The sequence below is a fragment of the Sander lucioperca genome, chromosome 1 (assembly GCF_008315115.2).
Source record: "Sander lucioperca isolate FBNREF2018 chromosome 1, SLUC_FBN_1.2, whole genome shotgun sequence".
Lineage (NCBI taxonomy): Eukaryota > Metazoa > Chordata > Actinopteri > Perciformes > Percidae > Sander > Sander lucioperca.
The window spans coordinates 46,229,257-46,301,345 of NC_050173.1; the positions used below are offsets into that span (position 1 = coordinate 46,229,257).

Here is a 72,089-nt window from a genome sequence, read left to right on the forward strand (position 1 = left end):
CATCTCACAGCTGCTTCTGGATGACAGAAAACACAGGAAATTGCAGCAGTGGAAGAAGTACTCAGCCCTTTTCAAAGTTAAAGCAGTAATACCACAAGTATTCACTCATTCATAAACTATATTAAGTAAATGTACAGAAGTAGTAGCATCACAGTATACTTAAAGTACCAAACGTAAAAGTACTCATTATGCAGAATTGCCCATTTTAGAATAATATCTATATATTATATTATTATATTAGAGTTATTTTTGCATTAATACAAGGGTTGGCAATTAATTTTCCCAAAAAAGAAAACAAACAAGGACTGTTATGGAGGGCTGGATCAATAGGCTGAACTCAACTCTGCTAAATATCAATAGTATCTTTTTATAAAAAGCAAAACATGAACAAACATGAACATTGTTTATAAAATGTGCATTAGACACCTAACGGTTAATTCATGATTATTAATGCATTAAAGTGACCATATTATGCTCATTTTCAGGTTCATAATTGTAATTTGAGATTGTATCAGAATAGGTTTACATGGTTTAATTTTCAAAAAACACCATATTTTTGTTGTTCTGCACATTGCTGCAGCTCCTCTTTTTACCCTGTGTTCAGGTCTCTGTTTTAGCTACAGAGTGAGACCTCTCACTGCTGTAAGATCTTTGTTGTCAGTTGCACATGCTCAGTAGCTAGGTAAGATCACATGCTCAGTAGCTAGGTAAGATCACATGCTCTGTAGCTAGGTAAGGATTACATGAGCTAGCTAGCTGTTTCTGCAACTTTGGCCTGTACAAGGCAGGATTAGCCGGGAGACTTTGTGTGGAATACCTGCAGAACAGGGACATGGAAGTAGTTCTATACAATTTATTTAGTAGATTAGGGTGAATTTGTGTGTGTTTTAGCAGTGTTTTGCCATTCAGGTTAGCCCCCTAGGCCCCTCGTCTCGGTTACTGACGTAGAAAGCCGTGCAGATTTTGACCAGCTCACCTGGAGACTGAAGGCAGGACACATTCAAAAACCGTATCTCACTCGAAACAGCATGGATGGTTTTTTTCCAAGTTTGTATGCGTGTGGAAGCACCAGAGACACAAAATAACACCCCAAATCCCAGAAAAAGTGATTTTTTCACAATATGGGCACTTTAACCCTTGTGTTGTCTTCGGGTCAAATTTGACCCGGTGGTGCAATGGGGCACTTTTGCACTCAACAGCAGATGAACACACACACACACGTACATGAATGCACATGCGGAGACACACAAACATGCACATGTACACGTGTGTGCGCACACATGCATTCACACACACACACACACACACACACACACAAACACAACATACTGAAATTGGGCAATGGATCATTATGATTTCCAGGAGATGAACATACACACATGCGCGCACATGCGCGCACATGCTCGCGTGCACACACACACACACACACACGTTGCATAGTGGATCACACTACTGTTCTTTTCAGCAGATGAACACGCACACACATGGACACACATGTACATGCAGACGTGCACATGCACGCACGCACATGCGTGCCCACACACACACACACACACACACACACACAAATACAAACATACAGACACAACTTCAAACTACAGCTTTGTAAACTTGGTGTTATAACACCTTTGATGTGTCTTTTCCTAAATGGAGACAAGACCATTTTCCATAAATTAGTTTTTTCTGTTTTGGTAGCTCTCCTTTGTTTGTGAATACAATTGCATCAGTTCATTTTAACATGGGAATATAATAATTGTCACATACCAGCCATTAATCCAAATACAACTAATGATCTCAACTCATTTTACTCAGAAGGTAGGTATAATTTCATGTAAATGAGGTCTGTTGACCATAAATAGAAAAGAATAAGTGTAAAACTAGTTGAGATGAATTGGAATGAAGTTGGATAAAAGTGGTAACACAGAATTGAGTGATGAAGTATAATTGTCTATGCTTTATAAACACGCAAAGCAGACCAGGTCACTTTTTAACTGGGAAGACACCAGATGGGATTATTGGCTGGCATTAAAAATAATAAAATGGTTTCAAAAATATATCCTGACAAATCACTAACATATACCAGTCAGTGGTGATCCACAAACATATGTTCATCTGATCTCAACTATAATGAAAATAATTCATAATTTATGCTTATTTTACCCCAAAAATTAGGTATTGTTTCATGTAAATGAAGTTTATTCACCATAAATTCCAAAAATAAGTGTAAAACTAGTGGTAATGAGGTGGAATTAAGTTGTTGAGAAGGTGTAAAATAGAATTGGGTGATAATTTATACTTTATGCTTTATTAATAGCCAAAACAGACCGGGTCAATTTTGACCCGGGAGGACAACAAGTGTGATTATTGGCTGCCATTAAAAAAATTGAAATGGTTTCAAAACAGTATCCTGACTAAACTTTGACTTATACCAGTCTGTGATAACCCATCAGCATTATGTTCCTCTGATCTCAACTGTTAGTCAAAATAATTCATAATTTCAGCTTTTTTTAACTCAGAAATTAGGTATAATTTTATATAAATGCGTTTTTTTGACCATATATTAAAAAAATAAGTGTAAAACTAGTGGTAATAGGTTGGAAAGAAATTGGCTAAGAAGATGTAACACAGAATTGGGTGATCATTTATACTTCGTGCTTTATAAACTGGCAAAACAGACAACTAGCATGGTCGACGGGAGGAAAACACAAGGGTTAAGTAATGCTAATTAATGTCCCCTTATTGTAAAGTGTTACCCATGTTGCCAACATTATATCATGATTTAATCAGCATTCACAAAAGCAATTGTGAACAAAATGTGCATGTTCTTTGCCATTTTTCAAAGGCCAGCATTAAATCGTCTAATGCGGCTGTTACCGTTTTGTTTTTTAAATCTAATTTGCGTTTGTTGCATTTGTGCACTAAAGTCAGGTTGAATGTCTGAGGTAGATATGCGAAGGACAGGTGATCGTCAGTGAGGATATGTATCTGGATTTGTTAAACTTCATCACTGAGAATGTTTGTTCACATATGTAGATCCAAAATAGAAATCCAGCATTGAAATTGACTTTAAGGGTTCTGTATCCGACTGTAAGTCAATGAGTTTGAGCTAAACATAGGTGCATTATCCACACAGCAAGTTAAGGGAGAAGAAAATATGTGCATTTCACCCTCGATTGTTTTGAAGTCTTGAAATCACTTGCAGCTGGTAAAGGTGGAGCTCATTTTAATGACTTTATATACTGCTGGGTAGCTTGTAAAGTTCCCCTGTGTATTAGTACTATTTTAATCTTAACCGATAATAATGCAACATAATTTATTATTTATTTATCAATGATGATTTTTTTTTCTCAAGGTGACTCTAGAGAAAAGCTAATGCAGTGTGAAAATGAAATGGGTTCATCCTCTGGGGAATTAATTAGTCTGTCTGTACAGATTTCTGTGTATACGTGAACATTTTGTCCTGATGGACTCCTGAAAATACACATTACATTTGTAGAGTAATAATAATAATAGTAATAATAAACTTTATTTCTACAGTACTTTTCTTAACAAGGGTTACAAAATGCTTTCCACAAAAACATCAGGTGAAAACCAAGAACAACACAACCAACAACAATGAACAACCCAGTCTCACGGCAGTTCGTGAAATGGTGATGTTATTTTGATCTATTGATTCGTGTACAGGGAAACGATTTTCTACTTTATTTCGTGCTGGTCACCACGAAATTTACTATTTCACGAACTGCCCCTGGCTGCAGCCCAGTGTCATGGCTCTGGGGGAGATGGTGACAACACGATCCGCGGTCTCTGGGGGGACACAACAACGGGGAAATTAAACACTGCAAGCCGGCGACAACTGCCATGACACGGGGCTGCTCTGGGGGATGAAACAATAGGAACGCCACACGTGGTAGACGTGACAACAACGGCCGCCGGGAAACGATCCGGGGTCTCTGGGGGACGCAACAACGGGGAAATTAAACGCCACACGCCAGCGAAAAGAACGCTGACAACAACGCAGACAACAACGGGACGCGCTACAACAACGGGACGGTTGTGGTTAGGAAAAGAAAGACGGGGAAAGGTTGTGGTTAGGAGAAGAAGAACGCGGAAAGGAACTACCACACGCGGGACGCGAAGTCCTGTGATTTTTGACCCCTCCACCACCCCAACCTACCTCCTTACGCGGATATTCGGCTTTTCAATACTACTCGCTACCATAATCGTGCTGTTATCACGTAATATGCTTTCCATTTAAATACATTAGTTTAAAATTCGTGCTCACCAAAACAGAAAAACGTGTCCCTGTACACGAATCAATAGATTAAATAACGTCACCATTTCACAAACTGCCATGAGACTGGGCTGCAATGAAGTAAAATACAAAAAACAGAGGTATCATAAAACAGAATCAGTCAAAGACAAGAGTGAGTTGAACTTTTAAGGATGTTAATATTCATGTGATTAGTTTATTCTCAGGACAGTTTGACAAAAAGCTTTTTAATATAGAAAAGTAACGCACACCGAGGGCTGGCCCAAGGTGCCGATCACTGGAAGTAGACTTGAAAGTAAGAAAAAAAGTGTTGCACACTGGCTCCAAATGCATATTTTTTTGTGATCATTCTTTATTAATATCTACATAAATTATATAACACATCGATGGCCCACTAATAAAGTATGTTCACATGTACATGCAAGCAAATGTAATTTCAGGTTTTTTCAACCTAGACCCTATTTCCCCATGCATTTGTGTCTAATAGACTGAGTATTGAGTGATATCGCAATGACGGGTCGGCGTGAACTGAACTGCAATGTAACGTAAATTGAGTATCCTCAATTTTTGTCCACTAAAAGATTATTTTTTTTTTTTTTATTAAAAGTGTGACAACATTATCGATCTCCTGAGGTGACTTTTTGTCCGAAGACAGTGGTTGGGAAAAAGGCATTCAGGATGTCTGTTGTTTCGGAGAATGGCTGCAGAAATGATAGGCTCCTGTTATCTAAAAGATTGTCAGTGCTGTTATGGCTTAATATTTAAAATGATTTCAACAATGTGGATGAGGTCATTATAGTTCGATGACCACCTGTAAAGTTCTTTAAAAAAAAGTCACACTTGAGAATAAATATTGTCTTTTTCAGACTATGCAGACCTGAACCATATTTGCAGTTGGAGCAGCATTTACAGACTTCCTCCTCCTGACGGGGTCAGAGAGGTTTAGCGTTACCTTTGGCCTCCTGACTGAGACCGAGGCTGAGCTTCTCCTCCAGCCTGTCGCTGATCTCATCCCATAATGCTTCATTACCGGAGCGTCCACTCTGACCCCGGCAGCCATTTAGCAGGCAGGCAGAACGAGGCCAGAAAGGTCCAGAAAACACACACATGACGCACCGACACAAACGCAGCCTGTCTGAGACAATAGGCCGACATTTCAGTGAGGACGCTCCATCAGACGGAGTGAGCGGCGTTTCGTCTCCGTCAGCTCGGGGTCACTTTGTGTTTACATCAGCGGCTCCGTGTCGATTCAGCGAACAGCAGGAGATGAGTCTGTGTTTCTGCACCGACTCACAGCTGCTCTGATATGATATAATGTTGGCAAGATAGAATGCTATTGTTAGCAGATATCTGGATCGTATCAGATAAACAGCAGATGGTTTTTATCACTTAACTACTTGTTATACAACACTGAGGAAGATGATATTTGACCAGTACACTGCTGAAGTTCTTTGCGCTTTACAATTTTTATGTTTTATGTCTACCCTATTACATTTATTTGACATAAATACTAGTTACTTTGTGGATACAGATTCCAGATACTTACATAAACCATACAGTATGTCATCAAACATTATGATAAATGGGTGCAGTACGCGATGCTGCGCAAAGATTGTTAATATTTGAACTACAATATCCAAATTGAATATGCTGTTGACATGACCCGTATCACAATTGGAATATTGTCATGTTCGGAATAATGGTGGAATATTAGTGTGCATGTAAACATACTCACTGTAAACATACTTTCTCAGTATGTTGTAGTAAATGTCCTGCATTCAAAATGTTGCCAGTTAAAAAAATATCAAGATGGTGATGAGTCTGCTTACAGACAGGAGGTGGAACAGCTGGTCCAATGGTGCATTCAGAACCACCTGGAGTTAAATCCCAAGAAGACTATGGAGATGACAGTGGACTTTAGGAGTCCCCCCACTCTCCCCCTCACCACACAGTGGCTACTGTGGATTCCTTTAGGTTCCTGGGTTCAACCAGGACCTACAATGGACCTACAATGGACCTAAAATGGTCTCCCCATATTGACTATCTAGAAAAAGGCCCAGTAGAGGTTATTCTTCCTGCGATAGCTAAGGAAGTTTAATCTGCCTAACGGTAGGTTTCCACACAGCGAAACACAGCGAAACACGCAAGACCGCAACACGCAAGACCGCAACAGAACACTGGCTGCTAGGCAGCTAGCAGAGAGGGTTGAAGCTATGTAGCCTAGCTGCCTTGCTATGCTTACAATGAAATCCAATGTCCGAACATGCTAGCGATTGGCCTGTCGGCTAGCTGAAAAGTTTGAGTGTTTAAACTAACACCTACAGTGGTCTATTTAGTGGTGTATGTGCCCTAAGTTTGTGTGTCATATAAATCACAATTCGTGTTGATACAAGTACCAATGTTTGTGTAGAAACATTTTAATCACATACAAATTTTCATGATACAGGTCTGATAACCTCCGCCATCTTGGTCAGACTTTTTTTGTAACTCCCGCCTCCAAACACAAACACGCAGACCTGATTGGTTCTCGAGTGGTCGTCATTTGAATAAAGTTAAACTTACGTCAACTTTGTTTCGCTTGCGTCGGCGATTCACTCTCATCTCGCCCAATCGGGGCGAATTTCACATCCATTCAACCTCAATGACAGCGAAGCGAATTTTCGCTGTGTGGAAACCTACCGTAAGGAGCTGCTGACCACTTTCTTCTCAGCCATCATTCAGTCTGTCATCTGCACCTCCATCACTGTCTGGTTTGGGTCAGCCACCAAACGAGACAGGGCCAGACTGCAACGGACAATTAGGGCTGCAGAGAGGATCATTGGAGCTGACCTTCCCTCCATCCAGGACCTGTACCGGTCCAGGGTCAGGAAAAGGGCAGCAAAAATCTCTGCAGACCCCTCACATCCTGGTCACAAACTGTTCAAACTCCTTCCCTCTGGTAGGGGATACAGGGCACTGCTCGCCAAAACCAGCCGACACAAAGACAGCTTCTTTCCCCAAGCAGTCACTCTGTTGAACGCTCAGAAATTGCCCCCTCCCCTTAGGTGTAATTTACAGGGGGGTATAGGGGGTTACAACCCCCTCTAATAACCAAAACTGGCCAGTGCAAACCCCCCCCAAATATCTAATAATAATTTCCTTCTGAACATAAAAGACATTTACATAAATTGATGCAGAAAAGCCACAAATTGTTGCAGAAAAATGTACCAGAATGAGGAAAATAAAGTGTTTGATATGCTCAAAATTTCAATTTTGCTCAAAAGTGGAGACCTCAACCCCCCCACCCAATGTTGAACCCAAAGTTACACCCTTGCTATAAATTAAAGTACAAGTAACTTCAAATTCTAGTTCTAAGAAGTACAGTTGTTATAAGTAATCTTAAAACTTCTGTAAAAATAAAATAAGTTACTTTTCACCGCTGATACTTTCACTTGAAGTTTGAAAGTAAATCTTTTATGTTATTTATAAAATCATTTTACACTGTTGAAATGTTCCTTTTGTAAATAGTAGTTTTAGATGAGGTCGCTGCAGTCAGTGAAGCTGCAGCTGTGAAGCACCGCAGTTCATCTCCTCCAGAGGCCTGTACTACGAAGCGAGATTTGGCGTTAACGAGCTAACTTCAGGCTCAACCCAGGGTTTTCTGTACTACGAAGGTGGATCACTTGTGTTCGGGTTCAATCGCCGTGGTAACTTATGCTGAACGCCTAACCTGGTCGGGAGAAGGTTATGTTGGAGATCAGAGATCAACCGGTGTAAAAGCACCGCCCACTGACCAATCAATACTCGACTGATAACGGCGTCACCGTTCTTAGAAGATCAGCTGGAGCTCGGTGGAGAGAGAGAGAGAGGTGAGCTCATAAAAGTTAAAACATTTAGAGACCGACAACCCCGTTAACATTCCCTGATGGGTATATTCATGAAAGATATAGATTTGAAGCAGAGGGATTTACGTATAGGCTATTTGTTGCCTTCTTTAGCTGTGTGTTGCCAATGCGCACATCGGTTTAAATTATGTTTTTATGTTGTTTTTTTTTAATTTTCTCTCACGATCGCGTACCACTGCTGGGGTTGCAACTGAAATAAAAGCCTAAAGCAACGACAGTTTATGGAAAGCAAAAGTGTAATTATATATGGTCAGATCTTGTGCCTGACTGATGGGGAAGTGACCAGTTTAGTCTAATGTATTGTAGTGGGTGTACTGTACTGTATATTGGCCAGAATCTGCCTTTGGGGGAGGAGGGGGGCATATCATAGTGGGGGGTCTGGGTGCCCTCCCCCAGGGAAGTTTTAAGCATCAACGACTTCATTTCCTGCATTCCGATACACTTTTATGCACCAATTTATGGTGAAATACCTCCATTGAGCCTATGTGAAGAAAAAAGCACAGATGACAATTCAAAATATATCAAACATATAATGGAAAGTATGTTGTTACGTGTCATTGGGCATTTTTAAGTGAGTATATGGAAATCTGGAGCTTACTATCACGTAGACTACACCACTGGATATTGATAAGCTAAACGTTGTGATTTACGCAGAACAGCGTCGGCTTTTTTGCCAGCTTTCCTTCCTGCGTTTTGCCTGTAAAACCATGTCTGTGTTCTTCATATTTATGTAGAATTATAGTTTGCTCTTCTTATGTAAAATATGCAGCTCTGGTAGATGTTTGCGATTGGTCGTGGTGCGCAAACACCGCCTCTTTTATGTGAACGCGCACGCCGCTGGATTGGGAAACCCTGGGTTGACTGAACTAGTTGATAACCAGCATCGTGATACAGGTTATGCGGGACCACGGTTGTTAGGTTAGGTGAAGCCGGATAACTGAAAGAAATCCAGGACATGTTGATCTTGATTCGTAGTACAGGCCTCAGGTCTCTACTTCTTAGTTTCATCCTAAATGTGTTAGGTTAGTGGGGGGGGGGTGGGGGAGGCAAGTCCAGGTTTCCAGGGTGGAGATCAGGTCAGGTGTGGATGTGGTCTTAAACAGAGGCAAAGGTTTGTCAGGAGCGAGACTAGCTGTGGCAGTATTGTCTGACGCAGAGTGGAGGAATGACTGGGTACATGAAGCAGAAGTTGATTGTGGTAGATGCGAGGCAGCTGGGACCCTGACTCTCACACACCAGACTCCACTGCTGCAATTAGGACAGGCACAGGGAGGGAGAGAGGAGAGAACAGAGGAGCTACCTAGGGGCAGCAGGCCTAACAAAATGTGGGTGAGAAGACATCGTCCATCTGTTTAGTATTGTTTTGTCCTTCTTTTTTCTCCCCTGTTTGATGTATCAATCTGTACTGTGTTCAGGGTTCAAAATTAGCACCAATTATGAGCCAAATGCTGGTAAAATATCCAATTGGCAAGCAGATTTGTTCATTAACCAGCCAAAAAAAAAAAAACAATAGTAATCTGTTAAGTGTCTGTTTAAATTTGAACATTCACTAGCCATTTGGCTGGTGGACGAAAAAGTTAACTTTGAACCCTGACTGTGTTATGAGAGAGAGAGAGAGAGAGAGAGAGAGAGAGAGAGAGAGAGAGAGAGAGAGAGAGAGAGAGAGAGAGCGAGAGAGAGAGATATTATATTATATAATTATATAAAAATAATAATTATATAATTCAAGGTCCCAGTAGCTTACATACATCACACACAACATACACATACATCATAAACAGGATGATAAATAACAAATCCACATGAATAATATGGACAATAAAAGAAAAGATACTAAATAAAAAGTAAGGTGCTCTATGAGAGTGTGTGTCATGGTGGTAGTGCAAGACACTAATATAAAAACTATAGCAGAGCAATGATAAAGTTTAAAAAAAATACAGCATTAAATATGGGCATTATAAGGGAATAAAGTAGACACATAGGATAGACACAAATCAACAGTCAATATTAGAGGTTTGAAGTAAGAGGGTTACATCCATTGTTCAAGTTCAAATTATATATTCTGTAAAACAAATTCATATAAGAAATTCATATTTAACAGTTGGTTTCAAGCCAGCGTTTCGGGCCTTTAACACAGAAAAATAGATGTACATTTTGTCTTGTTATATATGTGGCCTGCTTTGGCCCTCATCTTAAGTCCACTTTCTGTGGCTACGATCCAAAATGAAAATGAGCATTCATTTCGTCCCTTGATATTCAACTGCAGGCTGTCCAAGCAGCAACAAGCACACACCGTCAGACCTCCGGCCTTTTCTCTCTCTCTGACAGCTGACACTGTTAGCCCTCAGTTTGTTGCTCACTCGCTCTCATTAAAGCTTTAATGCTTCTGTGAGTTTGTTGCCGTTGACCGTGCATAGCCGCGAGTGGCTAATGTCTCCCGTCATTTAAAAAAATTAATAAAAAAACAGCTGCCATCTTAACTTCTCTTCCTCCCGCCTCATGCTAACCATCGGTGAACCTGAGCGGCAGGTGGAGACGAACAGGAGGAGTGTAATTCATTAGCTGCAGCCGCTGCACTGCCTTCAGCCTATAATTAGCCAAAGCATCACTGACTCAAAGTTTACAAGCTGCACTCAACAGCATAAATATTCATATGCGTCTCGGAGAAATCAATAGGGCAGAACAAAAGTTTATGATATTAAAGTATTACAATATTAATGTGTGGGTGAGAACACTTTAGACAAACTAAACGCTCCTCCTCCCTCCTCTCCACTGCCATTATGCATGCTGGGAGATCACATTTCATGACCTTTGCCACGCAATGGGAACTTGTCTTTGCTTTGGGGAACAGATAAGCCTGGATGATCCGTAACAATAAATAAATCTGTGAACAGGCTGGAGAGCCCGAAAGCTCCCTCCCTTCCTCTCTAATCTTTGCAATTTGCCATGGCTGATAAAATTTTAATGAGGAATAAGCATAATGGGAGCCTCAGAGAGATTATAGTGAACTGAGAGTGAGACGTGTCGGACCGGTGAAGATGGAGGAACCAGAATCAGACTGCGGATCAAAGATGCTCTGCGGTGCCCCCCCTCGAGAGGATGCAGGATACACCCGACACAGGCTGAGAGGGGTTTTATTTTTATTCATACCAGACACAAAATAAGCCCCACTTTTCTTCAGAGGTGTCCCAAGTCAAAGATTTACGTGGATTATTGAAAATGATGAAAATACATTTTCCATCTTTGGCCTTAAGTGTCATACTATTTAGCACGTTGTTATTCAAAATTATTCTTTGAATTCTTTGAAATTAGTCTTCATTTATTCAGTTTTCTGTCCCATGTGCCCTGTTTACACCTGGTTTTTAAAATGCGTTTTCAGTGCGTCTCCAGCTGACCACTTGTGTTCACATTCCGCGACCGCCTACGTCACTTCTGCTAAAAGGTCAAAGGGCCGCACGCACAGTTATTACACCCACACTCTCGCCTGTCATGTTAGCGGTTGTGATGGCACAGCTGGAGAAATCACTGTTAATTAAATATGTAAATTAAATGAATTAAAATCTCAGCCACACACTTGGGGTTAGTTTTTTATTGCTGCGTGATGGACTGCATTTATTTAGCACTTTTATTTAAAGTGCTTCACACTCACACGCCGATGGCAGCAGGCTGCCATGCAAGGTGCTGGTCAACTATCGGGAGCACGGGATCAAAAGCGTTCAAAGGTTGCCACAATGTAACATTTCTGGTCTCTGAGAGCGAGCTGTACCCAGCAGGCCGTTTGGCGACGTACACCTTGGTGCTCTTTCAATACAGTACAGTGACACGGTCCACTTGGTTAGTTAGGACAGAAGACAAACACCTTCTCTCATTTAAGGTGGTTTATTAAAGCTGGAATAATAATAGAGACTTGTATACAAGGATCTTTCCGGTTTGAGAATCCACAGTCAGCGGATCTGCTGTTTCTCTGTCTCTTCTCGCCCCAAAAAGAGTACAGCTCAAAAGTCACAGCTCAATATATGAAAATGTGCAGGCTATTGTGATTGGTTAATACTAAGGCGGGAGGCAGCCGTGGTTTAGACCTTCCTGGTTGGTGCACAGGCTGGTCCCAGCCTCTAGGCACTCGATCCATCCAATGGTAGAGGATGACACCCTGAGAAAAGATTTCCCGCTCTCCCTTCCCCCCCGGGTATTGTTCACTCGTTTACAAGGTTGGTGTCAGGTTACTTTAGGAGGAATTCAAACTATTTCAAACTAGTCTAACTGCCTCCACACCCTTATACAGTATATCAGTACTTTGTGTGTGTGTGTGTGTGTGTGTGTGTGTGTGTGTGTGTATCACTATGTGCTCTGTGTTATTTTGCCAGGAACAGCCATTCTTTTAAGATGACTGTTCTCTACAGTACTTGTAAATATTCCTAACAACACATTGAATACATAACGCACAACTAATAAATATGCCCCGTCGATTTTAAGAGTTTGCACTCGACACTACACTTCCTTGGGTCATTCATTGCTGGATCTGTCCTTTGCACTCCGAGATAAGGCAGAAAAGCTGCCTGAACACGTTTAACCACCACCCTGGAGATGACAACCCTACCTCACTTTCCAGCATCATACACCGCAACATCACCCATGACAACCTCAACAGTGAAATAACAGAAACAGGCGTGACTCCTGTGACGCTCGTTTACACGGAGCCCGCTCGTGTCAACACACGCCGGGGTCGGTGTGTTCAGATAAAAGCTTTGATTGATTGGCTTTGGCTAACGTCGCGTGAGACAGAAAACACTCGCCATCTCTCAGCAACAATTACCCGTCCCTTCACGCCAGCTGTCAGCGCGCTAATTCATCTGTCATCATCCCACTTCTCCCAGTAGAATCAGGCTGACAGCAAGCCCAGTATCAGTCACACAGCATTACACTCCTGTTGGCTTTCATTAACTCCACTTTGTCTTTCACCATGAAGGATGCTGGATTCTATTTTATCCTTAAAAACTAATGTTTCTGCTTGAGCTATGCTTGTCATTCACACTGGGGACTCAACACGGGGCGGTGTAAAAGGAAATCAGATAACTTTAACCAATTCAAACCTGTTGGATCAACCAGTGGCTCCATCACCTAAACTCCATCAAGCTGACAAACAGTTAGGGTTAGGGATATGCCAAAGTATTATTCTCTACACTCTCATCCAGTAAACACAGAGGAACATGTTTGGAGTCACGTTTGTAGTGTACCTGATGAATGTAAGTTTAATATTCAATCTAATTTTATCTCTATTTAAGTCTTCCCTAGTGTGAATCAACGGGATAAAGCCTGACATCAGGCGCCAGGCTTTGTCTCTCTCTCCTTCAGGTCTCTGTGTGTTGCCATTCTCAAAATCCCTTTGCTACAACATCGAACTTTGAGTTGGCATAGTTCCACGCTGAAAATGGAAAGTTGTGAGGAAGATTTGGATTATGCAAAAAGGCAGGCCTGCTTGGTTCTTTCAGGGAATGATTGTTAAAGGTGCTCTAAGCGATGTTGGGTGATGTCACTTCTTGTTGACATTCAAAGTATTGTCAAACAAAATGGAGGCTAGCTCGCCCCTCCCTTCTCCTCATCCCGTTCCCTCCCCCTCCCTTCCGCACACTAACCCCCCAACCCCCACCCCCAAATCCTTCTTGTCGGTTATTGGCTGGAACACTGTTTGTTATGTTTGGTGGTGCAGGTTGGCGCAGTTTGTTTTTGTTGCAGTTTGTAGAGCCTGGGCTGTCTACAGAGACAGCGTTTTTTTACAGTGTGTTCAGGGGACAGGCAGCTAGCAGATAGTGAGGAGAGGTTTGCTGTATGTGACAAAAAATGTTGTAGCCTAAAAGACGCATGACATCGCTTAGCACCTTTAAAATAGTAATATTTATACGGTATTTACGTCTAACTGGGACGTTTTGGGACCGATTGGCGGGCATTGCTGTGGAAAAAATACACACAAAAACTCAAATACAAATATAATATATTGTGTAAGTTGTTTAGAGCAGCTTTAAATTCTGGTGAGCATCCCAAAGTTTCCAAAGACAACAAATATGTCAGACTAAATTTTTGGGGAAATGACACGTACAATATGTACATCTGGTGGAATAGTGCAGCCATTAAAACTAGTCCTCTAGTCTTTTTTTTTTAAGCATTTAGTGATGAAAGGTTTTATTAAAGGTCATCCAAGTCTTCCTTTTTGGTGAAGTGTTTCTATTATTTGGTCCACCCCCTAGATTTTCATGGAGTCTCTTGGGGGAATGTTTCCAGAGTGGATGATGGGAGTTTCTGACAGCTCGTCTACCCCCCTCCTGCATGACTTAGCATGGCCTAGCGGAGCGTTACGACACTCGATTCCCTCTGTGGCAGCTGAAGAGCAGGAGGGTGAGGGTGAGGTGGTCTCTGGGGGGGCAGAGGTCATCTCCAGGGGCCGAAGACTTCTCTTCATCCTCATACTCTTTCTTAAACTGCTTCTCTTCACTGGTCAGTTGACAAAATCTGGTGAGGTTTTTAGGGCTGCATAACACCAATCGGGGCTTTAAATTAACTTTTTTTAACACCAGCCAACACGGCTAGTAGACTGTTAAAGTTACCAGTCAATCAGATTTTCCACTAGCCAAATTTAGTTTATCCTACTAACTTTACTTTAATTTCAGCTCCTCTGGTTTGTTTTGCGCCGTTCTGTTCATCTTCTCCATTTCAGCGTAGCTTGTAATCGATTCCACGCACGCTAGGCATGTAGCCAACGGTTGTACGACACGTCACGACATAAGTGTTCATGGGAAATGTAGTCTAGTAGCTCAGTACTACAAGCAGTGTTGTGTGTAAAGCTTACGTTTCCAAGCCAAACACTAAAACGACCAATTATTTTGGCGGAAAACAGACCAACATTTCTGCAATCTGCCGTTTTAAACTGTTCTGCGCTTCAGTCATCATCGGACAAATTGGCTAGTAACCTACACGTTACCCCCCAAAGTTACCAAATTACCAAATTTGTACCTGCATTTGGCAGGTTGGTGGGTGTCAGTTTAAAGCCCTGACGCCAATGATTGGATATTAAAGAGATTCTCACAGAACGTCTGCTGTAAAATGTACAATATATCACCTTTATTTATTTATTTATTCAGGGAGGGTCAGTTAAGAGCAAGCTCTCATTTCCAATTACGCCCTGATTACATGCCTTACAAAATTACAACACATACGTATGAAACCACCGAACATGGCAATTAATATACACTATACAGTTGCAACACACAGTACACACATCAAACAGTTACAGGATGTTAAACTCTATATGCACATGTACATTCAGTATACATGGCTTCATAAAGAAGACATTTAAAGTGATTAAATGGAATTAGGCTGTTCTGCAGGCTATTCCATTTATATGGGGCATAATATTCAAATGCAGTTTTGCTTAATTCTGTCCTAACAAATGGAATATTAAGGACCAAGGAGTCACTAGTGCGAGCCATAGTGATACGATTAAAAATTCAGCAAGCTTGTTAAATATACAGGCAATTTGTTAAGCAAGGCTTTGTAGATACATAGAATGCAGTGTTAGAGCCAAGGAAGTCCAGCCCACATTTTGATAAAGGAGACAGTGGTGGGTACTGAATCTATCACCAGATTTAAATCTTAGATCAAATGCATCAAGTGGCTTCAATGTAGAGGAAGCTGCATGCATATAAATGACATCACCCTGGTCCAAAACTGATAAAAACATAGCTTGAAGTGTTTATATATATATATATCCTTTATTTATTCAGGGAGGGTCAGTTGAGGGCAAGCTCACATTTCCAATTACGCCCTGATTACGTGCCATACAAAATTACAACACATACGAAACCATCGAACATGGCAATTAATATACACTATACAGTTGCAATACACAGTACATACATCACACAACACAGTAACACAGTTACAGGATGTTAAACTCTATATGCTCTATATGTACATTCAGTATACATGGCTTCATAAAGAAGACATTTAAAGTGATTAAATGGAATTAGGCTGTTCAATTACAGTAGAAACTGCAGGCTATTCCATTTATATGGGGCATAATATTCAAATGCAGTTTTGCCTAATTCTGTCCTAACAAATGGAATATTTAGGACCAAGGAGTCACTAGTGCGAGAGCCATAGTGATACGATTAAAAATGCAGCAAGCTTGTTAAATATACAGGCAATTTGTTAAGCAAGGCTTTGTAGATACATAGAATGCAGTGTTAGAGCCAAGGAAGTCCAGCCAACATTTTGATAAAGGAGACAAATACTAAATCCATCACCAGATATAAAAAGCAAGAAGCAACCCTCAAATATCAAATATTTTAAATAATGTACCAGGTTAATGTTTACATTAAGAATTGACCCCAAAAAAAGTTAGTTTAAAGTACTTTTCCACGATAAAAAGGCATTTATTAAAAGATAGATTTTGGGGTTTAATTGATCGATAACAGATCACTCAAACAAAGATCGATTTTAATTGGAGAATTGATTATTTTAACCCAACCCTGCTGTTTTTTCTGGTACTTTCAGTTCAGGGATGACCGCATACCTTTGGCTACACACATTGGCTTGTAGTAAGAGTAAGTTAACTCCCATGTTTAATGGAGTTTTAGATGCAGACTTGATGTTGGAGGCGTCTATTGTCCTTCTCCCCCCCTCAATGTTAATGAAACGTTTATCTAGTTCTGGTTTCTAAGCCAGAAAATCTGTCGGTGTCGTCGGCTTGAATGAGTCTGGGCCTTCTTTTGGTCGTGCTGCAGGTTTTCCAGCAGCGTCTGGACTCCCCTGGCGGATCATCGTCCCTGATCTAATAACTCGACAGCTCACAGCAGAGGTTAAAAGCAGAGCGCTGGTGGCTGATAAAAAGACTTTTCACTGAGAGACAAAGAGCCGCTCTGCAGCAGGTGAACTGGTGCTTAGATTAAAGTTGGATGGAGGCTCAAGTGTTTCTGATTCAACCTGCCGCACTGAATTACTTCCCCCACATACACTGCAGAACAAGTTTTTTTTTTATTTTCCTCAGGCCACCATCTTGTTTCTGCAACCAATCAGGTGACTCCTTTGTGAAGTCTGGCATAAAAGCAATAAGTTCCTCTAATAAATAAATATCAAATATCTAGCTAAATGAAAAAAAGAATCCTCCATTGTGCACACCAGCAGTGGGTTTTCTATATTTGGGAGAATTTCATTTGTGTCTTTTGTTTTTCAAAAGAATACATTAGCATGGAAAATAAAATTCTGAAATCAGTTTTGGCAAATCATCATAGGTTCGGTGGAAGAGATACCAAATTGAAGTTAATGGGAGGCTGTAAACAAACAAAACAAAAACCCCTGAAAACAACACGATTAAAATGCCAGATATACTGTAAAACATGTCATTGGGAGTACATAGACGGATGTATTTACACTACAGTCGGTTGATTTAGCACATTGTAAACTTAGCTAGCTAGCTCTAGTGTTAGCTGGTAACTTAAGGTAAAGTTTGCAGATTTTCTGTACTGCCGTACATGCAGATAAATGGCGCCAGTACCTGGAGGTCCGCATTTACCTGCCAGTAAATCTCCGCCAAATGAGTGACGTCAGCCAGTTGAAAACCTGCAAGTTTCCCTCTTTAGCGTTTAGCTTAGCAAAGCATCATTTAAACAATAAACAACACTGGCTTGGTCGTGTCATCCTCCACAGCTCCACCCTCTCGTCCAAAAAAGCTTTACGTCCGGTTTCAAAAGACCAAAATCAAGACAACCAAAATTGCCAAAACTCAAGGCTTCAAAACAGCAGTCCAGAAAGTCTTTTGGTGACAAATCAAGTTTTAAGTTGTGGGTGTCCACACATGATTTTAAGCTAATGGAGAGGTGGAAGAAGTAGTAAAAAGAGGAAAAACAGTGTACAACGGGTTGAAATGCTGCTTCCTATTAGTGCAATAGGGGCGCTACTTCACGTTGTGTTTTCAGCTAGATTTTATCTTCTTTCAGAGCTTCAACACTCATGTCGAGAAAAATTCTGCAAAAGTGAAATTATCTCCCTGTCTGACAATTATCTTCTTCTGAGAACTTGTCTCGGCCGGTGACTATTTTAAAAATCTTCACTCTAAACGCCGAGATAATAACTGTGCTAATCAGGAGCTCAGTGTGAAGAAAGGTGTCACACAAAAGAGCAACTTTGATATCGCTTTAAAACGCCGTGAATCCGTGTGGAAGTTAGTGATGGCCGATCGAACGCGGCACTAAATTCCATCCAGCAGATAATGACAGTAGTGCTCAGGAGGAAATTAAATGTCAAGCTACTGCCTTAGATTTCTGCTAAATGGAGCGCTAATTACAGACAAAAGCTGGAAATTCCAGGCCCTGTCTCTGTCTGTCACTTTCTCCTCTCAGTTTGACCCGTGAAGATAAAAGAAGACATTTAGAGAGACCCCTCGCCTCCTCCTCCCTGCAGATCTGTCTCACAGTCTGTATAGAGTTTAGGAATTAAGGACAGACGTGTCACTGTGACGCCATCAAGGCTGAAATCGGACGATTTACACCTGCAACGACTCAACAAAGCTCTGAAAATAGTTTCTGGGAGAGCAAGTGAATAAATAATCCACCGTGTGTCTGTGACTCATCGCCAACAAAACCCAACTTCACACCAAAAAAAAACCTATTAAGTATTTGTGTAGCAGCTTTCCATGTCCTCATATAGCATCGTCCAAAGTTAATGTGTGCGAGTTAAGTATTTACAAAAAGCAACAGGTGAGCAGGTTATTGTTAATTTCATCATCATTGTCATTGTTAATGTTAATGGATAAAGGAATTGTTTCATCCAATTTTATTTCAGGTCTACTTTCAATTCAAATGTATATTTATTGGAACTGTCTTCACAAGTCCTCCAAACCAATAAGACGATATAGGACGTTTATTCCTAATTCCCTTTAATACGACCCACAGGAGCGTTTCGTAAATTAGCGCCCCTTAGCGGTGACTGGAAATACGACCCTTATATCTAACTGTTAGGGTTTAGGGAAATGGCGGACCCAGAAATGCAGAGACAGCAGGGCAGTGGTGAGCTTGAGGATTTAATAAAAATAAAAGCGATACAACCAAAGGAGTCCTGAAGACAGCAGGCAAAAATAGTTCCAAAATGTAGGAGTGTAGGAAGCTAAAAGACCGCTCGATGGTGTTTTTTGCCTCCAACGGCGCCTTCCAGGCAGCTAACCCTAACCTTAACCCTAAACATAACCATTGCCGCGCTGCCTGGGAGGAGAAGTTGGGGGCAAAAAACACCAAAGACCCCAAAAGACCAGGAATCACAAAAACTGGAACACCGAGACAAAGGGGGTAGACTCCACACACCCAAAACAATACAATGAACTGATAACAGACAAAGAAAGCACAGAGATTAAATACACAAGGTAATGAGGGTGAAACAAGGGACAGGTGACACAAGGGCTTAGGAAGCGATATTTTTTTTCCCAACCATGGCCACGCCAAAACCTGCCCTTCAATAGCTACTATTGGCCAGTCGTCCATGCTTATGCAAGGCAACGTAACCTGATTTGTACAGGTCCTATCCCCTGACCAATCGGCTATCCTAACCTTAACCACTCGAGGTGAAATGCCTAACCCCAACCAATCAGGCTGCTTCGTAGGGCGGGTCTTGGCATGGGATTCGTAATTTTGCGCTCAGGAACAGATGAAACACATCAGGGCGGGACAATCACAGAGGCTGGAAACACAAGGCAGGAAGTAAAACAAGACATGACATGGGAGAAACAGAAGCCGTTTCTCAATGTCAAGGATCCTTCCTTGGTAGGACTAGTCCTTCCAAGGAAGGATCCTTCAGAGGCTAGGCCAGGCTCCTCCTTAGCATTCGGAGAACATGTACAATGGAACAGGCTAGCAAGTGCACGTCATTGCGTGCTTGCGTCATTGAAAATGTTTCCCTGCCTTCAGTTCACACTAATTATTCAGTCAGAAATAGACACTGAAAAACAGTTTATATTATATACACACCCAAAAACGTAATGACACAGACAAACCAGTTAATTTAATGCATTTATTTTCAGAATGCCAATCTCTAATAGGCTATAGCAAATAATCTATTCAACGTCTCTCTTTGGCCAGTCTCCCTGCTTGTTTTTTGCTTTCCCATCATCAGTGACCGCCTTCGTTTGTCCCTGTTAAAAGACAGCAAACACAAGAAAAAGACGTTTACCGTTATGAATGTTATAACGTAACGTTATATGCAACGTTATACTTTTTACATGGGAAACTACTGATTTAACGTTGCTAGTGAAGTTAACAAGGTACAGCGTTACCTCTCATCCTGCAGTTACAACTGATAAACACACACATTTCTAAATCTCTGCTAGCGTTACCCATATAGCGTAACAACATATAAAAGAGATTAAAATGCCACCGGATTTTAAACTTTAAAAACACAAATGGCACAAAAAGACAGCAACCTAGCTCGCTAACAGCCTAGCATGTTAAATGATAGGTTCGGTTAGCTAACGTTAACTCGGGGTGTATCTACCTAATTACTATAGCAGTTAGTACCAGCATTAAAGCGTTAAGCTTTACATTGATGTAACATATTAACGGTGATAACACATGTACGACAAACACTAAAGATACTTACAGTTAAATGATTATTTCGTCGTCAGCGATGCCGCTCCAACTCCCGCTTAGGTCCGCCATTTAATTTTTTTTAACGAGCCAGCAAAGCCGCGCGCATAGGATTGTGGGTAATATGGAAGCGCGAAGGATACACATATGCATCCTTTGCTGTCTATGGGAAAATCTCCGAACGAAGGACTCAGTCCTTGGTGGAATTCGGAGGATCCTCGACATTGGAACAATCCTTCGACGGACGTTGATGACGTAGCATCCTCGAAATTCTGGCTTCGAAGGATCCTTCCTTGACATTGAGAAACACCTAGAGACTACAAAATAAAACAGGAAACAGAAACATACACAACCATGACACTAACACGTCGTTAATGTTGTGAAACAGTCACAGTTTGGTTAGGTTTACTACTACTACATAGTTATGTTTAGGTACCAAACTAGCAACTTTTGCTGTGTTATCTATTTGAAGCAGTTCATTAACAGTGAAACGAAATACAGACAAACAAAGTACAGGTCCTTTTAAATTAGCTCACTCAATCGTACAAGTGTTGGACTTTATTTAGGCCTACATGTTACTACCCAGGCTGTTCTCACTAACCATTCATACATATAGCTATAAAAAGTAATGCACTGTAATTCGTATGTGTTCCACGTATTTATTACTGTCAGCACCACATTGACTGCTGCTGTATAAGAGCGTGAAGATCTGTGTAGGGAGGTGGTCGGGGGGGATGTTTGGGCCCTAAAACACAGGGCTTCCTTGCGAGGGAGCTGAGTTCATGTCCCGGAAGAAGTTAAGGAGAAAACACAAGACTTTCACCCAGGAAACGAGTGTTCATGTCCCAGGAGTACTACTTAAGGGGGGCCGGTGTTTTAACCTAAACCACAATCTTTTTAATCTTATACCCCATTTACACGAAGGGAAGACGCAGGTATTTTCCTGCGGTTTGGCCTCTCATTTACACGAAAACCCCATTTTTATCACAGAAAACGATTATTTCTAAAAACTCCGGCCAAAGTGGAGATCTTGGAAAACTGCGTTTGCATGTTTGCATGTAAACTGAGACAAACGGAGGTTTAGGCCATTGACATATATGGTTTAGGCAGCCGAGAGAGAGAAAGAGGAAGTGATTCGTTGCTGTTGTTGCTATTTTCGGGATTCTGATTGGCTAACATGGGCTTGAGCTTCTCGTTACACTGCCACCTACAGGTTTGGCGTGCTATTGACGGCATATATACACGGGTACATGTAAACAAACACTTTGACTTAACATTAACTGCAACAGTTGCTAAAAGGGCCGTCACCTCACGATGATTAACATTTAACTGTCATGTGACCGGTTGTCACTTGACCGGCTATGAAAAGGTTGTGCATAAGTTTTTTTTTGTACGATATCATCAGCTGTGCAGCGACTACAATTATTTCAAAATGTGACTGCACGCTAGCTTGACAAGCCAGACCCACATCCAGATGTTGGGTCTAGGAACTCACCATTGGCAGGGCTCAATCCGAGGGGAGGGATAAATGGTTGTCTTTCAAATTCCCTTTGCACGCAATAGGATAGCTCTCCAACCAACCAGAGCAACGCTAGTTGATAGATTAAACTTTAAACTCCGAACACATCTTCCTTTTTTAAGAATGACTTCAGTGCCGTTCTTTGTTCTTTTCTCAAAGAAAAGCTGAACTCCAAGTCTTCCAGAGTCGCGGCCAAAGCCGATTCGAAAGACCGCTGTTCTCCAGCAGCAGCAGCCATCTTCTTTGTTTTCAAGTAGCAGGGAATTCACGCGGAACCGTCGCAACTGTGCCGTCAATATGTTAAGCCCGCCCAGAGTTTGGTTTTTCCAACTCGCAAGCCAACGGAGAGTTGCTAGACTGACCCTGGCTGCCGCTAGGGTCGTCTAGATTTCTAGGCTAGCTGCACGCATTCTGACTGGAACAAAGAAGTTTGAACACATTACACCTGTCCTTAGACTTTACACTGTGTAGAATATCAGCAGTTAAAGTAAAATTTGTGCACGTTGCAAAAGAAGCTGTGTGCAGTCATTGAGGAAGTGGTTCAAGGAAATGTCACTGACGCATAGAAGGTTAAACTTAAGCCGTTAACTATAGTTTAAGCCTTTTATGGCATAAGAATGCATTGTGTACTAGACAGATAAGCAGAAGAACAGGAAAGGTAGTTAAATTTACAGAACAGACGAGGAAGTTGCACCACAAGGTCCCTACCTTGTGTGTGTGTGCGTGTGTGCGTGTGTGCGTGTGTGTGTGTGTGTGTGTGTGTGTGTTTTTGAAGATAACAGTTTCTATCTAGAAACTAGGAGATACTCCCCTGTGAGGAGAGACTAAATACACAGGGAAAACGCAGATCAGCGTTCATTTCAGACGAGATCTTGGTAGACCAGCTCTGATTTAATGTACAGTATGTTGCCAGGGAAACTTATATGCTGTTCGTGAACCCACAATTGTTGTGTCTTATGCTGGACACAGTAAACTTTGCTTAACTGAACTCTTCGTCTCAGATTGATCCTTGTGTTCTGGTAAACTTAAGAAGGTGCGGGAATTAATAAATTGGAGTCCGATTTGACAGGCCTTAGGGCCTTATTTTAGACATAATTCCATCGACAACTGGCTCCCAGTCAAGGCTAGAATTGATTTTAGGATTCTGCTCCTAGTATATAAAGCTCTCAATGGCCTTGCACCTCAGTATATTAGAGACATGCTCGTTAGATATTAACCAGCAAGAACCCTCAGATCCACAGCCAGCGGTCTCTTAACCATCCCTCACTGTAACTCGAGAGCAGGCGAAGCTGCTTTCTGTGTCTATGCCCCAATGATAAGGAACTGAGAGAGGCTTCCACACTGAACACTTTTTAAAAAAGGCTGAAAACCATGGTTTTTACAAAAGTCTATGAATAACTGAGTTTGACGCTGTTCAATGTTAATCTTTAGTGTGTGTGCATGTGTGCATGCGTGTTCTATACGTGAATGTACGTATGAATATACGTGATATGTTTTGTATGTATTTTACTGTTTAATTGAACAAAGTTTTATTTTGTTGCTTTTGTACGAAGCGCATTGTGTTACATTAACTTGTATGAAATGTGCTATAGAAATAAAGTTTGATGATTGATTGATTGATCATATGAACTGTTCATGAGAATGTTGAATTGCCAGTGATTGTGGCTATGAAGCAATCTTGCTGCTCTTTTGTTAACACTTCCTGTAGTTTTTCTCAAGTCGGACGAATCGTAGCTGTAAGCTGAAGTTCCTTCAGTCTTCAACTACGTAGAAGGATAACGTGAACAGTTTTTCACACTCCGCTGCTCGTAATTACTGAACAAACCTGACTTGAACCTGACATTAGCTCGCCAACCAACAAGTGCTCACTTTGTCGCCATAATGCTTCCATCACCACATATTTCAGGAAGATGGATTTGTCATAAAAGATTTTTTTCCACCCTCAGTTTTCATTAAACAGGTCACAGGGAGTGTAGGCATCCAGGAACAGTCAGGAGCACCTCTGTAATTGACAATAAAAACAAGTTGTGAAAGGAGATGTGGAGACGGCAGTCAGTGCTAATATCTCACATCTTTAAAAGTTGAGGCTGCTTGAGTTTTTAATGTACTGTAGAGAGCAGCGGCTGCTGTAATAAAATGTAATGAAGCTCTGTAATCAAAGGCAATTCCACAAACACACAGAGAGAAATAGAGCTGCAGAAAATACAGCTAATAACACTGTAAGTAAAACAAAGACACACAGTCTAGTAGTGGTAGTACAGTGCTGGCAGTAGTACAGAATGAGAAGAAGGAGTAGTAGTTACAGTAGCTGTAGTAGTAACCACATTACATTGAGTCTAATTAGTTCAGAGATGGACGATCCACTTTCTCCCGCTGTACAAAAGTGTAGCTGCTGTCTTGTAATTTAGGAGTCAGAGTCTGTGCAGTGGTGAATGGGCATTGGAGCCGCGATATCAGTGTCCCGCCCATACATCCGTCCGACCAATCAGGAGTCAATCCCAGCTGATGTTTCACCCCGTTTTTATAGCATCAGTCTGTTTTCCATCGTCTGTTTCCCATGCCAAAAAAACACCCCTTTGAATTAAGTTGAGATCAGGAGATTCTCCGCAGGCTGTTCTCATGAACCATTCGTACATAGCTACGAAAAGTAAAGCACTGTAATTTTGTAATGTATTCCACATATTTTTGCAGTGTGCTGTGCATAATAATGGTCCCCAGAGAATGAAACCTTATGATTTTGTTGACGTCTGACTGTTCCTCTAACATCCGTAGGCCAAACTTTTAACGAGACATTTTTAAATCTCAATCTGCCTTGACCAGTTTGAGAGAGAGAGAGAGAGAGAGAGAGAGAGAGAGAGAGAGAGAGAGAGAGAGAGAGAGAGAGAGAGAGAGATGCAGATATACAGAAAGATAAATATTACTCCAACACATTTTGTGTCTGCCATGAACACTGCAGCCTGTAGGGGGCGCTACTGATGCATCACGACTCTGCAGGGACACAAAGTAGTTTCAGTTTACTTTTGATCATTAGATCAACACATTTGGATTATATCATCATGAAAAATCTGTGACATCTTAACCAGTTCAACTGTGTGTGTGTGTGTGTGTGTGTGTGTGTGTGTGTGTGTGTGCGCACACGATGATGATAAGACGTTCAGAGTTACAGAGGAAGAGTGAGCATCATCATCATCACAGAGCTGCTCTTTGATGTTAATGTCATGTTCACTGGCTGCAGCGACCTGGCAGCTCCACACACACACACACACACACACACACACACACACACACACACACACACACACACACACACACACACACACACTCTGCGCTATACTTGTGAGCACCTCCACTGATATAATGCGCTCCCTATCCTCTAACCTTAGACACCATCACTTTTTAAACATGATCTTACTTTCCACTCTTACTAGTGTCCGCACATTATTACGAAACATGTCCTTCAATATGTCCTCACTCTTTCAGGTCGAAACATTGGTCCCTCACAAAGATAAAGGTACAAGAGAGAGCACACACACACACACACACACACACACACACACACACACACACACACACAGCTGTCAGATCAGTTCACTGAGAGGAAATCCTCCTGGGAAAGTTGGTGTGCCAACTGTCTCTCTCATGCACACACAGGATATGAATAAATGAATACACACACATCCCTGAACGCACACTTCTGTCTCTCTTTATCATCATTTGACTTTTAAGCTTTATTGGCCCAACGTTCTTATAAAAGAAACTGGCATTAAAAGCATACATACATGCAAATTACATACATGAAAATAAGATTATACAAATAAACACATTTAAAGTGATAATGCACTACCGGGCTGTTCAATTAAAAATTCATTTGGGCCAGATTTTAAAACCATGAAATGTAGATTGGCCAGACTTTTGGCAGCCCATTTAAAATGTGTGTGTGTGTGTGTGTGTGTGTGTGTGTGTGTGAGAATGAGAGAAAGAGAGAAAGAGAGAGAGAGAAAACAAGCAAAAGACTATCATGATGCTTTTGATTTGATCTTCATTATTTGCTCAGAATCAGACTCTTCTTTGATTTTTGATTTTCATTACAGACTGTCATTGTTTGCTTTCATCTTTTGTAATCCATTGTCATTTTGTTACGGACTTCTCTTGTCAAAATTTGTTACATTAATACAAATTTGGAAACTAATTTTTATTCTTATGCCCCTGATTAGAAATAGGCTACATAAACTCGAGCACTGACTCAGACTCGTTTGGTAACTCGAATACGACGCTGCGAAGGGGGTTCAGAGTTATTGGTTTTCATGTTGTTGAGATGAACTGCGTCTTTTTTTCTTCGCTAAAAGAGATACTGCGTGGGAGAGACAAGAGGCTGCTGAAACAATTGTTCAGTTGTTGGAGAGATCTGTGCGTCTCGCTGCTTTAAACCGGAGGAGGACAGACAGTTTGACAGCCTCTTGTGATGATGATACAGCATGTGTCAGTCTGTCAATCCACAAGTAAAGACACAAAGAAGGAAAAAAAATGGGGCATTTTGAATGCGTTAAATTGATATTTGTTGTTACTAGTATCTTCTTACATCATTATTTCAATATAATATATATACTTTTTCTCTGGTGTGTCACGTTCAACGTCATAAATGCAACGGAAAACTGTTAGTAAACAGTAGAAAGCAGCATGGAAGCCAGTTAAAAAGTAGCAGAAGTTACCCACAGAGTAACATGAAACAAAATTAATAATTTGGAAAGATAAGGAAAAGAAAATGTATGGATGTAAAATATGTTCAGTTCATGGAAAAAGGGGTTCTATACATAGCTAGAACTGAAATATATGTATTGAATACCAGAACCCCAATAAAAAGAAATTAAAAAGGGCGCCTGGGTAGCTCATCTGGCTCATATGAGAACACGCCCATATAAAGAGGCTTAGTCCTCGCCGCAGCGGCCGCGGGTTAAACTCCGACTTGCGGCCCTTTGCTGCATCTCTCTCTCCCCTTTCATGTCTAAGCTGTCCTGTCAGAAATTAAGGCCTAAAATGCCCCCCAAAAAAGTTTAGGAAAAGAGGAATATCAAAAGTAGGGAAAAAGAAATGGAAAAGATGACATAAAACGAAATATTTGGAGAGATACTGAAAAGAAAATGTATGGATGTATAGAAAGATTTAGAGAAGAAAAGACAGAGATAAGTGAAAAAAGTTAGGATGCAAAAGGAAAGGAAGGAGCTGATGGAAAAAATGTGGCCTAAATGTCTTTTCTTTTAATCGTTTTCAAAATCCAACCTTTACAAACCTGTAGATTATGTAATGAGAACATACATCTACAGGTTTGTAGAGTACAGATTTATATTCACACGTTGAAGTGTGTGTGTGATGTTTTATGGTGAAATAAACTGGATGTATGAAGAGTTTAATCTTTCATTCTGTGTTTATGATGCGTTTTGCGTGCTTTATGTCTTTCTGTCACTTCCTTGTTGCTGCTTCGGTTTCGGTGCTGTGGATGAATTTCCCTGCAGGCTCAAATAAAACCGGCTCTGCCGTTATCTAATCTGCTGCAGAATGAAGTGAGAGCTGATGGATTCATGATAAAAAACACATTGGGATCAGACCACCGGTCACATCGGTGGCCCCAGACGTGTCGTTGGAAGTCTGAATCCCTCTCAGTGGGAGGGATTGTTGGGAGGATTAAGATGCAGCCTCTGGGGTTGAACAACATCTTCCTGCTGCAGTCTTAAGTGCTCTGAGACGGCGCGCTGGTCATAAATTAGTGTCATTTTCACCCAGTGTTCACCAACTTTCTGCATTAATGTCTACGAGGAGCAACGCATCACATTAGAGGGCCCTCGTGGTTGCCGCTCCCCGTCAGCCTCTTTCAGCTTCTGCCAAGATATCCGACAAATTAAATCCAGATTTGTTATTACCGCACCGGTGCCTCGGGGTCCGACACGGGGAAGGGTTCGCCGCGCTAATCTGAAGAAACCGCTGCATCGTTCTTCTGTTAATGCAATTACGACGGGTGTGATAAGAGGCTGGGTCAGAGGAGTGCTCCTATCACTGCCATCCCCGGGAAAAACTTAATGCAAAACATGCAATCTTCGTTTCTAATGACAGGCCAGTGTTAGTGTAGCGTGACAGTAAAACAACATGCGTTAAGAAGAGACTCTGGGTCCTGCAGGAGCGGGATTAAATGCACCCCGGGCGGTAATCAATCTGCATTGTTTATAGCCGCTGTCTGCCTGATGAGGAGCCCCGCTGCACTCCCGCCAAGATTAGATGCAGTTTGGTGGGCATAAAGAATCAGTCAGGGGAAGCCCCCGTCCAGCGGCCGGCCAGCTGGCTGCAGCAGCAATATATCAGAGCCGACAGCTACATGGGCTAATGTTACATTGAGAGGCAGAGGGAGGGGTGAGGGCGGGCGGGTGGAAATATTTGTAAAGGGGGTGTAGTTGGTTCTGAAGATTACAGTCCGCTCCCGGCTGTAATTCTTTAAATGATGCAAATGTTCAACAGGCTGAAGGAGCAACTCGGTTACTTCGGCTCCGTGTTTGCTCTCATTTATTCACACAGCAGAGAGGAACGGTGGCTCAGCGGTTAGCACCAGAGCCATGCCGTTACCGCCCCGGACAGTTCAGGGGGAAGGCCTGTTTCCTCAGATAGAGCTCCCTCAGGGTAGCCTGGCTCCGCCCTTCTACGTACTTCCGCTCAATTTTCATTTTCCTTCAGTACGTCGTCTGGAGTTTGCGGTATATTCGCGGGTTTTCTCTTCTATCTTTACCGGTCCAATCAGCGAACAGAGGGAGTGGCTGAGAACTATGACGTTGAGGTCGTGTGCTAGCTTGAGTTGTAGTTCCGTAATGGCCGCGGAGAAAGATGCGAGCGAAGCTATTCGGTCCGTTGTGGCAACGCTGCTGAATATCCAGAAGTTAAAGCCCGAGCAAGAACAATCTTTGCTGAGTTTTGTTGGTGGCCATGATGTTGTGGCCCTCCTCCCCACGGGGTTCGGGAAAAGTTTGATTTTCCAGCTCGCTCCGTTAGTGGTGAAAGAGTTGCTAAGGCGAACGCCGACGTCATGACCAAACGTTAGCGATTGGTTACAGCAGATCCAGAGTGGCTCTGGGCAGATCCAATAGTTTTAAACTTCAACAGAGTACCCACCTTCAAGGAAGTTAACACTTGTCAGTGGAGAGTGGCCAGACTCTCTGGACTAATGAAATGTACCAGAGTCTGGTAAGACCAGGCTAGTGTGCCAGAGTCTGGTAGGACCAGGCTAATGTACCAGAGTCTGGTAGAACCAGGCTAATGGACCAGAGTCTGGTAGGACCAGGCTAATGTACCAGAGTCTGGTAGGACCAGGCTAATGGACCAGAGTCTGGTAGGACCAGGCTAATGTACCAGAGTCTGGTAGGACCAGGCTAATGGACCAGAGTCTGGTAGGACCAGGCTAATGGACCAGAGTCTGGTAGGACCTGGCTAATGTACCAGAGTCTGGTAGAACCAGGCTAATGGACCAGAGTCTGGTAGGACCTGGCTAATGTACCAGAGTCTGGTAGGACCTGGCTACCTTCAGGGTGGCTTTGGAGGAAAAGTCAGTTAAGATATCCTACGAAACTAGGAGGCCGCCAGCTGGTCATGTGAAGGCGGCTACAGTGGCTACAGACCTCGGTCACAGCTCGGTTGTATCAGCGGCAGTTAGTAGATTTGTTTAGCCGCTTCAGAGCGCTGAGACGCCGGCTACGGTGCTCCGCATGGTGCTCCGTCAGGTCAGTGGTAGTTGGTGGTTCAGTTAACCAGAGAATAGGTGACTTTGAGCCGAATACAGAGCACCGCGAGCTGCCGGTCGTTTCAGCAGACAATACGGTTACGTTTAAGCCACAAAAAGTGAGCATATGTGGCAGCTAAAGTTAAGTTTAGGCTCCAAATGTTAGTTAAAACTAGTTAAGTTTAGGAAAAAAAGATTGTGGTTTGGATTCAAACACTCCCAAGGAACACGTATTTCGTGGGCGAAAGTCTTTTGTTTTCCCCGGGAAGCGAACTCCGCTCCCTGGCTTTAAAGGACTGTGTTTTTATGACCCACCCATCCAACCCGACCGCCTCTCCATACAGTCCACAGCGATCTTATACAGCAGCAGTCAATGTGGTGCATACTGCAACAACAACAAAAAACGTGGAATGCATCAGAATTACAGTGCTTAACTTATCGTAGCTATATGAATGTATGCTTCATGAGAACAGCCTGATTAAGCACAGAGTTGGTGGTTCCATCCCCACCTCATCCTGGGCAGGACACCCAAACGACAGCTCCGCCCGGGTTGGAGAGGAAAGTATGCAACTCTGCTGTTTATTTATCATTTGAAGATCTTGTAAGATGCAGGGAAAGAGGGAGAAAGGGGACAGAAGAAGGTAGGGAGAGGAGGAGGTAGGGAAGTCAAGACGGATATAAGGGAAGGAAGGAGGAGGCAGGAAAGGCATGTCGGAAAATGAAAGCTAAGGGAGGAAAGAAGGATTAAGGGAGGAAGAGGCAGGTAAAACAGAAGGAAATAAGTAAGAAAGGAGGTAATAGGAAAGAGACTGGTGGTAAAGGAAAGAAAATGAAAAAGGAAAGGAGGTGAGGTGGTGGAAAAGGAAAGGAAGACGTAGAGCAGAACAGGTGCAGGTACAGAGGATAGGAAAGGATAATGTATAGGCTAAATAAAAAAAGGGTATGAAGAAAGGAAAATAGGTGAAATGAAAACAGCATGCAGAGAACAAAATGAGTATGTAGAATAGTAAAGGAGGAGAAGAGGAGTCTGTAGGAAATAAGCAGGTGGACATTTGATTAACCCTTCGGGTTCCGGTGGCCAAGGGTTAATTCTTATTTTGTCACATACAGGTTACATAACGAATACATGACTATGAACTGTGAGCTCTCGAAATAATAGTGAAGTTACTAGGTGACCTGATTGCTCTGTGTCATTTCAACGCACAATATCACACTCTTTTATCTCAAGGCATAACGAGATGTTCAATTAAATGATTGTATTCAGAAAGCAAAATAGTTTGAAAAATACTAAAAGTAAAACACTAACTTTTTGAGGAGTGTATTTTTGTCTCATTCCCTCCTTTTTTTAAGTCAATATCAGAGAGGACAAAATAACTTCAGAAGTTTTTGTGTTCAAAACTTCAAGATTGTTGGATTGGAGGTGTCTGAGCGGAGATTGGTATTGATGGAAACCATCACAACAACAACCTGGAGAGAGACGAGAGGGAAGGAAATATGAGCGGCAGCTTTTTAAAATCTACTTCCTCCTCGTTCCTGCGGTGTGACGGAGAGCCTAAGGCGACAGAAGAGGAGATGGATTGCACACTCGGCTCCGATTGGACCAGTGGTTGAAAAACACAACCAACGCTGTGTCAATTGGCTGTCGACTTTTTAAGTGGGGGTGTAATTGATGAGGCGGCGGCAGTGGTGGGGGGTGATGATGGAGACAAACAGACTAGTCTCGCTTTGCCAGACCTTCCTCCACAGAGCTGCGGAGGAGGGTCTGGCTAGTCCACACAGCATTCCTGGATGGGAGAAAAACCTGCTCTGGTTTACTGGCATTTCTTTAAACCAATTACAATCGTCTTGGGCGGTGCTAAGACACAGACGGAGCCACGGTGCCTCTGCTAAATAGTCTCGGGAAGGAACTTGTTTTGGTGGAACGTGTACGTTTAAAAGTTGTTTTAGTCGTGCAACAGAAAACTCAGATTGGACAGATAGTCTAGCTAGCTGTCTGGATTTACCCTGCAGAGATCTGAGGAGCAGTTAACCATAGTCCTCATAAACACAAAGAAAGAGGAAGGTGACATCGTGCCTAAATGAGGGACATCCGACGGAATTTCCTGGAAATATAACGTCGTCGATAAAGACTAGTTGCTCTTATACTTCCTCACCTTACTTCCTGCGGCCACTAGAGGGCGCTGGCACTATACAACTAAAAATGAGACATAATTGTTGCTGGAACAAATTAATTATGTGGGCGCAATATACTGTATAGAGCCTTCAATCATGACAAATAAAGCAGCTTGTTGACTATAAAGCTCTGTTTATATTGCACCATACTGTATATTAAACTATTCATATGTATTGTGTTCTGTACTTTCAGCAGATAATATCTTTACTGTGTGGTGTATGTCACGATTGAAGACTGGAGAGGAGGCTTTTAAAGTGCACAATTTATGTCTTTATTAACAAAACGACACCAAAACATACTCATACCAAAAAAAATAAAATATATTAAACTGAGGTACAATGACAGCAAACAAACCAGCCAGCAACCTCACAGCAAGCTGCCAAGTCTCTTCTTTCTTCTCCTGAAGCCCTTTCACCTCAGCCGCCCCTAATTGGACCCTACCACCTGCACAGGTGATTATAGGGTGAGCTATCCTGAGTAAGCAACATTAACACTTAGTTTCTCAAAACATCATTACAATTAGATAGATCAGTTACTGCCGACATTACTATTTATACATATATGTGCACCCACAACAATAGGCACCCCAAATATTATAAAAATGTCATTTACTGCAGAACTATCGTACCAATTGTTCTACACCTTAGCATTGCCCAGCCCCTCCCTACAGAAAGGACCTAATGAGGTAAACCTGCCTCCGCTCTCCCTGATTAAGCTGGTCAGCAGCTGATCTACTATCTACTATCTATTTTTCTTTCATTCTCATTTGTTTTGTTAAAGGCACTAATCGGCAATTTATGAAAGTTTGATTTGAACTAATTGGCAATTTGGAACAGAAATGAAATTAGTTTAATCAAATTATTTTTATAATCACGTACAAATCACCGTGAGGCATACAAACCAAACTTTATGGAGAAAATGTATTACATATTCTGTGAATATTATGTTTTATATTATAAGGCTGGACCTGTAGGTCAGAGAGCTCACTTGCCTGGATGAGGTGAGGTAGGAAGAGGAAGGAAAGGAAAGGAAGAAAGGGGTAGGAAAGAAAAAAGGTGGGGAAGGATGTAGGAGGTAGGGAATAAAATGGAGAGGAAGAAAAAGACAGGAAAAAAGAAAATGAGATAGGAAAGGAACAAGAAATCAGTGTAACTCACTTTTCTACAAAAACCTTTTCTAATAAAAAGTGGAAAGGATCACGAGATAGGAAAGAAAGAGGTGGGATAGGAAACAAAGAGAAGAGTAGGGAAGGAAAGAAAGATGTAGCGGAAAGGAAAGGAGGAGGTTGGCAAGTAGAAAAAGAGTGGAGAGAAAGATTTTTGTCTGCTATTTCAGCACTGAATTCACTTGTAAGACTTTTTTTATGCGAGAAATAAACTGTGCAGAGTCAGAATATGGGCAGTTTTAATTTGATTCCCAAATGAGTTGATCCAAAGCGAATTAAGCCTATCAGAACAGAAACGACAGAAACTACGCACTGTAGCTTTAACCAACTAAAACGTATTGAAGACAAATGCAAACATAACAACATGGCATCATGACTTTGCGTAAACATACACGCCACTTTCCTAAAGCCAAGTGGCGTGTTATCTGTACGCATTTTGAGCTATCCACGTGTATGTCTACGCTGTATACAGTGTGTTCTCGCGAGAACGTGGCGTGCTATCATGAGAACAACGTCACATTGCGGTGACCAACGTCACATGCTTAGGAAAACAATAAACGGTTGGGTTTAGGAAAAGAACATTGGGGGAAGGCTTAAAAAAATAAAAATAAAACGGTTACACAGGACGCAGGACGTGATCCCGGCCCTCCTGGGTGAAAGTCCTGTGTTTTATCCATCCGCAGACTTCCGTCCTTTCATACTACTCGCTACGGCGATAATTCACACGTAATGTATGTCAATGTAGGTCAATGAAGGCCAAACGGCACTGATAAACACGCTAAAAAGCGATTATGTGTCTTGATAACATGCCAAAATGGCATACGGATTGGCATGTCATACATACGCCACTTCATGAGATCAGTCTGAACATAAGGACAATGGGGTGTGGAAGTCAAGATCAGTGGTGTATGAGGGTGTATGAACGCAACGACCAATGTGAGGTCCATGGTGTGAATGTTAAAGCTATAGTGCGTAGTTTGTGTCTCCCCCATGAGGAATTCTAAGTAATGACAACAACACGGTCGGTGCGTCCACATTAGGGATGTCCAGATCCGATCACGTGATCGGAAATCGGGCCCGATCACGTGGTTTCAGACTCGATCGGAATCGGACGTTACCTCCCGATCAGGACTCGGATATATATGTATATATATTCTCATTAACTTATCTATAGTTATGCGGTGGCACAGAGTTAGACCCTTTTGACTCCACACAGAAACAGCAACACGTGCGGCATGACATCACTTTGTTGCAGAGACGCTATTGGTTAAATGCCGGCAAAGTAGAACACGGAAGCAGCTTGAAGCGGAAAGCGCGAGTATGTCTGCGGTCTGGAGGTATTATAAAGTTGATGACAACAACATTGCCATAGCAAACTGTGAGATATGTAACAGAAGTACTCTGTTTGTTAACAGAGTTGTTGAATGTTAAAATAAGGTGAATTAAATAAAAAATAAGGAACATCCTGGATCTGTTTTTTCACTCTTCTTTATTCTTTTTTTATATATTAAAGAAGTATTGGATCGGGACTCTGTATCGGTAGATACTCAAAATCAAATGACTCAGACTCGAGGGCAAAAAAACCTGATCGGGACATCCCTAGTCCACATGATACAATTCTTCCGTGATCGTGCACCCCCCTCCTCCAAGCAGTTGCTAGTAGCCAAGGAGGACACGGAGGATTAAAAAAACATGATGGACTCTTCAGAAGAGGTCATTATCTTCACTCGAATTTCTGAGCACGAAAGTCACCGGACGCCACAATCTTCTGAACACAGCCATACTGACAAATCCAGAGAGAGTTGTGTGGAGCTGATAGTCTTAATTAGCTTTGTAGCAACTAATTTGGCAATGGCTTGAATGTAACGGACGTTCATTAATATCAAAAAGTTACGCACTAAAGCTTTAGCAAAAGCAATCTCAGGTAGGTGAAAGGGTGAAGGGAGCGACACATGGCAGGCTTAAGTAGCAAGGGAACACTGGCCAGGTGTTCCCAGTTACCCCGTTAAGATTCAAGATAAAAAGATAAAAAAAACACATAAAAAGGTATTGTGGGGCGACCTCTAGCTCACCCAGTAAGAGCGTGCGCATCGTGTAGGCTGAGGCCTTTGCAGCGGCCCGGCTTCGAATCCAACCTGCGGCCCTTTGCTGCATGTCATCCCCCATCTCTCTATCCACTGTCACTCTGAAATAAAGGGGAAAAAGCCCCCAAAAAAAAATCTAAAAAAAAGGCATTGCACATAGTACTCATATGAGCATTTGCAGAGTTTATTTTTAGTTTTAATTAAAAAAAATGTAAATGTTGATAGTGCTTTCATGACTTGGTTGTATATGTGTGTTTATGCATAGAGAGTGGGGGGTGATGGTGGCTACATCTGTTTCATAAATCTGTTTCTCAGTCAGTCACCCACCCACACACACACACACACACACACACACACACACACATGAAAAAACAGTGAGTATATGTGTATAGAGTATGGAGAACCAAGGCAAAATGCTCTAGAGCCGTCCCACTCTTGTGTTGTTTTATGATAACCTGTTATGTAAGATGTTCAAGTTATTGGAAATTTCTGAATATACCTGGAATTAATTCAATAAATAAGAAGAATAAGAAGAAAATACCGTCTTTCCTACATACACTTTGTAGTTTGAGGTTTGTTTGCTGAAAAGTAAAGTTTTAGTCTCCTTATAAAGCTGACGCCTAATGAGGGAAACTATGAAGAAAACAGCTCTTTACGCCCACACAGTCGACAATAAATATGTTATTCTATAAGAGTGCGCAGCTAAAACACTTGGGCACGGCATACATTTTGCCTCTGTTGAAGTGTTTCTACTATGTTTTTGCATCCTGACAGCAGAACAGCACAGAGGTCAATAATGACACATTTCCTCATCTGGATGTCCACCTACGAATACAAACTAATGCAGCATTTTGGATTTAATATTGTGACTCAACCAGCTCTCATTTACTAATTGGTAATAATGTGCTGACCCTGCTGACCCAGCAGCAACATCTGACAAACACAATCATTCAAACTGTTCATATGCAACTATAATATGTGCAAAACACAAGGTTTGAGGAGAGAAAATGCTACATGGGTTGCTTTTTCGTTTATGTTGAAATTCCTGCAGATTAAAAGGTAAAAAAATAAGTCTGTAGAAGAAACTTTGGCCATTTGTTGAGCTTTACATTCAGAAGTATTTGTGGATTCTGTCGGGGGATGGTGGAACATATCTTTTACCTATGCAGGAATAAAAGATGAAGCATGGGAACTTGTCCTTCCAGTCTCCATGAGCTGTTGTACTGTTCACCAGGGTACAGTGTGTTGTTGAGGACTATTCTGTATTCTTGGCAGGAAGTTAAACGTGTACTTGGTGGGGTTCTGGACTCCAGCAGCGGTGTACCTGCCTCCTCACAACATCTGTTGTTGACTGCCATAGACAAAGTCTCAAAGTACTGCTGAGGCGTGGAGAGTGTGTGGTCTGGCCATGGACGCAAGGGCGCAACTTTGGGTTCAACACTGGGGGGGGGGTTGAATTGATTGAACGTCAATCACTTCTTTTCTGCAACAATTTGTGCCTTTTCTGAATCAATTTATGGTGCACATGTCTTTATTTATGTAAAGGAAATTATAATAGGTTTTTGGGGGGTGTTGCACAGTCCAATTTTGATTATTGGGGGGTTGTACTTAAATTATGCCTATGCAAGGACGTATTATATTAACTGGATCCCGGATGCCAAAGTGGCGCCTATTTAGTTCAATGGAGTTGCTTGCCTGGCGCATACACCAAAAAGTTTCTAGGCACGTTTTCACACCTATACAGTTGTTTGTTTGCTCTGGTCTGAATCAGTTGATGAGTTTGTAAACTTGGAGCGCTTTCCCCTTCGGTTTGGTTTGGTTTCACATGGAGAAAAACGCAGCAAACCAAAATGTATCCCTATTAGCGCTTAAGGACAGGAAGAAGGTCCTGTGTTTTGAACATCTCCATGGTCAAACCAGCCCATTTCATTTAAAGTGCTCATATTATGCTCATTTTCAGGTTCATGATTGTATTTAGAGTTTATATCAGAATAGGTTTACATGGTTTAATTTTAAAGAAACATATTTTTGTTGTACTGCACATTGCTGCAGCTCCTCTTTTCACCCTGTGTGTTGAGCTCTCTGTTTTAGCTACAGAGTGAGACCTCTCACTTCTGTAACATCTTTGTTGGGAGTCGCACATGCTCAGTAGCTAGGTAAGGACTACTAGCCAGTCAGAAGCAGAGTATGAGGGCGTGCCCTGACAGTACCTAGGTAAGGACTACTAGCCAGTCAGAAGCAGAGTATGAGGGCGTGCCCTGACAGTAGCTAGGTAAGGACTACTAGCCAGTCAGAAGCAGAGTATGAGGGCGTGCCCTGAAAGTAGCTAGGTAAGGACTACTAGCCAGTCAGAAGCAGAGTATGAGGGCGTGCCATGCTAGCAGCTAGGCGAGCATTATAACGTGTGTTCCAAAGTGACCACGTTTGTCTCTGAAGTAAAGGCTGGACTACAATAGAGCTGTTTGGAGCAGTTTGTGAACAGTGTTTTCTGTTGGAGATGGTAAGTCCCTTTGGGGTGGACTTTGGGCTTTTTCACAAAAAAATATATATAACACAATAAAGGAAAGGGAAAAAGCATAATATGAGCACTTTAAATAATCAGACATTGTTTTGTGAGCAACGTTACTGCAGTTCGTCTGCTCTGCTCATCCAGACTTCGCTCTGCTCTGCCGGCGTCCGTCTCCAACTATAGCAGCGGCTGGTTTGACCACGGAAATGCGAGTGACCACAGTCTATTTCTGTCAGAGAAACATTGCGAGCTGCTACAGTTTGCTGCTCAACGCATGGCAGATTGCAAAGCACACCTGGCTACAGGAGCCATTTAGCTCAGACATGCGGAGTATATATAGTCGGTGCGGTTTGAGGTCAGATCACATTCTCGCCACAAACGAACCGCTCCAGAGTTCGTTTGAACGCTTGTTCAGTGCGCTTTTGGTGCACAGAATGTGCGATTCAGCAGAACTAAAGTTGAACCTAAGCCTCCGGGTTTACTTCCGTGATATGCGGCCATCTGAATATGTGCAGTAGTGTTTCTCCCGCTGGCCCCAACTAATACTTAATTTTGCTTCTGATTACAGAGACAGCTCTATGTTCCCACAGCCCTATGTTCCCACATTTCTAAGAATTTTTTTTTCCACTGAAAATTAGGCCCTATTTTCCAAAACAGCCCTATGTTCCCACATTTCTAAGATTTTTCTTAAAATTAGGCCCTATGTTAGGGTTAGGGTTACATTCCATCTGTAGTCCATTGCTACTGGATAATAGGTTTGGTGTAATTGGCTACCAAATTGGGAGATAGGGGGATAAAATCTGATACAAATTTATGAAAAAGGAAATGTGGGAACATAGAGCCTAATTTTGAAAAAAATCTTAGAAATGTGGAAACTGTGGGAACATAGGGATGTGGGAAAGTATTAATGCTCCCCTGATTACAGAAAGGTGACATTACTGCTTTATATTAATTAAAATGAAATATTTCTATTGATTGTATGCAAAGAGGTTTCCTGTCCACCCAATGTCTGACCCACTGGTACACCCTCACGAAACCACTAAAATGATAATCTGTCATATTTTAAATGTCCCTCAGAGGACTCAGGACGTGCGAGTTACACCGGAGATCGATATGATGTTGCAAAGGATCTGCATTTTGATTCCCATTGGATCTGAATCTCAATCTGAATATTGACTGGCAAGCCAAGGTACAAAACGCATCGTTCAACCCCACTGGGTCTCCTCTCACTTTCAGCTGCATGTGCAGGACAGTCTTTGATACGTCGTGTTAAATAGCTGAACCCTCTTTGTGACCAATTAGGCACCGAACAAAAGCGTTTGGGAGCCATGTCCTTTATTTGTTGATGTGTCACTTGGAGAGCCGAGAGACAACACTGTCCATTAGCAAAAGGAAAAATCAATACACCAGTGATTAATGGGCTTTTTTACAGAGTATAATTATATTCCAAAGTGTTTGGATGTACCCTCCGGCTCTAAAAGGACTATTTAATTTCCTGTGTATGAGACCACACACTCGTGAGCCTAATTATGTTTGGCAGAGGTCTTTTTTCCGTTAGTGGCAATGCTCCGGTGACAGAAGTATCTGGTTCTAGATCAGGGTTCAATGTTGAGGGTTTTTTTCACTTATCCGGCGAATGGAAAAATATTGTACTGGCGGAAGTCAATTTTTAAAGCCCCTAAAAATTGTTTTTGTTTCAGAAAAAAAAGGTTTTAAAAACGGCAAGAGTGTGTAAAAAAAAGTTTAAAAAAAAATCCTGTCAAAAAGCATTGAAAACTTTGGAAAAAAAATAGCATGAAAAATATACGTGGGAAAAACGTCAAAACTGTTGAAAAAAACGTAGATTTGTTTTTTAAAGTCAATAATAAGTCGAAAGCGTTCAAAGCGAAAACAACAAATCAAAAGAGCCAAGCACCAACTCATATTTTGATTGGCCAACAGCACATTCAAATGATTCAACAAGCGTTCTCTGACGGGGGCAAGAGAACGATGACATTATTTACAATACGATGATGCCCGAACAGGCAATTGGGTTGTTATATTGACTTGCCCGACGTGGCGTTTTACTTCGGGCAACCCTTATTGTTAAATACCCTGGAAATCCAGAGTTCTCGTGAGAGCACAATTTGAATTTGCTCAGTGAGTCACTCTGGTATTCAGTAATGATGCTCATTAACTGTGCCCTTGTAGCCAAGCTGCACCAGTCACATCGGTGTATCTGATATAGGCGAGCTAAACAGATGACGACAGCGCTGCGACGTCGAAGTCATTAGTAAACATTGCAAGATGGCTACGGATGAACAGCAGTTGTTTGAAACGCCTTTGGCCGCTACAATGAACGAGTTAGATTTGGCTTTTTATCTAAAAGAGGAACAGAAGACGGCGCTCAAATGGTTCCTTTGCAAGAAGGACGTTTTTGCTGTTTTGCCGACCGGATACGGCAAGAGTTTAATCTACCAGTTAGCTCCTCTGGTAGCTACGTGTTTAATCTACCGGTTAGCTCCTCTGGTAGTTAAGAGTTTAATCTACCAGTTAGCTCCTCTGGTAGCTACGTGTTTAATCTACTGGTTAGCACCGCTGGTAGCTAAGCGTTTAATCTACCAGTTAGCTCCGCTGGTAGCTAAGAGTTTAATCTACCAGTTAGCTCCCCTGAAAGCTAAGAGTTTAATCTACCAGTTAATCTACCAGTTAGCTCCACTGGTAGCTAAGAGTTTAATCTACCAGTTAGCTCCGCTGGTAGCTAAGAGTTTAATCTACCAGTTAGCTCCGCTGGTAGCTAAGAGTTTAATCTACCAGTTAGCTCCCCTGGTAGCTAAGAGTTTAATCTACCAGTTAGCTCCCCTGGTAGCTAAGAGTTTAATCTACCAGTTAGCTCCCCTGGTAGCTAAGAGTTTAATCTACCAGTTAGCTCCTCTGGTAGCTAAGAGTTTAATCTACCAGTTAGCTCCCCTGGTAGCTAAGAGTTTAATCTACCAGTTAGCTCCGCTGCATATGGGGATTCGTCACCCCGTGTATTGCTGTGATTGGTCGTAGTGTTATCCAATTGCATTCAGTGAGATTTTCAAATGCATGCTTGGTGCCACCACTCAAGTTTTCATTACTCATTGCCAGACCCTTAATCTTTCGGATATGGGTCTGGATTTCCAGGCTAATTGTTGAACCCTGATGGATCACAACATTTCCATTCAGGTTATCAGAAAACGTGAGGCCTTTCCATGCCGCCTTCTTCAGCACAAAATGACAAATGAAAAATAAAGGAGAAAGGGAAAATAAATTGAAGAAACCGGCCCGGGGTGAAAAAAAAAAATAAAAAAACAGAGCTCTCATTAAAAACAGAACGAGAAATAAAAACACTGTCACACAGATGAGATGGAAGGAAAAAAACATAGTAAAATAAAACCCCGGAGACAGCTTGGCGCGCTGTGACTCTGGCTAATTAGCGGCGTGGAGGAAAGGAAGTGCTGCTGTATGGAGATTCAGCGCGGACGTCCTGCTGCTGGACGATGTGGAGACGCGTAGCGGCCGGGGCGCGGAAGGCCGCACGTTTCAGCACACGAGATAGAAATACTGGTAATGAGGGAGGATTTCTTATGCATTTAGGGACTGAATGTGTGTTTCTCCAAAATATCAGGAATAAACAGACTGAATCCATCTTCTGTATATCAGTTCTCCTACTTAGAGTATCTTTATTTTGGAAGACTTTCTTCTTTTAATCCACTTTTTTACCTACAAGTGGGACATAACTAGTACAAGTATACATAGTTTTGAGGAACTTGTACTATAGTGAAAAACTCCATTTGACTACTTTCTATACTTTCTACTTCTGTCCACTAATTCCAGAGGTAAATATACTGTTTACACCTCTACATTATCTGATAGAAAATGTGATTCATGGTTAGACTCTAATAGAGCTGGGGTATAACTCGTTTCAGCAAGGCAACTGAACATCTTCCTTCACTGCCTCTGTGAGTTACTGTGTGAGCAGTTCTTGTTCAGACAGGCATGATTTGGGCCACCGTTGCAGGCAAAAGTGGCCCAAATCAAAAAAATTTGGGGTCAAGTGACCAGATCAGACTTCTTCAGAAGTAGTGTGAACACTCAAATCGAATTTTATCAAATCAGATTTAGACCACTTCCATATGTGGTCCTGAGTCAGACCCAGGTCTGATTTCTTTCAATGCGGCCTCAGTGTGAACAACCAGGGCGGATTTGATGTGACTTTTACGTCAATCTACATCGACATTTGTCACAATTCTGCACCGGCGGGAGTTAGCCCTAGACACAGACAGTAACATTAAAAACTTGACTAGGTCTACAAAATGGAGAACAGTGATGTGTCTCTATTCACAAAGCAGTCCCACTACTCCTGGCTTCGTCTCTGCATCCACACAGACCTCTGTAGTGAATTTGCAGCCATAGCCCCGCAAAAGGCCAAAATAGCCAATTTGGCTCTCTTTCTCTTCATTCTTCTCCTCAGCACCTGTTCATTAATGTTACGGCTGCCATTACACAAACATTTTGAAATAAAAGTGAAAATGCTTACTTCCTCCATAACCTCCCTAACTTTAGTGCAGCAGCGTGCTGCGTCATCGTTCATTGTTATTGTTCTGTTGCGCATGCGGGTCAGTTCAAAACCGCAAACAGTTCACACTGGAATCTGATATAGGCCACGTTTTAAAAGGTCATGTGAACAGCCAAACAAAAAATCAGATCTGAGCAAAAAATCCGAATTAAGCATTAAGACTTATGGTGTGAATGTAGGTAAACCTGTTGTGCACCGTTTGTCTTTCTCAAGCGTAGCGTGACGGTTGATCTGTCAGGTCCTCTGAAGGATTCACCGAAGGCTAAAGGGACCTTTCTCAACTTTACTTTATTTAAAGTTACACAAGAAAGTGTAGTTCATTATAATGACTGTGTGGAGGGCGGGCAGGGTGAGCCCACCGAGGCGACTGTGGACCCACTCGAGCGTGACCGAAAGGAGCATTGCGAGGACCGCAGGAAGAAAATAAAAGTGAACCTCCTCGATTCTACAAATAATATCTGTTCAAAGACACACTCAGTATTGTTATCTGTGGCTCTGTGCCTCAGCAGAGGGCCAGTTATCTCAGAAATTAATGGCAGCAATAAGCAGCAGCAGGAAGACGCAGGATGATTAGCAAAAGCAATCAGGCTCTTTATTAGATTTATAGGAACAAAGACGCAATTCAGTCTGCAGCAAAAAACCTACAGGAAGACTAATGACTCATCCGTCCCCGAGTTTCAGTGACGAACAGACATAAAACTCCAAGGAGACGCCCAGCTCATAGAACGATACAGAGAAAATTGTTTCTGAATGTGATACTGGAAACAAGGCATGAAAAAAAAGGCAGTTTTTCTGAGGAAATGGGTGAGAGAGCCGAGTCAGCAGGATGTGGAGAAACAGCAGGAGGAAAGTAAGAAAGAAGGGAGGAGGGGAATGAGAAGAGAAATAAAAGAAGAAAAAAAGGGAAGAAATGGAAGATGATGGTAAAGGAAGGAAGAAGGGAAACAAAAATGGAAGAGGGGAGGGAAGTTAAGAACAAAGCAAGGGAAAGGGGAACCACACTTTCATGTTAGGCTAGGCTAGCAGTTTCCCCCTGCTTCCAGGCTTTTTGCTAAGCTAAGCTTATCATGTCCTGGACATACATTGCCCCATATTCTTGATCCAAGCACCAATTTTAGGTGCCTCTATTTTCTTCCTTTTTGCCTGTAGTAATACTAATAATAATGTATACTTTATTAATCGAGGGAAGGGACAGGAAATTATGTTTTCACTTTGTTATTATTATATACATGACACAAAGGCCTGAATTACACTAATGGAGAGATGTCAGAGTGACGGAGCTGCCCATGGAAAGGCGCCCCGAGCAGTTGGGGGTTCAGTGCCTTGCTCAAGAGCACCTTGGAGGTGAACTGGCACCTCTCCAGCTACCAGTCCACCACCATACTTTGGTCCGTATGGGGAGTTGAACCAGCGACCCTCCAGTTTCCAACCCAACTCCCGACTGACAGAGCTACTGCCACCTCTTATATGTATAGCAACATCAATACATTTATATTAATTTACATTAATAGTGTGAATTCTTGAGGTCTAACAACCATGTTAAATGTGTTTCCTTCCAAAAACTTTGTATTGTTTACATCCATGTCTATTTCCTAGCAGTCTTTGGGCCCTATTTTAACGATCTGAGCGCACGCATGGTGCGTTTAGGGCGTGTACGAATCCCCTTTGCTAGTTTAACAGTGGAAAAAAGGGTCCGTGCGCCGGGCGCATGGTTCAAAAGGGTTGTACTTAGTGTCTTAAAGGGTCACTATGAGTTCCTACATGACGTCACCTCTGTTGACGTTCCAAGTAAATACCAAACTAAACAGAGCAAGCTCACCCCTCCCCCCATGTTTCCGTAACTGTCATGACTAACTGACTAACTGTCACTAACCCCACCCCCTCCCCCAACCATCTTGTCGGTGATTGGCTGGAACGTGTTTGTTGCATTTTGGTGCCTATCCTGTGTCCCTAGTGATTGTTTGACGTTTACGACCCCTGTGTAATCTCCAGAGACCGGGCTTTTTCACGGTGTGTTCAGGGGACAGGCAGCTAGAGGATCAAGGAGAGATGACTACCATTTGAGATAAAAATGAAATTGCGCTGAAACCATGTAGGAACTTATAGTGCACCTTTAATTAATCATAGGTGTGTTTTGTGTGTAACATGCAATAAACCAATCAGAGATCATCTCCCATTCCCTTTAAAAGCCAGGCGCGTTTGGACCTTGGCGCATTGCTGTTATGATGATGATTATTAGGATTTGCTAAGCAGGAGAAGAAAGTGATCTGCTCATGCGTGAAGTGAAAGCGCGCGAGCAGATCACATATGGCACGAGCACTGTGCCACCAAAACAGCATTTTACTAATGCTCTGTTAAAATAACAATGAAATGCTGCGTTATTGACTTTAGACCAGGTTTTTGTTGGTCAATGGCGCGATCACTTTCCGCTGCCTCAAGATAGCAACATGCCCAGAATGCACCCAAACACACCTCCCTGTAAGACCAGCACGCCCATGGGCCACAGATGGGCGCAGGTGCATTTGCTATTTAAACAATGTGGGCACTAGATGGGAAATTGACAACTGCCCATGAGCCTTGATACGACCCTGCTGGAAGCTACTGTTTGAAGTCTGCATTGTCTTGTAAAATGAAAGACCTGCTGGCCTTGGTCTTTCCATTACATTTTTTATTGTGTGAACTCTTTTCCCATCTTGTTCTTTTATTAGTCAAACTGTCACTTGGTGCTGCGACCTCGTTAAACACCACTCTTAGCTATATGTTGATGTTTAATTAACTGATTTTTCCTGTTGATTTTGCATGACTTTTTAACCACTGGGTCTCCTGTTGCATTAGAAACGTGCTGTTTGAGTTTCTCTCAGAAAGTGTGTGTGTGTGTGTGTGTGTGTGTGTGTGTGTGTGTGTGTGTGTGTGTGTGTGTGCAGAGGAGCTGCAGTCAGGCTGTTTGAGGAGTGAATATTCATTAAAGTGGAGAGCGGGCGAAGACCCACTGATGCTCGCCTTAAATCAGCTGCTGTCTGCTTTACAAATTGACGTCCTTCCTCCACACGTAATTGGCCAGTTTCAATTAGCGGCTGTCAGAGGGAACGACTCCACAGCCGAGCGTTAACACAAAATACTACAGCAGGAGTTTTAATGATCAAAATATGTTACTGTAGCGTCACGCCACAGTAATGCTGTTTGCTCACTACTGTCACCTTCTCAAGAAAGCAGGGCAGAAGTGTGTGTGTGTGTATGTGTGTGTGTGTGTGTGTGTGTGTGTGTGTGTATGTGTATGTGTGTGTGTGTGTGTGTTTTGTCTTCATAAATCCATTGAGAGCCACAAATTATATAACATTTTTACTGTGCAGGAAGCAGTTTCTGACCACTAGGGGGCTGAATCTGCAAAAACAAGTGACCGATTCACAGCCATGAAACCATAGGCGTAAAAAATAAAAATAAATATACAGAATCCATTCTGTGTTTTTTGCAAAGTTTTTTTTGCTTTTTTTGGACATTTTTGTTGCATTTTCAATGTTTTTGTTGCTTTTTTCAGAGGTTTTAGTTGCTTCTTTCAAGTTTTTTTGGACAATTATTTCGACGTTTTTGTCACCTTTCTGAAGTTTAAAAAAAAAAAGTTTTTGTTGCTGCTTTTGCAATTTTTGTCGCCTTTTTCAATGTTTTTCGTCTCTTTTTTAAAAGTTTTTTTTCAAGGTTTTTGTCACTTTTTTCGATTTTTTTTTCTACAATTTTTTTCGATGTTTTTTGTCGCTTTTCTCAATACATGCACACATCTAGGGAGGTCCCGGGACCTCCCTAGATAGTAGGTCTCAATCCCCCCAATGCTGAACCCAAAGTGACGCCTTTGAATGATACACCATCAGCAACATGGAGTCATGTTTGTGTCCCCTTGATGAATGTAAGTCTAACTGTACGTCCACACCGCCGCCGACTTGATCTTCTAAAGATACAGGAAGTCATTCATTTTCAATGGAAGCTGCTTCTCTCAGCTGCAAGGAGCGGCAAATCTGTCGGCGTCACGTTTTGGGCGTTTTGAGCGACCAGAGCGTCAATCAGAAAGTTGAAAGTAGGTCAACTTTATGGTAATGAGCTATGACGCGGTTCAGCGGCAACCAATCAGAATATAGACGTCCTTCACGCTGGCTGATTCCAGAGAAACATACGATGTAAACTTTGGTTCCTACCAAAACATTAGTTCAGATAAAAAGGAGGAGAAGCTCATCATGGCCGTTGCTGGGTTCCCTATCATTTATGATATTTGCGTATAGGGACCAGTTAACGTTACCTGCCGGTCACATGGTCTCTAAACAGTCCGCTCACGGTGAAGTCCTGCACGGATCAACAGCTGGCGGCTGCTCGCTCTGCCTGCATGCTGCTGCGGTTCAGCGGCTAACGAGCGAGCTAACTGCTAACAGACACCGCTGCGACCAACAACCAATACAAATTCTGTCATTATATATGTCATTTATAAAAGGTTTCTAGTGTCAGTGTATTGGCCGTGCAGTGGCTGCTTGATCTTTTTCCATGATGAACATAGAATGCTGCTACGTCAGAGCGGCCAAAGCCTCAAACAGCTTCCCCGGACTTTCTGACAAGCGTCCTTGACCGGGCGGCCAGAGCTTCTTTGCAGCTCAAGTTGGCGGCGGTGTGTACGTACAGTTATATTCACTCTCCTTTTAGCTATGCATGGTTAGAATGTACACTGCAGGGCCTCAGTGCCTTGCTCATTGACACTTTGTGTGATTCCTGATGGACTCCCAGTGGCTCCAGCAGCCATGTGATGTTTCCAACCATCGACTTATCTGTTACAGGACGGCCAACTCTTCCAGCCACAAACTGACAGCATCCAAAGCGTAGTTTCTTCCTCTTTTGTGTTTTCATTTCGGGGCTGAAAGGACGTTGTTGAAAGGCTCAGCTCCTCGCTCTAATCCCTGATAGCAGGTTTGTTCCCTCCCCCCCTCGTCATGAGTTTGTCTCCGTCTCTGTCTCTCCTGGCACACGTTAGCTGTGTACATCATTTGTTAGTGGCTGACTTATAAATTCTATCTCTCCGTCCCAGGTGGCTTTGATCCGCCGCACACACGCTCCCTCATCTTCCCTCTTCTCTTCTCGCTCTTATTTATTTTTTGTCTCTTTTTTTTTTTTTTTCCACCTCGTGTTGAAAGTTGCCAAACTCCTGTCCTGCACGGTTTTAAATGAGAAGAGAAGGTGACAGGCAGCCGGGCATGAAAAGAGAGGAAATCAAAGCCAGTCCCTCCCACCGTCATAATTCAGAGCTGGAGAGCAGCACTGCCCAGATTCACATTTCAGGCAGGAAGCAGCAGAGAAGGATCAGCTGATGTGAAGGAGAATCAGCTTCAAGGCCGAAACCAGCTGCATAACAGACACCGTCATCCTCCGAAAAAAACGCTGCCAGACGTCGTTTGTACAAGCTACAATTACAGCCTATATTTATGTTTCTAGTGGCAGCGCCCTCTAGTGGCTGTAGGAGTTATGACGGGAGCAAAGCAGAAATTAAGGGGAGGAAATAAAAGACTGCAACATTTCCGTGTAAGGCGGTACATTGGGGTGGTGGATGGGTCAAACAAACACAGGACTTTCACTTGGGAGACTGGGGGTCGAGTTAGCCTGGCTCCGCCCTCCTACATACTTCCGCTCAATTTTCATTTCCCTTCAGTACTACGTCTGGGTTTGCAGTATAGTCTTGGGTTTTCTCTGGCCAAATATTTGGTGGTCCAATCAGCTTTATAGAGGGAGTGGCTGAGAACTATGACGTTGAGGCCGTGCGCTAGTTTGAGTTGTAGTTCCGTAATGATGGCGGAGAAAGATGCGAGTGAAGCCATTTGGTCCGTTGTGGCAACGCTGCCGAATATCCAGAAGTTAAAGCCCGAGCAAGAACAATCTTTGCTGAGTTTTGTTGGTGGCCATGATGATGTGGCCCTCCTCCCCACGGGGTTCGGGAACAGTTTGATTTTCCAGCTCGCTCCATTTGTGGTGTAGGAGTTGGCTAAGGCTAAAGCTAGCGATGCTAAGCCGACCTCACAACCAAACGTTAGCGATTGGTTATGGCAGATCCAGAGTGGCTCTGGGCAGATCCAATAGTTTTAAACTTCAACAGAGTACCTGCCTTCAAGGAAGTTAACACTTGTCAATGGAGAGAGGCCAGACTCTCTGGACCAATGAAATGGACCAGAGTCTGGTAGGATCAGGCTAGTGGACCAGAGTCTGGTAGGACCAGGCTAATGTACCAGAGTCTGGTAGGACCAGGCTAATGTACCAGAGTCTGGTAGGACCAGGCTATTGTACCAGAGTCTGGTAGGACCAGGCTATTGTACCAGAGTCTGGTAGGACCAGGCTAATGTACCAGAGTCTGGTGGACCAGGCTAATGTACCAGAGTCTGGTAGGACCAGGCTAATGGACCAGAGTCTGGTAGGACCAGGCTACGTCATTTATTAGGGTCGAGTCACGTTTTGATAAAAAAAGTAAACAGCGGTTTTTTTTCAACTCAACGAACGTCACGTTCAGCGCCGCGTGTGTACCCAGAAGTGAAGTAACGTCTGATTTTAACCCAAACCGCGATCTTTTTCTAAACTTAACTAAGTAGTTTGGGTGCCTATACCTAACCAAACTGAAACCAAGTTCACAACGTTAAAGACGTGTTTAAAATCGTGACATTTACGTTCAAACCGCGACCGCTGACCAACATTCTTTTTACAAAGTTTGATGTTTTTAATGTTTAAAATCTTAAATCCTTTGAGCTCTACTTGTGTGTTCACATTGTCTGGCCCTGTAGTGTAGATTAATATATAAATAAAAATCAGACTTCACGTTAACTGTGATGTATGATCTGCAAGTGTAAGTCCCTGCAAGTGGATTTGTTATTCTAACACAGCACTTTCAAATCTTTAACTCTTTTATGATTTAGAGAATACATCTTTTAAATCCTTCAAGTTTGAGGACTTGAAACTTTCATCCTGCTACTTCAGTGAAATATTTCAGTCAGTCATAGTTTAAATCATCTGGACATGAAGAGACAGATCCTCTCTATCTGAAAGGCAAACACCCAGGTATCACACACACACACACACACACACACACACCCACACAAATATACACACATTACAGTGTTTGTGCAGGAAGATTGCAGAGTGTCTTAATCTCTCCCGGACAAACAGCATTAGTTAAATTATTTGGACAGTAAATGTTAGGAAGGTAAAACAGATTAATACGTCCGACTCCACCCCCCTGTCTGCCTCCTGTCCAATCACAGCTCACAGACCTTTCTAACTAACTTTGGTTGATATTCACGTTATTTATAAATCTCAGCTCCTGCACGAGCAGGCGATCAACGTTTCCTTCAGGATCAGAGTAATCCAGTGAGATTTGTCTGCGCGTTCTTATTCATAATTAACTATATTTTTCAGTTTTTTTAAAACAACATACAAACATGCATTTTACAACATGAACATATCCTTTCCCCCCCCACTCGTCATCACCAATCACTTAGACAACAATTTAGAAAAGATGACATAATAATACGTCCTATATATATATATTTATCTTTATCTGTAGTTAATTGTTTTTTTTTTACTGTTTGTTTACTTTTTGTTTACTTCCTATATTTAGCTAAAAGTTTATTGTTATTGTTATTCTTATACTGTATTTTCTATAGCACATAGTATACGCTTCTCCCCAGTACATAGCTTCCTACGAGCCCCCCAGAAAGTTCAGGTACTTCTTTATCTAGTATAGACATCCAATCTGGCAAACCGTTTATATGACATATTCAAACCCTGCCACCCTAGCCATCTCACAAGCACACTCCTGGATTGATGGCACCCCTTTATTCTTCCATCCTCTTCAAATAATCTGTCTTGGGGAGCATGCATATACGTACTACCGGCACATGCGGGTACTTCGCTAAAAGTCAAGGCCGCGTCCCCTTTTGAGGGATAGAAAACAGACGATCCCATAGAAGTCAATGCAATTTGACGTGTGTTTGGATCATAATTTTGACAAATGTGTGTGGATTTTTTTCTTGTTAAACAGATGGTTTATTTTATACACATGTCTAATGTTTATTGTGTGACTCTGCGTTCACGATACCTTAATAAACTAAGGTTGATTGCCGTCATGTCCCCTCAGTCTTCCCCTGTATCAGTAGATCAATGACCCAACACAGTGGCCGCATACTGCTTATGTAGAAATACAGATCTGATCAAATCACTATTGTTAGGCTGAGTGTCATTTGTAATTAATCAACCTGTTAATAATAACCAACTGTTCAATCTATAAGCTGCGATTTAGTTGGAGACGACAGTCTGATGCTGCTAAACTGTTAGCAGCCTCCCACTAAAGCTAACGTTAGCTATCCATCAGTAGTAACTGTCACCAGCATCATTTACCACACTGACTGAGAATATTCACGTTTCTTATGAACCTCATATATCAGTGTGAAAGTCTTGATTGACCCGCTACACAACAGCTTTTTCAGCATTTTCCTGTTTCTCTCCTGATGTGACAGCACGATTCTTCCCTCTCATAGGGAGCCTTCGTGATGCCGGTCTGGTCTATAGCCTGGAGCCAAAGCCCATCTATCAGGATCTATTTTAGGACATGGCAAGAGGACAAATCGAAGACCAGGGTTTTTGGATGTACTGTTGGTGCAACAAACTACTCAGCAACTTTTCGGCATAGTTATTAATTTAAAACGGTTTGTTTAAAGTAAAAGTTTGGAGCAAATTACATTTCCTCTGTCGTTTACGCCGTTGTCGAATTCCCACAGCCCTATGTTCCCACATTTCTAAGATTTTTTTCAAAATTAGGCCCTATGTTCCACATTTCCTTTTTCATAAATTTGTATCAGATGTTATCCCCCTAACCCGAACCCCTAAACCTAACCCTAAAAAATCTTGTGGGAGGATAGGGCTTAAATTGAAGGGAAATGTAGGAACACAAGACCAATTTTGAAAATGTGGGAACATAGGATTGTGGGAACACAGGGCTGTGGGAACATAGGGCTGAGCCCCTGTCTTGCTATGATTAAATTAGTTTGGGCCCAAATTCTTATGTGCTTATCCATTGCGCTTACCACATCGTTTCACGCAGTGGCGCTCATGCACGTCTGAGTGTGGGTCAGAGCCCTGAGGGCAGGGGGAGGGGTTAGATAGAGCCCCAAGGAGATGCTACTTTCACATCATTGCTAGCTTTTCCACATGTCCAACCCTGCCTTTAAATGATATAACAGACAAGGATTCTCTTCTCTTGAAACTTTAAATTAAGTATTCTGTTTTTATATGAAGGTAACACCAATCAAATTCAAAGAACATTTCAAAAGAATTGTGTACATCATTCTGAATTAGTTTCCACTTACTTGAAGTGCCAGCTACATGCCATTCACATTATCTGACGAGAAGCATGTTGATTGGTTGGACAATAAAGACAAAGTCTCAGATCCAAGGACGAACACTGCCGAGTTTGTTTTCAGGATACACAAAGACATTCTGAAGTTTCGAGTGCTTTCTTGTTAAGAGTTAAGTGGTTTTTAAAAGGTGGAGTGACCTCTGACCTCCCGACTGTGGGAAGAAATACTGCGTTATTCTAAAGACACATTTCTAATGTAAAATACTCTTTCAGTCTTTAGGGTCCGCTCTTCATTGAGATACTATTGATTACTGTGTTGTTCAATAAAAGGTCTCTGATTAGCTCAATGTTTGGATGATATGACTATTGATTCTTTTGGCATTTACTTCATTGATTAGCTGTTGTGTGGGAAATATTCACTATTCAAGGTACTTATTCGTGAGACTCTCAGTTTGTTTTCTGTCACCATCAGTTAGGTTCTGGGTCCAGACTTCATTTGAATTTTACTTCACTTCACAGATGCTGTAGCCTTCCGGCCTGGGAATCTGTTTTAATCACTGTAGAATATTAGCAGTTAAAGTTGTATTTGTGCTCATGGCAAAGGAGCTGTGTGCAGTCATTGAGGGAGAGGAAGTTAGTTTAGGCCTTACATGGCATAAAAGTGCATTGTGTACCATGACAGACAAGCAGAAAAAGAAGAAAGACAGTTAAAGTTACGAGAACAGAAGAGGAAGTTGCACCACACAGAGGCCCCAACCCTGGCGTGTGTGTGTGTGTGTGTGTGTGTGTGTGTGTGTGTGTGTGTGTGTGTGTGTGTGTGAGAGAGAAGATAACAGTTTCTGCCTAGAAACAAGAAGACATACAGGGGAGGATAAAAACTTAAGGGAAAGAATAGATCAGGGCGCACTTCGGAAGACAACTTAGTGGACCGAGCCCTGACTTTATGTCTGTCACTGGGGAAACTTAGACTCTGTTTGTGAACCCACAGCTGTGTTGTAACTCTTATGCTGGACTCAGTAAATTTGACTGACTGAACTCATCGTCTCTGATTGATCCTTGTGTGAACAGTGAACGTAAGTCCAATAAAATAAGACACGGGAATTTAATAACAGGAGTCAGATTAATCCAGCCTTAGGGCCTGTCTTGGACAATTCCCACTACATCACTTTGGACAGATTTCCAGTCCACTCACACACTACAACTTTTTTTTTTTTTTTTTAGCCTGTATTTGTTTAACTTTTGGCAAACTAGCAACATTAATAAGGATGTTCCATATACATAATAACCTATGCTGGATTGCAGGGACCCAGGTTCCATTCAGCCCAAGACTATTTGATCTAGACGATGGGTCGTAAATCAGAAACATGATGAAAACTCTGACTGACTGAAATATTTCACTATATAGTATATATCATCTACTGGCTTGACCCCTGGGAGTTGATTCGAAAAGCAGTGGCGAGATCTCGGAGAACAAAGCGACACGAAGCAGGGTTCAGTTCATAATGTTCTAAAGGTTTAATGAGACATACAAGGATATACATATTCTCTAACCATCGCTCCATTCATTTAGTTGAGGTGTAGTAAGATAAGAGTCAGGATGGGCAGAAGGATTGTCTCAATTTACATAATTGCAGTTTTTTTGTTTAACAGAAATTGAAACATTAGATCATTTTTTTTTCTTTAATGACATGGGTCACACTTTGTTCCGGAGCCATTAAACATGTTTCCAATACCTGCGCTGTAGCGTCACAGAACAGAAGCTATGGATTCCTACCAGAGGACGTCCCACCCGCAGTTGCAAGTCAAGTTGGCTTTCGAACGTTAAAAATCCAAGGAAGCACCTTTACATGTGTTTAGTAATAGTAGTAGTTAATTGTGTTTAATCTACTATTGTGCTTTGTTAAATTAGTAATATTACCGTAAATGACGACGCTGTAGCGGAAATGGCCGTCATTCATTAAAGCTATAGTGCGTAGTTTGTGTCTCCCCCATGAGGAATTCTAAGTAATGACAACAAAACTGTCGGCACGTCCACATGATACAAGCCTTCTGTGATCGTGCACGCCCCCCAACCCCTCCTCCACGCAGTTGCTAGTAGCCAAGGAGGACACGGAGGATTAAAAAGCATGATGGGCTCTTCAAATTATCTTCACTCGAGTTTTGGTGCGCGGAAGTCGCCAGACGCCAAAATCTTCTTAACATTGTCGCACTGAGAAATACAGAGAGAGTTGTGTGGAGCTGATAGTCTTAATTAGCTTTGTAGCAACTCATTTGGCAATGGCTTGAATGTAATGGACGTTCATTAATATGAAAAAGTTACGCACTAAAGCTTTAACGTTATGCTACAGTAGTTCCTCAGGGGTTTGTGCTCTTATTTTTCTAATCTGTATATAACAACTTGTTAGCTGACATTTGCTAAGATCCTAAGGAGTATGACTGTATATAAGGGATTATTGATTGGAACGATATTGTGCGTTTGAGCTCCGTTCTCCGAGCTTCTCCACATGAATGTTATAATAACTACACAGTCAAAGTCACTGCAGATGATAGACCGCTGTTCAGCAAAGTCATCAATACATTTGGCATTATATTTAAGTTGCCTGTAGATGTTTAAGAATGCAGCTTAACATGAGGAATTCAACTGAGAGCAACATATTCAAAAGAAGCACATTTTCCATAAGACATCTGCTTGCACTTAGAAAGGGATCGACTGCTGCAGTATTTTCCTGTTTTAACCAAGTTTCAGTGTCAAAATCAAGATTGTGCTTGATTATCATTGATGAAAAATGGTTTGCCTGCCAAAGCCCTGCCGTTTGATCGAGCTAAATTTAATGTGTTAACAGCGTTCTCTGCCAATTTAAAGTTTGTTGAGAAGACAGACTGTGGCTGACAAGTAATTGATATCAAATTTGTGTTATGTCCCCGGTCTGTGGGAAACCTACATACATGCTGTGTGACTCCCCCACTCTTCCCACTCTAAAGAAAGGCACAGCATAAACCAAAGTTCAGAATAGCAGAGAAACATCGGAGATGAAACAGAAGTTCACTAAAATCAAACCCTAAACTTCCAAAATCTTAATGACATGTCTCAAACCGAAACTCCTAAACTGATAAGTTCATTAACAAACAAAACGGGGCTTCTCACTCCTGTGTGCTTACCTTACACAAAAAAGTCAGGAAAATTCAAATTCAGTTCAACTTTAAGGGGTAAAATTAGTCAGTAGATGTTAAAACATAATACTGTAAAGGCTTTGACGTTGCTTATAGTCTGACAATTGAGGGATTAAAGGGTAACTTCTGTACTTTTTAACCTTCTAATGTTTCTGTGTGTAAGTGATGGATGGGAACAACAAACTTGGACATTGGTCCAGTATTAACCAAGATCGCTGCAGTCAGCAGCTGTGAAACAAGCTACAGTGTAACGTTAATGGGCAATTGCGCACCTTCAATTTCCGGCGAAAAGTGATTTTACCACTGACAGGCTCAGATTATTATTCTAAGTGTCTGACAACATTATGGAAAGGATCCCTACAGAGATAGACCTTTTTGTTAAAGAGTAAGATCCTTTTTGTTCAACAACAAACAGCCCCGAAATCACCATCGCCAAACCCACCAGACTCCATTTAAATAAACAGTAATTTTTATCATCTTAAAAACACCTCATTCAAAGTCAACAGAAACAAAATAAAACTTTTGAAAGCCGTCTTGGTTCGGCTTTCCACTGTTCCAACAATCACCACTCTGAATTGGTTGAAATAAACCCTTAATTCACCCATTTACATGTAAAAATATACTGGCTCTGTACACACTAAAAGTATTGATTATTTAAATGGAATCTGGCGAGTATGGCGATTTCATGTTAAACAAAAAGAATCTTACTCACTCTTTAACAAAAAGGTCGATCTCTGTAGGGATTCTTTCCATAATGTTGTCACACACTTAGAATAATAATCTGAGCCTGTCAGTTGACGGACATTGACGAATTTTTGCCCCATACTGTTGGGTTACATTGCAGTCCGGTTCGCAGCTGCCGGTTACAGCATTCTTGCTCAATACTGGACCAATGGCAAAGATGTTTGTTCACATTAGACACCCAATTCATGGGAAAATAGGGTCCAGGTTGAAACATACCAAAATTACTCTTATATATTTTTTTTTCCTGGCAATGTGAAAGAAATTAAGGGTGATTGGAGGGACCCTGTATTTGTGTAAATGTATGTGTGTACATCAAGAGACAGAGCTTTTTAAGTCATGTATAAGGCACGTTTGTCATTGTCTAATAGCTTTAGCACTGAAGAAAAACAACCTCACAGACGTTTAATTTGAAGGAGAAAAGAAGCAGTTGAGATCTTAATAGGCTTTATCTTACCGCCGAGTAAAAGAGCGTCCTAGTGATGTAGTCACATGACAGCTATATGTGCTTTTAGATTTAAGACTCAACAGTTAAAAGCAGCTCAGAGAAGAAGCTGCAATTAAACGTCGTGGGCTGACGTGGACACAAACCCGACATGAAAAGGAGGCATGAAAGCAGCGAGAGAAGCTTAATTCATCAGAACTGGATTTCACATACAGCCTGCCAGCCTGCCATCATTAGAAGTCAGCCCTGATTGGAGAGCTTTTTTTTTTTTAATTAGGAGCCTGTGATTATTCACTATCATTTAGAGGAAAAGACAAACGCCTCCAAGCAATTTTATTTCAAGATTGCGACAAGGTAAATTGTAGTTTAGAGGTCCTCTGGAAAGAAAACGTCTCAGCGGTTTTGAACAGTTTTGACACATTGCAGGAAAGGAAAAGAAGATGGAGAGGAAAAGGAAGACAGCAGTCTTTAAATACTTACAGGTGAAATAACTGACACAACTGTGTGTGTGTGTGTGTGTGTGTGTGTGTGTGTGTGTGTGTGTTGGGGGTCAGCCCTATGTTCCCACATTTCTACGATTTTTCTTAAAATTAGGCCCTATGTTTCCACAGGGTTGGGGTTAGGGTTAGGGGATAATAGGTTGGGTATAATTGGCTACCAAATTGGGAGAAAGGGGGATTAAATCTTACGCAAATTTATAAAAAAAATAATGTGGGAACATAGGGTCTAATTTTGGAAAACAATCTTAGAAATGTACACATACACATAGGGCTGTGGGAACATAGGCGCTCCCTTGTGTTGTGTGTGTGTGTGTGTGTGTGTGTGTGTGTGTGTGTTTGATGTTCAGCTCCTCTGCCTCTATGAAAAAAACTGTTTACAGATCTTTAACTGAGCAGTTTACTCTTGACACACAGGAACAATACCAAATACCAAGCGTATTTTCACAGTCGTGAGCACAAACATTTGATGACTGTACTTTCAAAATAAAGGCACTGAGGATGTGAATACCATTATGCACCCAGTAAGCATTGTTTGGTGATCTGCAGGCGTAGAAGTATTTCTATAATCTAGATGTGTTATTCTCAGTATAAAAGTTTATAATATATGTTGTGTGTGGTCATGAGACGTGGTTACAATTTCCAGGGAAGACACATTTGAACTCCCTGTACAATGTATAGACCCGGACACACAAATGGTTAGCTTAAGCTTTGAAGAAGATAAAAAGATTAGGGATATGGTCAGACGGGATTCACAATTTGAGAGAGACTGAGTGGACCTGAACCCCTGTATACTTTTGTCTGTGGCTAGGGAAACTTAGGATCTTTTTTGTACCCACACGTGTGTATATCTTAAATGCTGGACTTCAGTAAACCTTGTGTTGTTTTGACAGGCCTTAGGGCCTTATTTTACACTTAATTCCACTACACAGGTCAACAGATATTACGTCGAAATAAAACTGTGCTTAATTAATTGTTATAAATAAGCAGAGTAAATGAAATGAAGAGCTATAGTGTCATGGCAATCAGGAGAGCTCCCAGTTTGGCATTTGCCTTTAGCCCCAAGCTACCGAAGGCCCCGGAAAAAAGCGTCGTAAATGTATTGTTTATAAACATTTATCTACGATTTTATTTATATATTGCACAACTTTTGTGAACTTAAGACTTTTGTACTCTCATTCCAAGCACCAGAACATTTCGTCCTCTATGTTTTCACAAGAAATTTGAAGAATTTCAAAAGCGAACCTCAACTTTTCCGCTTTAGAGCCGAATTATCTCTTTTATACGTTCGTCAAGGATAAATTTGGGCAGCACTATACGGAAAGCTGAGTTTGTTCTGAACATTGTGATATGTAATGCATGGTTATCAGGTTATATGCAAATGCCCTTAAAAGGAGAATTTTAGAAGATGTGTAAAAGTCGATAAAATGAGGATTTTAAAAAAGTGACTAAAATGACTAAATCTGCCAGCTGCAGAAACACCAGAGAGAGACTGGAGTCTGTGTGTGTGTGTGTGTGTGTGTGTGTGTGTGTGTGTGTGTGTGTGTGTGTGTGTGTGTGTGTGTGTGTGTTTGGGACTCTAATTGGCAGAACCTGCTGTCAATCACGAAGCAAGACGGGTGGTCACACCTGACTTCACAGGCTTGATTGACAGACCCAGGGGACCAATCACAGAGCCAGACGGGCTTCAGACCACCTGGAGAACAACAACTCTCTCCCTCGCCCTCGTCTGCTATACTGCAGGTGAGCTTTTCAAACATCCCTCCATATTCCTCCATCCTTCCAGTCTGGCGTTTCCTCCACTCCAGACCTCCCTGCATATGGATGAGGGCAGGAGTCGAAAGATAAAGAAAAGAAATGATGGACGGAGAGATGCTCTAAATGAGATCTGCCACAGTCTTAAAAGGCTCTTACAGTAATGCAACTGTAATGGCTTTAGTGTGTGTGTGTGTGTGTGTGTGTGTGTGTGTGTAAGGAGGTCTTTTAAGGCTCAAGAAGAATAAAGTACCAAGTTTGATGCATTCACTCTCAGTAAAGCCTGATGTATGGCTCTGTGCATTAAATCTATGTTCAATCTGCCGTACCCTACGCTGTAGCCTGACGTGCACTTCCCCAGAAATATTAACTACACGCGGCGAAGCAGACCGCAACAACTGTGATTGGCCTGCTTGGCCGTGGCTTGGTAGCTTTGCATTTCCTTCTACTCATTTCCTGGTTCTCCTTCTCTGTAAACAACATGAATTCAAGGAGAGGGTTAATTTTTCCTGCTACAGATTTCCCACCGTGGTCAGAAAGAACAGGGGAGACAATTTGTTTCTCCGTCTCTGCCCACTGGAGTCGGTACTCGCTCTGAAACTCACTCTCTCGCTCTACCACACACTCCCCACACACACACACATTTACCGGCTATGCTATTCTCTTAAAGAGATCCGCTAGATCAACGCAGACACAACCAGCGTACAAGTAGAAATCCTCACAACGGAGCCTACGTACTATAAATCAGCCTTAAGACAGACATAGATTAACTTAAGACACATAGATCAACTTTTGGTTGGAGACATTGTTGGATCTATAAATAAAAAGATAGATGGGTAATGTAAATGTTGCAGTTCAAACACACAGCAGGAAATTGATGAGAGTACAGCCGCACTAATAACCGTTCATTAGTATCAGTTGTTATCCAATTAATTGATTATCTGTTTATACAATTACCTCATATATAGATAATGCAATACATGCTTTATATGAACTACTTCCTTACACACACACACACACACACACACACACACACACACACACACACACACAGCGGAGCTGCAGGCTTGAGTGGGAGGAACAGACTTGTTTTCTTCTGTAAAGCAGATTAGCGACAGGAAAATGGAAATTGGATTAACGAGGGAAAACTTCCAGTGAACACACACACACACACACACACACACACTCTCTCTCTGTTTCCATCAACACAGTGTGAGCAGGACTGGCGTCCACCTGAGTCACCGCAGAAGTTCAGCTGTCACCTGCTGTGGGTCACAGGTCAAACATTACGGGACGTTGCTCATTGACTGCACAAACTCATGTTTCCGACACTGAAACAAGAGAAGACCAAGACTGATACACACAAGGAAAGGAGGCTGGTAACGAGGGACAGGTGAAACACATCAGGGCGGGGCAGAGAATCAAACATAGACCCACGTTTGTCTTTTCTTTGGGAGGGACAGGGGATCTATAGGGGGAGATAGCAAATCAACAGTAGATGCAACATAAGTGGTATACATCGTCTGAAAACTGGAAAGTGATTATGAGTACTTGAGATCTGCACTGTTGATCAAATTTTATTGCATAATTTTGCAATGCAAAATTCATTGTCATAAATGTCTAATGTATAACTGTGTTTTGGTGAGGTGCCTATTCAATTTTGAACGTTTAGAGTGTATAAAGGCTTAGAACATCATGATTGAAGGAAAATGAGTGAATTTTTTAACTAGATAATGCTTCATTTTCTTATTTTAACATACAATTTCAGAAGAATTGTACTACAGAAATAAATTGTCTTAATGTAAGCAATCAACTAGGGAAGTTTCATGTTGATATTTTTACCCTACAGGGTCTCGTCTTAATTGATTTCTAAGTCAGAAATTAAAGAAAATAGAAGTTAGCTGGAGCCCTACAACAGCACTGAACTACTTCATGAACATGATAATCAAAGACAATGCATGTGTGGTTGCCCTCTGTCCATCTCACCTATTTTGAAAATCACTTTCACTAAAATAAACACCCATCCTTTCATTTTGCGCTGTGTGTTGATGTGTAAGACAATTACCATTACAGAGAGCGCCGTGCCGGAGAGTGATGGAGCAGCATCAGTTCATTAAAAATGAATGGCAACCAATACTCGGTAATAAACTAGAAATTGCTCATCATTAAAAACTGGCGAGGTTATTTTAATTATTTACTGTCAAGGCGTCAACAGTCGCACATCTTCAGACTCACCACGACGTTCTGCCTCCACCTTCTGACAGATGAATTAATATGCATTAATACTCTCTGGAAACATCGCCGTTTAATTTGGCGTGGAGTAATTGGAACGAGCGATAGTGTTTCAGTCGCTGCAGATCCATTAAACAGCATACATTTCTATAGGTAGCTGCATATGAATTACATAGTTATCCCTCTGCTGCTACATCTGTGGACTTCCACTGCTGTTTTTTGTGTGCATGAGAGTTGAACAGAGACGAGAAGTTAAAGGCCGTTCATGTTGCATTGAAACAGGACTGATTGTGAGAGTTGAACAGATACAACAGCAATAAAACTTAATTTCTAAGTAACAAAGATCACAGCTGAGTGTTAAAGCCTGTATTAAACTTGGACCTTGCTGCCACTGACCATTCAAGGCCAAGCCGTTCTAACTCCGAACTCGTAAAATACAGACGCTAGGTCAGTGGCTGTCAGTGGCTGTCAGTGGCTGTCAGCGTCAGATACGAGGCAAAAATCACCCTTCAGCGTGTGTGTAGAACGCAGCGGGCAGAGCAGCAGCTACGTGGCGCGAGAAGATGACGTAGTATTAAGAGCGACAACGGTAGTATGAAAGACCGAAATACCGCATAGGGAGGCTGGTTGGGGGGGTGGACGGGTCACACAACACAGGACTTTCACCCAGGAGACTGGGGTTCATGTCCCACATCTTACGTTTCCTAAACCCAACTGTCCCCTTCTTCTCCTAAACCCAACTGTCCCCTTCTTCTTCTCCTAAACCCAACTGTCCCCTTCTTCTTCTCCTAAACCCAACTGTCCCGTTCTTCTTCTCCTAAACCCAACTGTCCCGTTCTTCTTCTCCTAAACCCAACTGTCCCGTTCTTGTCCCGTGTGTCACGTAAACTTACCTTTTTATAAACCCACCCACCATCCCTTTCCCTAAACCTAACTGCGTCAATAGTGACGCCAATAGTCCCGACCCAGCGTGTTTAAATAAAGCGTGTTTAGATATGACGCTAAAGGAGACTTTTAGTGTAAATAACAACGCCAAAGGCACCTGACCAAGCGTCTGACGTGATGTGAGTGAGAATGTGTTGTCAAGGCGCAACCAATTCCAGAAGCAATGACGACGTTTCCCTGTGCTGCGCTTTGCCTCCCTGCTCTGAGATCTACCTTGCAGTTTTAACGCAGATTATGTATAGGCGGCTTAAAGGAACACGCCGACTTATTGAGACTTTAGCTTATTCACCGTATCCCCCAGAGTTAGAGAAGTCCATACATACCCTTCTCATCTCCGTACGTGTCTGACGCACCCACCGCCAGGCGCACGGGAACCTATTTTTGACCAGGGGTGCTGAATAACAAAATAATGGATGTCTGACGATTTCTCCCCCCAGGAAATGTTTTGACAGCTAAATACGTCATTTTAGCGCAGTGTATGGGTAAGAGTGAGAAGTTTTAGAAAAGTCCTGGGCAGCCACAAATTCCACTGTTCCACAATTATGCGACAGCACTCGCCACTCCGACTCCACTGCGCGCACCCACATCACAGAAGCACACTTGACATCATTAGCCTGTTTCAGTATATAGCTACGGTATACTTTTCTGATCGTCAAAACCACACGAGATGTTTGGCTTGAAAATATATGCTAATAATCAGGCTGCAATCACCTCGCCAACAATTTCCTAACTTGTGCCTTCTCCACAGCAAATGTGTCCTAACCACGTCACAGCGGTTTCTGTTACACAAAACATATGCAATGAAAACAATCCTACTTACAGGCATTGCCCTCACAGGGAACAGAATTATCTTTAAAGCAACTTATTCTCTTTGCAGAATAACCAAAGTTTCAGGAGACACTGAACCAGCGTGTAAACCGTAGTTCTTTTCCACACATGAACAGGAAAGCTGAACATATTCCCATATTTCAGGATAATTATCAATTGTGGCCAGTAAATGGCACTCTAACATAACAAATGACATAAGAAACGGCTTATCTTTCATTCTCATCTCAGCTGAAAAGACCGTTGAAAAGTTTCTGTCCCGAACCTCCTTCCAGGATAGCTGAAGTTGCTTGGCTGACAGGGCTTTTCGAATCCTTCTGTAAAGTTATTGTTACATGCTATGATGGTGCTGCTAACGTTAGCTGGGTTGCTTGCTAACGTTATTTCAGACTAAAGCTCTTCAGCTGCCCCAACAGAGTTTGCCTCGGCAGTGGACGAGTAAACATCAACTGTAACATCTACAGATGAAATCTTGCTAATTGTAGCTCCATTACTATGCCGGAAGAAAAAATCTTGTATCCTTTTCTGTGACATATTCTTCTCTACAACTAATGTTCCAGTCAACTAGCCTCAGCCTGCTCGCTTCTCAGTGAGTCACGTCACTTGACTCACTTTTACTTTGACCTCTAGCAGCTATAACAGTTCATTTTTAGTAGGCTATATACAAACCTATCTATAACCCTTTTTTGCTATTTGCCTCATTATTTGATATACAAAAATATAAATAATGTCAGACAGCAAATTAGTAATTATTTCAAAAATATAAAATCCGGGCGCCCAGATAGCTCAGTTGGTAGAGCAGGCGCCCATGTGTAGAGGAGGTTTAATTCTCGATGCAGCAGCTGCGGGTTCGACTCTGACCTGCGACCCTTTGCCGCATGTCATTACCCCCTCTCTCTCTCCCCTTTCAAGTCTTCATCTGTCCTGTCAAAAATAAAGGCTGAAAATGCCCCAAAAAATAATCTTAAAAAAAAAAAAAATAAAAAATATATATATATATATATATATATATATATATATACACAGCTGCTCATAAGTATTCATACCCATGGTCAAGTTGACTAAAAAGAGGAATAAAAAAATCATCTTTTGGAAATTGATCTTAATGCCTTAATTAAAAAAATGAGGAAAAATCCAACCTTTTAAGGACACCAATTTTTTTTGTGAATTAATAATGTATTGTAAATAAATAAACTGAAATAAAACCATGCCAATCTCTAGGTATGGTGAAGGGTATGTGATGATGTGGGGGTATGGTGAAGGGTATGTGATGATGTGGGGCTATTTTAATTCCAAAGACCAAGGGAACTTTATCAGGATGCATAGTATCCTGGATCCATGAAATAACTGGCCTTTAGAAATAAAAATCTGCCTTCCTCTATGGGAATTTAACATAGGGGTATGTATAATTATGGCCCCTGTATTTTAAGGAAGAACATTTATTTATTTACGATACATTATTCATTCACAAAACAAATTGGTGTCCTTAAAGATTGGATTTTTCCTCATTTTTTTAATTAAGGCATTAAGATAAATTTATTCCTTTTTTAAGTCAACTTTAGCATGGGTATGAATACTTATGAGCAGCACTGTATATATATATATATATATATATATATATATATATATATATATATATATATATATATATATATATATATATATATATATATATATATATATATAAAATCCAGCTCCTGCCAACAGGGGGTGCTGCAGCACCCTCAGCACAACACAACACACAAAATTGTATGAATGGGATGCAGAATTTTTCTACATGGTAGTTATTGTAAACAAACATGACTTAGTATCGATTGGATCAATATCGATTCCACATTCCACGCTCTTACTTCTATGGAGACAGGATTTAATAATTAGATTTTGATAGGCTTAGGCTGAGATAACATAGATATATACTTCAGGTTCAGCAGAAAACACTGTGCTGTGTTTATCTTTAACATGCCCTCCACAGCAGAGGGGGAACAAATTAAGCTATTTGAGATCAATTTAGTAATTTGAAGGAATACACTTTTAAATTATAGGAATGAAATAAGTATATTGAGCTTGTAAATTAGTCATTTAAAGGGAATGATTCATAATTTCAGGGTGAAATTAATACTTTGATGCAGTCTCTGGGGGAGTAATAGGTGTTTCTTTATTTATCACGTTTTCATCACTTAGATGTGCATTATGTGATGTTTAAGCTGCAACATCTGGAGTGTCAGTGGTCATTTCATCTGAATAAAATACAATCTGCTGCTTATTTCTGTGTTTAATGCGTTTAAATAGACATTATGATGCTGGTTTTACTGTTAGGAAGCTCAGTAATGAAAGCAGATTTGACAGATTAAAAAAATGAAGACATAAAGTGACATTTTTCTGGGTTAGACGGTGGGGGGGGGGGGGGGGGGGGGGTGGGCGGATGGGAATCAAAACAAACGCCGGATGATTTATCAATTTCTGTCACTGTTGTGTTTCCGTCTGCAGCTGAATTTCTCTCTCTGCATTTGCGGTAAAGAATTAAAAATGACTGACAGTAACACGCTGAGTTTGGACAAATTAAACGAGTGTTCATAATCTTCAGCACTTGAAAAATTCCAAGAAGAAAGAAATAAAAACATCTAAATAGGTTGTTAATCATTAAAAATGACAACAAAAAATAAATCAAGTGAGAATCAAATCACAGGAGACTGAAAAGGGACAGCGTTAGTTTCCTTGTGTTTTAAAAGGACTCAGCAGGGGAAATAATCACTGTCACAAACACATTTATAAACACATACGCAATTAGTTCAGACTCACGGCATCAGTGTGTGTGTGTGTGTGTGTGTGTGTGTGTGTGTGTGTGTGTGTGTGTGTTACTGTGTGTGTGTGTGTGTGTGTGTGTGTGTGTGTGTTACTGTGTGTTGGGGGGTGTGTGTGTGTTACTGTGTGTGTGTGTGTGTGTGTCTGTGTTACTGTCTGTGTCTGTGTGTGTGTTTGTGTGTGCTTCTGTCTGTGTGTGTGTGTGTGTGTGTGTGTGTGTTACTGTGTGTGTGTGTGTGTGTGTTACTGTGTGTGTGTGTGTGTGTCTGTGTTACTGTCTGTGTGTGTGTGTGTGTGTGTGTGTGTGTGTGTGTGTGTGTGTTACTGTGTGTGTGTGTGTGTGTGTGTGTGTGTGTGTGTGTTACTGTGTGTTGGGGGGTGTGTGTGTGTTACTGTGTGTGTGTGTGTGTGTGTCTGTGTTACTGTCTGTGTCTGTGTGTGTGTTTGTGTGTGCTTCTGTCTGTGTGTGTGTGTGTGTGTGTGTGTGTTACTGTGTGTGTGTGTGTGTGTGTGTGTTACTGTGTGTGTGTGTGTGTCTGTGTTACTGTCTGTGTGTGTGTGTGTGTGTGTGTGTGTGTGTGTGTGTTACTGTGTGTGTTACTGTGTGTGTGTGTGTGTGTGTGTGTGTGTTACTGTGTGTGTGTGTGTGTGTGTCTGTGTTACTGTCTGTGTCTGTGTGTGTGTTTGTGTGTGCTTCTGTCTGTGTGTGTGTGTGTGTGTGTGTGTGTGTTACTGTGTGTGTGTGTGTGTGTATGTGTGTGTGTGTGTGTGTGTTACTGTGTGTGTTACTGTGTGTGTGTGTGTGTGTATGTGTGTGTGTGTGTGTTACTGTGTGTGTGTGTGTGTGTGTGTGTGTGTCTGTGTTACTGTGTGTGTGTGTGTGTGTGTGTGTGTGTGTGTGTGTGTGTGTTACTGTGTGTGTTACTGTGTGTGTGTGTGTGTGTGTGTGTGTGTGTGTTACTGTGTGTGTGTGTGTGTGTTACTGTCTGTGTCTGTGTGTGTGTCTGTGTGTGCTTCTGTCTGTGTGTGTGTGTGTGTGTGTGTGTGTTACTGTGTGTGTGTGTGTGTGTGTGTGTGTTACTGTGTGTGTGTGTGTGTGTGTGTGTGTGTGTGTGTGTGTGTGTGTGTGTGTGTGTGTGTGTGTCATGTGATTAATAATTTCTTCTATTTTTATTCTCCGTCCCCTGCGGGTTTGTGTGGTTTCACTGGTTTGTGTTTTATGTTCCAGTTCTTTCGTCTCCGATCAGTAACTAACGCTGCTGTTGTACTTCAAATTCAGATGACATCAAATCAAGTTAAAACACTAACCAGCAGGATGTTAAACAGTTTGAAACATTCACAACATTAAAAAGAAGAGAAATTACCCTGACGTTAGCATGTAGCTACATGTAGCAGTGTATGTAATGTGAACACTGCAGTATTTTGCCTGTAGAAGATGATGAAGAAATTCAGCACAAGTTGGGAGAAAAAAAATAGTTGGAAGTGTGTTCAAACAGTGTGAAATCCGAGGTTTTTGCTCACAAGGATTAATTTTACCTGTGTTGACCTTATTATTTGAAGCTGTGGTCAAGTGTAATATGAACATCCGGCATTGTTACATTATAGATATAGTCTCGCATAGCCAGACCTTCCTCCACAGCGCTGCGGAGGAGGGTCTGGCTAGTCCACACAGCATTCCTGGATGGGAGAAAAACATGCTCTGGTTTATTGGCATTTCTTTAAACCAATCACAATCGTCTTGGGTGGTGCTAAGTGCCAGACGGAGCAATGGTGCCTCTGCAAAATAGTCTCGGGATGTAACTTGTTTTGGTGAAACGTGTACGTTCAAAGGTTGTTTAGTCGTGCAACAGAAAACTCAGATTGGACAGATAGTCTAGCTAGCTGTCTGGATTTACCCTGCAGAGATCTGAGGAGCAGTTAACCATAGTCCTCACAAATCCACCGGAGGTTAGAACGCCAACACAAAGAGAGAAGAAGGTGACAGACATCCGGCGGAATTTCCAGCGGCACCTGAACAGTCTCGGAAATGAAACGTCGTCGATATAGACTACTTTACATATGACAGAAAATAAGGAAAAGCAAAGGTCTTTTTTAATCCTTTGTGGCAGCCAGATCAAAGGTGGTGAAGGCTGGGGAGATGGCATCTTTTTGAAATTATACTGACGTATATGTTTTGACGTTTGTGTTTATAGAAAAATAAGACAATCCCGGTGACAATGGGTGCAGTCCATGCAGTTTTGAACCATTTTGCGGACACAATCAGAGTGTACTTATCATATAATATACTCAGGAAGAGGTTGATCAATGGTCAACTTCTAAACCGGCTAAATCCCACTGGTGCTGCCATATTTGAGACCCAAATCCAACCTGAGACTAGAGCAACACCAAAGCACTTTTCCTCTTCGGTCCCCCTGCAGGTTGGAAGCAGAATTGTCCATTACAGTGTCTTATGTCTCATTCGAAGACATGTTTTTTCGACATGTTTGGTCAGGACCCTTGGTGTCACTTTTTGATGCTCTGGGTCGGGACCGATTTTGGGTCATTATTCAACATGCAGGGTAAAACCACTTAGTTAGGGTTAGGGAAAGATCGTCCGTGGAGTTAGCAAATGTACATTTCAGTGACACGCGGGACAAGAACGGGACACAAACCCTCCTGGATGAAAGTCCTTGTTGTTTGACCCATCCACCACCCCAACGTGCCTCCTTACGTGGATTTTCGGTCTTTCATACTAATCACTACCGTTGCCTCTCTTAATACTACGTCATCTTACAGCGCCACGGTCGAGCTGCTGCTCTGCCCGGTGCGTTCCATACAGACGCTAAAGGGGGATTTTTGCGTCTGTACCTGACGCTGAGAGACACTGACCAAGCGTCAGTATGTGACGAGTTGGGAGTGAGAACGGGTTGCAATCTGCCCCTCAACTCCCTGTGAGATAAGCGCAGCTCGGAACCTGCCGCTGTCATCTTTTGTTCAAAGTTTGAGATTAAATATTGATGCATTTTTTTTTTTATATTATAAGTGTAATAAGTCCTGATTCAGCAAGAGAGGGAGCGGCCGTCCCATCAGAAAAGGCCTGCTGATGATCGGGCGCAGAAGGAAGAGATGAGGAAGTGATGATGAAACTACGGAATATTTTTGTATGTCATTCCTTTCCTTGAAAGCACTTCGAGCCGTGCCACCCTGTGAGCACGATGAAAAAGCGATGGCGTGTCTGATAGCTCCACCGCTGCCAGCCAGCCAGCCAACTTAATAAGAGGCTCCAGTATGGTTCGACACTGCCGGAGCTTCTGGACCGATAAGAACCAGAGATCTGAAAAAGACAGAGAGAGGCGTGAGGGCGAGAGAGGTAGACAATGAGAGAGGAGAGAGCGGGGATGGGTTAGACAAGAGTTTTAATGCTTATGCCAGCAGGTTGAAAAATGATTATCTTGCTGTCTGGTTGTGACGGTGTGTATGGAGGCCTGACAGCAGCCAGCGGCTCCGCTCATTAATACGAAGCAGAAACTGAGTGTGTGTGTGTGTGTGTGTTTGAGAAACAGTGTTAAGAACAGTAATGTTCTCTGCCAAATCCTGACATGCCCTTTACCACCTGACTGCAGGCAGAGCAGCAAACTCAGGACTTTTGTCATATTTTAATATTTCATCACATTTTTGCTGTTCTGCATCAGACTGTAGTTTATACTTTTATTGTTTCAGAAAGCAGCGGAGTCACAAACCAGATAATACATTATATACTGCACACCACATATCCCTTAACAAACCTTGTGATCCTTAAAATAACCTTATTTTTAGATGTTCTCTTTAATTAATGCCAAACCGTCTTAAAATGAGTTAAGGAGGTTATTAATGGAGAAGGAAGGAGAACGCATCAATTTTGCATAGCTTTTTTTCAGACCACCTTAAAGCTGCACTACCATAAATGTCAAATGGTGGCCTAAGCTTTTATTCACCTCATCTGCAGAGAGAATCAGGTCTTTGTTTGATTGTGTCCCTGTATTTTTTGGTCTGCTAATGTTGCTGTTTCTGCAAATTATTTTTGTAGCTTCTCATTACAGAAGCTGTTATATCCATCTAAGATCTCTTCAAAGCCACAAGACCCCTTTGACAAAAACAGTCCGACTGTCCTCCCCTGAAAAACGTTCCCAGAAGTCGTTTGTTCAATCAGCATTTCCTATGTATTTACGTTTATAATGGCGGTGCCCTCTATTGGCAATAGTAATTACGACGGGAGCAAAGCAGGACGTAAGATGACGAGGTATAAAAGCGCCACATTTCTGTGTAAGGAAGCAGGTTGGGGTTGTGGATGGGTCAAACAAACATAGGACGTCACCCAGGAGACTGGGGTTCGAATTAGAGCCTGGATCGGGCCGAATTTTTCTGTCCGAACCCGGCCCGAGCCCGACAGAGCCGTGACCGAACCCGGCCCGAGCCCGTCAGGCATTATGATATTTATGTCCGAGCCCGGCCCGAGTCTGACAGTTAAAATCTCGTTGTTTTTTTTTCTCATACTAATGACACATGTACGTTTGTTTGTGTGGAACGCTTTTATTAAGCAACTGGAAGGCATTCGGAAATGTCAACAGATGAGCGCATCAGCGCACACGGGGGAACAAGCGCACGTTAATAATCTGTTTAATTTAAAATGTTCAATGTGTTAACCTTTCCTGATCGCTTCGATTCCGACCGTGATCAGAAAACCAGGGGAGACTCGTTACCTCCAGGGCCGACGTTATATAACGTCGGGGTTAAAATCCCGTTTCTGGTGAGCAGATGAATGAACTTGGTTTTCAGTCTGGAGTTTATCTCGGACACCGCACACACTGTGTACAAAACTTAAACTTATTCCACCAACTCTGCTCCGGTCACATCTACACGTCTGCTTCCTCTTTTCTCTATCTCTCTTCTGCCCACTTTACACACACACTGAGCTCTCTTAAAGGAGCTGCAGCACCATTTTACAACAAATGCCTTATCGCGCTGATGTGACCGAGCCCGGCCCGAACCCGACCATCATTTCTAAATATCTGTCCGAACCCGGCCCGGCCCGTCGGGCTCGGGTATCCAGGCCTTAGTTCGAATGCCGTTTGAAAATAAAAGTAAACGGACAATAACGTGAATGGTGTAGGTTGAGAGAGCTAGCAGTCATCCTGTTGACAGACAACCTAATAGACATTCTACACTGATACTTTATTCTACAACATCGACCATACAATGCCAGGTCTCCACGGCGTTATATTTACTTATCATACATGAGCAGTAGTATATATAGCGTCACCTGTACCAACTCGTTAGTGAAGTCTCTCACAGAACACGGGAGTTGCTGCTCTACCGCTGCCTCCATCAGGTATTTAGTTTGTGTTATTGTGTGACTTTGGTGTTTTAAAAGGTTAGTTTGGATTCACCAAAGTCACACACTAACAAACTAACTGAAGGTATGTGTCCACTGGCAGCATCATTTCTATGCTTCCAAGTTATTGTCTATATAAGCAGTCGGGCAATGCATGGTTGCGTCATGGCGACTTTCGAGAAGCGTGGCGTCGAGTTGCCCACTTCTCATTTGCATAGTTTAGTTTGTTGAAAGTTGAGGTCCAGGCTACTTTAAACAAATCTTTTAAACTGATAGTTGCCGATCTGAAATGAAGATATATTCAGATTCAAAATGTTTTTTGGACCACATTTCAGTGAACTACTTTTGGAAAATAAGAGAAAGGTTTGCAAAGGAGTCTCAAAGTTGGTCTCTTTTGAAATCCGGGAGCAGACAGCCCATGAGTGATGCGTTCGTCCAATCAGGTGCAGCCATCGCGGTTGTAGGAGTGTGTAGCGCCCCGATTTCCATTCAAATCAACATAGCAGAGTGATCAGAGCAGCAGCCATTTTTATGTGTACTATTGCCATGGTTGCGTATAAACTTCCAATAATAAGCCGACTTCCGGCAAGTCCCGGTTTTACAGTAATGGACAAACAAGCAGTGGAGTAGTAACGTTACGAGGCAGAGAGCCAGCCGATAAATGAGTCAACTTAACTTCATGCTTCATCCACACAAAGCACACTGCTATCGCCATGAGTGACTGCTTTATTCGGCTTGTTTTCTGTGAACGATGTGGTGAGGGGGTAACGTTAAGGCGGAGTTAGCAAGCTAACGTTAGCCAACTTACACTGGCTGGCTGGCTACCTTGTTGGTTCCGCCGTGCTTTTATGCTGCATCGGTTACAGAGAATGAGCTGAACAGCGGGCTGGGTCTAACGTTAGCGGGCTGGGTCTAACGTTAGCAGGCTGGGTCTAACATTAGCAGGCTGGGTCTAACGTTAGCAGGCTGGGTCTAACATTAGCGGGCTGGGTCTAACGTTAGCAGGCTGGGTCTAACATTAGCGGCCCACTGACCCACTGCCACTGGGTCCCTCCTCACTCCCTGCAACTCCGAGAGCAACAACTGCGTCGGGCGGCTCTCCTCCCAGCGAGCTACGACACAGTTTACGGCCCCACTGACGTGTATTGTCACTATGACAACTAACAACAATCGCTTTTTTTGTTGTGTATCAATTAGGGCTGCTCCCTCTTAGTCGATTAGTCGACTAATCGGTCGTTTTGGTCTAAGTCAACTAAGATTTCTTTAGTCGATTAGTCATGTTTCATGCTTTTTTCATGCTGAATGACTTATTTCCAAGAAACGTACGAGCACATCTCTGGTAAACACAAGAATTAAAGTGGTGCTTTTGCATGACTCTTTGCGGAGAAACTCAGATT

The 72,089-nt window shown here is 42.0% G+C and overlaps 2 long non-coding RNA genes across 2 annotated transcripts; both read right to left on the reverse strand.

Annotated features, from left to right (window-relative positions):
• Nucleotides 1–19,926: 19,926 nt before the first annotated feature.
• LOC116062417 lies at nt 19,927–43,790 on the reverse strand. Its single transcript, XR_004107957.2, has 3 exons — nt 43,777–43,790; nt 38,918–38,921; nt 19,927–20,072 (listed from the first exon to the last, which is right to left on the reverse strand). It is a non-coding gene; the product is annotated as an uncharacterized LOC116062417 (long non-coding RNA).
• LOC116062416 lies at nt 20,198–20,931 on the reverse strand. The gene is made up of 2 exons (XR_004107956.1): nt 20,794–20,931; nt 20,198–20,329 (listed from the first exon to the last, which is right to left on the reverse strand). It is a non-coding gene; the product is annotated as an uncharacterized LOC116062416 (long non-coding RNA).
• Nucleotides 43,791–72,089: the final 28,299 nt, after the last annotated feature.